We start from the raw sequence: 72,089 nt of genomic DNA on the forward strand, positions 1-72,089 counted from the left end.
GTTATTTCGTTCCATTTACTAATTACATTTTATTGTTGATTTGTATAGTTTGAAATAATTGATTGAATTTACATTTATTGAACTAGGAAGATTACGTCTTTCCCCCTTGCATTTTCTGCGTTTTTAATTTCTATAACTCTATTACTCTTTAATAAAGATATTCATGTTCAGAATGACTATGTTAGTTTTAAAAATAGTTGAAGAAAGGCCAACGTAGCTACTGAGGAGTTAATCATTGTTTAAGATAATTTGTGGGAGAGATGCAAGATTCTGTTTACCCCAACTGCAGTTAAGGGATATCCATTATACATATATTGACAACTCACATTTGTATTTATATCATCTTAAGAGGTGGATATCTTCTTCTCAGCAATACAGGGCTTCTTGGTATTGTTTGCTTAAGCCACTCGTGCCACATGTCAGGTCTTAAGTTTTGTGAGGTAGGTAAATACTTACACCGCATATGCTACACTATTTTGTTGAAAATTAGCCTCGCCAGTTGGCCTCCTAGAAGAGTTAACTTACTTTCCTATCACGCAAATTTTATACTTAATTTGTTCATTTGATCCAATTTTGCAACATCCAGGGTTATATGGCATCAACCCAGTGGATGCCGTTCATATGAAAAATGGTGAGACCATTGCACAATGGAAGAATTTATACCTATTAAAGTTTGGGGTAAGGTGGTGTTATACAATTTAATGGTTGATGAGGCATTATGCAGAGTTTTTATATGGCCTGCTCTATTTTATTTGTACAAAAGTGAATGCTGTACGTTTTGTTCCATAACATTTAATTCACTAGCTTGAAGCATATATCTTTTTGGCCTTACATCCTGAACTTAAAATCATGTATAATAAACTTGGTGAGCATTAACATCTATCTTACTTTTGTCTTCCTCTGATGGTATGGTAAACTGTGGTCTTGGCCATGCTCTTGATAACCATTCTATATTGTTCTGTTTGGCTAGAAGACACTTGAGCTGATTGCCTGCTTGGTTTTTTTGTGGCTTGAAAACCTGACTACTCAATATTAAAAAGTGATTTTGTATGAGTTCTATTTTTTATATAAATGAAATAGCTAGAAGCTGACTTTTCTCCAGATATATTCTTTATCAGCTTCTAAAGATGAAGAATTCCAATTTTTATTTTTTTGTTTTCTTTTTTTAGGGGGTATTCTGACAATTCATCTTAAAATTATTTGTCCCTGCACTGCGGTTTTCTCGTAAAGTATAAAAACTTGAGGCTTCGATTTATGGAATGACAAATTCAAATTTGAAGGGTTGCAAGTTGGAACCTCCGATTTGAGGTTATTCTTTTTTCTTTATTTTTAAGGTTGGAAAATTGCAGGGTTAGTTTTGAGGTTTTAAAAGATAAAATAATTAAGAAGCTCATAGGGTCTGATTTGTTTCTAAGCGTTTTTCAAATTTCACACCCCAAGATAACACACAATGAGGCAATAACAACCTATAAGTATAACACCAACGTTTCCTCAATACGTAAATTTAACAGCGGAAAAGGAGAGTATATAATTAGTAACAAAGGAATACAGGATGAATGTACATACTTTTTTGCTATCTGACAATCATATAGTGTTACAAAGTGGCGATTTGACAACCAAAATAATCAGCAAACCTCAGCTGATTAACACACTGAACAGTCATTCTGTTGGTTTTTTTCCTTTTTCCAACTGAATAATTCAAGTCACCTCACTACTTTGCCAATAAATGAAATCATATACTGCTATTACAACCGAACAGAATGACAACCTTACACCATAATACCCTAATAAAAGATTTTAAAAATATATATATACAACAATGCCTTCTAGAATGACATCCCAACTTCATTCAAAGTTGACATGGAAATGAAAACATAATCCAATCTCATCAACCATCAATGAGCTATTCAAAGCAGCATCGAGGGGGAGAAAATAAAAAAAAATGGAAACAATCCCTGCAATCAAAGAGATACAACGTCATCATTGACATTATATAAATACAACTTACATGAAAGGATTAGAAGAAAATAAAATACTGAATTATATGCACTATCATGCAATCCAAAGGCTGTAACAAAGTCTAATTCTACTAGGCAAGGTCGCTTATATCATGGAATCTGACAATGACCAAAAATCAAATCATCATGAAGAATTATGCCATTTCAGAACCCAATCCTATTTTGCACATAACTATGACATGCAATCCCTGGTTTCTGCTTTACTCTTTCTGTTTGTTATTGAAATTCTCTTATAATTTTCAACTAGGTAAATGCCCGCGCGATGCGGGAATTGTTGTATCAAATATATAGCATTTAACCTTATATATATTTGTAAAGAATAAAGACACATTTTTTTATTCGTCAAACGCTCTCCCAACCACAGCACCGACAACCAGCATTCTCTATCCTTCTCTTCCAGTTACTCTTTTCATATACCGCGAGCTCCTTCTTCCTTACCGGTGATAATCTCTGTGCATTTTGAACTATCACTCCATTTGTTTACTCCACATTTACATCAATCAGTTGGAGAAAAAAGAAAGAAGAAAAAGAGAGAAATGCAAAGAATTCAAAATTTGTGTCTACACAATCTTTTAATTTAAATACTCAGATTTTGTGCCTATAAAGCATGCACCAACAAACTTATAACGTCTTAACTTAAATATATAGCACATTTCAACATACAAGTAAAATTACTGCATGCATCCGAAGCAAGAAAAAGCATAAAGGTATATTTATAATTTAACGAGAAAAATCAGTCTATATAAATTTTATATAACAAAAAATTAGCTTCTTTCAAGTATTTTAATTTCTGTATAAGTATGAAGAGTATGTTAACATAGTATGATATTAATTTAAAGAGAAACATTGTTCTGTACGTTTAATTTAAAAAATATCTTGTTTAACCTATTCGGTAAGTGGATGGATTTTTAAATCTTAGGTTGAGAATGAGCAGATTTTTTAAATCTCCTTTGATGGTTAAAAGTGAAGCAGGTATACTTTTATCTCGAGAGTTAATGTAAAATTTTAAACAACGTGAGTATATAACATGTAGTTCTAGATTATAAGAAATAGGAATAAAATAGAAAAAAGAGTATTTGATAATACATCTTTCATATTTCCATTATATATTGTTGCAGGTATTTTAAAGAGGAAAATTATTTTCTGTAAGATTTATTTAAGAAATTACCATGTTAAAATTAATTTGCAAACAATTCTATCTTTATCAATTGAATCTTGAAGAAACATATGATATTGAATCGATAGTGTTGTACGGCCAATTCGATTGATTTACCAAGAAACACGAATTTATTGGAATAAGATATTTTTGGATAAATTTAAAAAGGGAAACCATCACTTAAATTTAAAAGTTTAGTGTATTTTTTTCAAAAGTGGTTGACATGATGGAGATTGAAAACAAATTGTATTCCGTAACTTTATATTTGATTTGTTAAAAATTCAAAATTTGAAATTTTAATTTTTGAAATCTACTCTGTCATTAGCCCTTATAAATTCGGAGCACACGGATCTACTCTAGTCAAAAAATTTTATAATTTACGTATTCGTAAGAGAAAAAATTTAGTTAATTTTAGCTTGAATTCACTATTATCACGAGAACATGTCTTCGAGGGGGAGAGGTAGGAGGCCGAGCAAGGAAAGAGCTAGATCTACCATCAATGTAACAAGCGAATCAACGGACAGCATGAACAAGAATAGGACAAAGCAGAGAAAAAGAACACTAAAACAAATAATAGATACATCCTCAAGGTAACCGGTCTAATTTTATTATACAACTAATTATTTTTTTTAGTATAATCGGTTTGTTTGAGTAATAGCTGAAAGTCCAATTTTGTGTTTTTCTTAACATTAATTTAATTCTGAACTATTATCCCGTAATATTTAAAATAGTAGAAAAAAACCTGTTTTATTATTTATTAGTACGTATCTGTAGTATAAGATTTTAAACATTTTGTGAAATTTTGTAGATCAATTTTAATTATAATTTTTAAAACATGAATCATTTTTTTCTGTGTAAATAATTATTCTGCACCAGAGCTCATTGAACAATGTATCAGATTAATATTTCAGCGTACATTTAGTGAACAACGAAGTAATCATTTTTTCGCCTTCAATAAGCTACATTCTTTGTGATAATTTTTTAATAGGAATTAATTTTTATTAAATTTTATGTAATATTTAGAATACAATATTAACGCTTATTAATTATTTAGTATGTGTTGATGCTTTAAATAAGTGTTCTTAATTTGTGTGTTAATTGCAATATTTAAAATACAGTTTTCATGGAAGTTTAAATACGGGTAACAAGAAACAAAAGGAGGTGAGTTCACCATTTAAGAAGAACCATTCTCAACCCGGTGAAGCTCACTCACCACCCACCTATAACCAGTACCACCACCATTGTGAACTTAGTTTTACTAATGCAGTTGATAAGATGACAACAGCCATAACCTCTCTGACAAAAATCCTCGAAAAACAAAACCAAATGGTTTATCCATTTCATGCCGTTAATAGAACTAGATCGGACAATCCGTACATAGAAAATCTAGCTATTAATAATACCACGAATTTTAATAATTCAAAAACTGATAACAAAGTTGACATAGATAGAATAATGAGCAAATTCATTCGATCCCAAGAATGTCAAAAAACAGTTGTACAACCCACCCTACACAAACTCCCCCCTAGCAACGATTCTGATAACAACGCAAATGACGTGAATCCCAAGGAGCTTTTCAAAACAAATGCCTCCCCACGAAGATCATCTGAATTAGATTTGAATTCAAATGCGGGAATATATATTGGTAAAAAGGGTACCTCATCATTTGTGCTGCCGCGGCGTTCATGTGGCCCGAAAGTTCCACAGGTATGTGTATAAAAACATGAAATTGTGTTGTGATGACTTTGTTTAGCCATACTTTTTTTAATTTTATTGTCTCATTACACATGTTGATGGTGTCGTGTTTGCAGTGGATGCCCATTAGTTTTAGACCACCGGAGGACATAATTCTAACGACTAATGAAGTTGCTTGTGCCGCCTATATTTTTGGGCCAGATTTAAGGTGTCAAGTTAATCGGTAAATCCTTATAACACTGTTCGATTTGATGCAAGTCTAATTTATCAATTCGTAATGACAGTTTTCTGAGCTAAAAATTTGTATATGTATTCGTAAAGGGATGAAGTACTGGTGTCAACTCGTACCGCATATGCAACTAGAGAAAGTTTAGCCACATTAATTCCAGGAGAACAAGTCATCCAAGATGTAAATATTTATTTTGTATTAGTTAACATTAAAAAAATAGCAAAATGTTAATGGTATGTATAGTAAAATTGAAAATGTAAAAATTTATTTGTTTGTAGGTTATAGATTCCCTTACTTGCATTCTCACACAAGAGCATAGAAAGCTTAATAAGTTGCCATCCATATGGTTTCTGCCAACAACATTTTCGGTAAGTTTCACTTAAAAAAATACCCCAAAAAAATCTGTATTTGGTATTTTGTTTACATTAATTTTCAAGCCGAATATGAATAATTTGATGTATTATTTTTTTATGACAATATATCAAGCAACTAGCACTTACATGGTCTAGACCACCGAATCAACTAAGGGAACAATATGCGGATAAGTACATGCATAAGATTGAGTATTTGTCAAGGGTAAGTCCTTTTTTTTAGTTAATAATTTATGATTTATTTAATCTAAGTTGTATGTTTATCTTAATAGCATAGATTCACAAACCTCGTTATTTTGTAAATAAGTAGATTTTTGTCCCTATCAACGACCTCAATGAGCATTGGTTCCTGATGATCGTAGACGTGAAAAAGGAAAAGATCTTTGTGCTTGATTCTTGTAAAATACAATTCAGAAACTACGGTAGGCTATTATCAGTTAAAACCATGGTAAGTGGTCCAGTTTGATTATGTTAAGAGTACGATTAGTTTTTAAACATTTATTTTCTATTAATTTTGAATGTTTTGTATATAACGAAAAAAAAAAACACGATATTGTTTGAAATTATGATTTGAATTTGTATTTTAAGATCATTGCTATATTCATTTTGTAAGTGATATAGCGGTTTGTTTAATTTGAAATGAAAGTTCATTTGTTAACACTAATATCGAGTTAGTAATTTTTAAATTTTTTTATAGTCTAACCATTTTATACAGGTAATAAAAATTAACCTGTTACATTGCTTGTACTACACAGTAACCAACAATATTTTATGTCACACAGGCTATATTCATCGAACGAATGTTAGAACACAAATCTTTCTACAATTCTAGTGAAGTCACTGTACCTCGGATTTCTGAGTTTCGTGTCGTGGAACCGTCTGACCTGCCACAACAAAGGAAAGGCTCGTAAGTAATATTAATTTAAATTTTTCTTTTGCTGTCATGTCTATTGAATTTGTTATGTACGAATCATGTGTTCGGTTAAACTGATGAAGTAGTACAATCACACATTTAACTAAACAGTAATGACTGCGGTATCTGGGTTGCTCAATGGATGAAAGAGTGCGGGTGGACCGATGATTTTGGCATCACGGTAACCAACTTGATTCGTTTTCTAAATTTTTCATTATTATTATGAGAAAATGTAATATGTATCTAGGTATATATATATTATTCTAATTGCATCGTACTTTTTAAAATTATTAGGTCTATGACAGTGATAGGATGAGGCTAGCAATCGACTTGGTTAGCAAGGAATTCAATTTGAAGAAGTCAGAAGTTATGGATAAGGCACATGCATATATGAAAGAAATACTACAAAAACAGTCACGACTGCAGAAGGATATATAGTTTATTTTTTTTTCATCGCATTTTATATTTGCCGAGAGACGACATATTTTTTTATGCACGTTTTAACTTAAGTGATTCGTTTATTATGGGATATTTCGTTCTCTAATCGAACCTATTGTCGACTCATTTTGATATTTATTTATGTGCTTAATAAAAGAGTTAATATCATTTAACATAGTGAAGGAATATTACAAAAATGTATATTAATGTTTTAGAAATATATTAAAAATAAAGATAATTTAAAAAATTAAATATAAAATTTAAATTTTTTTTTCATCAATTGATATAAAGTATGAATATAAAGAGTATTTGGAATATGAATTTTTCTCTACTTCAAATTAGATACTACTAAAAATAAATAAGTACAGCTAATAACATTTATAAATAGTTAGTTATTTATCATGTTTATAAATAATTAAAAATAATGTTTACAAATTATTTATACTTTATTATGTTGTTATTACAACATAATAAATTTATTTAATATTCATTTAATTTAAATCTATTAATTTTATATAATATAAACTAAAAAATTTTTATACATTTTTTAATGTTTTTCGTTTTTAATGTTTAAATTGTTATGTCGAATTAATAAGATTAAAATTAAAATTAAAATAATTAATCTTTTAAAAAGCTACTGAACATAATAAACTGCTAATATAATATTTAAGCAGGTCAGTACATTAATTTAAAATTAATGTACATTACAAAAAAGTTTTTACTTTAATAATAGTATTTACTATGACTTTTTATAAATTCCTGCAATATTGATAGGAGAAGTCTTTTCTTTCTTTTCATTCTTTCGGAATTCTTTTTACATGATTTTATAAACCCGTTTAAAAAATTTTTAATATTGGATAAATAGCCGCCTCTTTCCATTTTTCCCAAAATTTGGCGCAAAATGAAATCTAAACCCGCCCAAACCAAAACATTCTTCTCCATCCTTCCCTAACTCCTTCGTCTTTGCTGAGCTTTTGTTCCCTAAACCCATCTTCTATCCTTCTCTAAACCCATCTTCTCGTCAGAAACTCTGTTCCTTGGCTGCTGCTGCTAATGGTTGCGTTGCGGACGCTCTTGCTTGCTGTTCGCCTGTTGCCACACTTCCTTCCTTCTTCCGATGTCTTTATTTCGCCTTGACCACTGAGCCATGAACCACCGCAATAGTGTTTCTCATGTGTTACGTAAGATTTAGAATGACATCAGAGTTATATTTTACGTGTTGTTGATCTTTGGGATTGTTGAAAGGAAGGCTTGAGGGAGGGCAATTGTATACTCCCGCCTATGTGGCCCGCATGAATGCAATGGTTCGGGGGGCAGCAAGGGGCATCACAGTGCCAACAAATTTGACGGTGTTGTGGAGCTCATTGCAACAGTTACTGCAGGAAATGGGCGGAACCGGTGGTGTGGCGGTTGATGGATCTTTCTTCCAATCTTTGTTTAATGGACTTGTGAAGGAAGGCGAGATTCAAGGATCAGTTCGTGCAGGAATCCATTGGACACAAGTTGTAAGTGACATGTTTGCCATCGATTATGCATTGTCAAAGTGATGTCCAGATTAAGGTTTTATGGTTTATTTCTTGGGCCTTTCTTTTGGTTGAACCCTTGATGATCCTTCTCTCAATGTTTGGTTGGCAACAATTGGAAGCAATCTTATCTTCTTTTGATGTATTGCATTTCCGGTTTTTACTCTTAATCCTCTGATTGATATTGTCCAAGGTGGGAAGTATTAAAGTGCTCTGCTATCTACGTTGGTGCTAATAATTTAGTTCCTCATTCAAACATTAAAGGAATTTATTATAGTTTTCATTTCTTACATCACATCACAGGAGTTTGCCATGGCTGAGAAGGAATCTGTGGATTGATTGTTTTCACAGCTATAGACTCACTTCTAATTACTCTTTTGTTGACCATATTCAATCTTTTTTATATTTATAGTACATCATCGGAGCTAGATGGCTGTTTTATTTTTTCCAGTTGTATTCTTTGTCTTTATCGTACATGTTGTGCTGCCTTTCGTTGCATGCTTTAGAATTCTTTTATCAGCTATGAGGTTCTGCACAAACTTGGAATTCCACAGCCCATTCAGTTCTTGCAGGTAAGCAGCTTGTCACCATGTCAATCCTTTTTTCCAAATAAAGAGTACAATGATCATGCACCCACTCCTGTTTATTGAGTTAAAGTATACACTCTTTATGGTGCCTTAATATCTTAGTCTGCTGTCCCTTAAAGACTGACACATGTCATTCTTTATTTATCTTCGCAAATTGAAGTTCTTTTGAATTAATTATCATGTTGCTCGTAGTTTGTTATTTTAATTTATTTATGAAAATCTTTTTGTTTTCGTATTTTTAAAGATTTGATCTGAATCTAAAAATACCATGCAGTGTATAGGATATAACATATGATACATGAATATCTTATACCATTTGTTTACCTAGCTTATGTGATGAAGTCTAAGTTTGTGCAATCCAATTTAGTCCAGATATTTTGAAGGAAAACCTCTAGTCACAACATTTGTTCACCAATCTATGATTGACATGATCGATGCTGCTACTGAGGATGATATTGAACGTGGTAGTTGGTAAGGTCCTTATTATCTTCCTTGTGAACTTTTATAGCAACTCATGTTTGTTCCTTGTGTCCTTTCCTAACAGTGGCGCAGGAGTGATTCTCTTTCCTTGTTGCCCTCATCTTTCACACCTCAAGATGCAGATAAAAAGCTGTCCCTCTGTCAACAGGCACGATTGGCTCTGAACGTAATATTTGAGTTTGATTACAATCTACATCGTAAAATTTAGGTTCCCCTCATCTGTTGATAAATATAATTTACCTTGCAGTCTAATAAAGCCCACATTTTTGGAGAATTTTATGTATTAAGCAGCAGCTTTATGAAGGTATGGTGATTGATATAAGTAAAAAAAAAAGGTACTGTTGAATAAAAGATCACTAGCTGCTGCTATTTTCCTCATTGGTTTCCTGCTGCCATTTTTTCCTTTCTATAGGACATATGTGATCGCGTGGTGAAAGAGTTGGAGACGTTAGGTGTTTCAGGGTCTTTTGGCTCTGAGATGTCTGATGATCTACAAGTAGCCAATGAAGCAAAAATATACGATTCAGGAAGCTTGAATGAGTCCAATGAAATGGCAAGTGATGCTGGGGCCAACAAGCATTGTGATAAAGGGTCCAAGAAAAAAAAAGGGGGAAAGCCAATGGAAATGCAGCGGCAAATCTATCTGAAAGTGGTCCAGCTAACCAGGAACAGGCATCCACAAAATCTAAGAAAAACCAGAGAAAGAGCAAGGATACATCGTCACAAACATCAGATTCAAAGTCAGGATCAAGGAAAGAATTAGTTAAAATGAAGGACGACAATCTTAGTAGTTCCTCAGAAGACTGGATCGTGCAGAAAATTACTACCCTGTTTCCCGAGTTTGAAGAACAAGGTCTGTTGATTCTGACTTCAAATCTTTCCTTTCTTCCTATACAAGTTATTCTGTATTCTCAAATGCAGTGCTACAAGTTCTATAGGTCTAGATGATCCTGAAACAATTATTGAGCCTTTGGCTAACAATTTAAGGCCTATAATAATCACTTCTTGGATGGAGAAAAGGAAGGCATTACTAACAGAAAATGCAGACATAATGAAATCATTGCTTGATAATTTGCAGAAGAAACTTGATGAGGTTTGCTAAAGTGGCACAAACACAACTTTTGTGGTCTTTTATACATACAGTTTACTATCGTAATTGTTTTTTCCGTGTTTCCCTGGTTGCAGTCTTTCTTAAACATGCAGCCTTATTAGAAAAGCCTTGGAATTGATTGAAGATGATCAATCAACTTATGTAAGTTCTGTTATGTTTTTTACAGGGTTAATTTTAATGTTTTCATTGTTGAAATGTGCAAATTGACATGTAAATGATGGCAGGTTGTTTTACACAGGCATTTACTAAGAACAGTAGCAGCTCCTATGGTGGATATGCTTCTTCATCATCTGGTAATTCTATACAATGAACTGTCTGTAATCGTAATATATATCTTGAGGGTTTAATATGGTCTAACGCAATAGATCCATCATCTGCAGGATGAACAGAACAAATTGAAGAATGGTGTTGAGCTTCAGGAGGCTCCTAGTTCTGAATCCATTTCAGTTAGTCCTCGACACAGAGTTGCAATTGTAAGAATAAGATGTTATTTGCATCAAGGTCTGTATTGGTGGTGTTTGCTGCTGAGCATTAGTAGGAGCCATAGAATGAGTACTTACATTTTGTTTATTATTTCCTTTTGTAGTCCAACAGTTTTCCTAGACCTCTTGCAGATAAGCCTCTTGCTGTTGTAGAAGCATTGGAGGGAAAGGTTGGCATTTCTAATTTTGCAACAAATCTTGTTGTTAAGGTTTATGTAATTCATTGCCAACCATTTTTCAGTTTACAGTTGCAACCAGTTGGGTGAAAATATCGTTTTTCTTAAGCATCAAAACTATTCTCTCTGATTTGTGAACAGTATAATTCAATGTTCTAGAAACCGGACCGGACCGGCCAGTCGAACAGGTTTAACCGTGAACAGACAACATTAAAAAATCGGTAAAAAACCGTTGAATCGGACGAGAACCGGTCGGTCGGACCGAACCGGAACCCGGCCCGTTTACACGAAAAGGGAAGCTTCTTCGTTTCTTTCTCCCTTTCTCCCTTTCTTTCTTTCATTTAGAAAGAAATCACACAAACCCTAGCACTGTAAGCCTACACCACTGCCGCAAGGAGTGGAATACTGCCGCCGTCCGTCGCACTCAAAGTTCGCCATCCATCATCTAGCTTCCCTCGTGCTCCGAGTCTTCAACCCCTGTTCGCTGTCACCGATCGCGACTGATTCCTCGAGCTCGGCGTCCGTCGTCTTTGTCTGCTCAGCCGTCCTTCCGTCGTCGTTTGTTTGCCGTTCAACGTTCACGTCTTCGTTCAGCTGTCGTCTTCGTTCGCGTTCTTCGCCGTTCACGTTCGCTCGGCGTTCACCGTTCGCGTTCACTCGCTGTTCACCGTTCGAGTTCGCGTTCGTCTGGAAGCCACGTTGCTCTGCTTCAAACTCTGCGACCAACCCGCGCGCTCCACACAGCCTTCAAACTGCTCTCTTTTGTCCCCGCCGTGAGTTCCCTAAACCCGCCACCAGACAATACACTTCACACCACCAATACTCTTCTTCAAACTCTGCAACCTATGATTTATATTACAATAAGTACTTATTTTATTTGGTAGTGGTTTGGATGTCTTGGTATACTAAATTAAAGTTACAATACTTATGTTCTCTTCTCTATCACGATGAAATAAAGCTTTGAATTCTCTTATTTCGTTTTAATTTTACCGCACTCAACATGTTTGATCAAATACTTTTTTTTTTGGTGACTGTTTGATGAAATGCTTTAACCATATTTCTGGTTGGTTTTATAATTTCTAGCTTTTAGAAACTTAGTAAATTGATTGCATGTGAAATTAGAATAATTGGATCATAGTAATTGGATCAACATGTTTGATGAAATGCTTTAACCATATTAGCATGATGATTCCACTTGCATTAGTGTTCTTCTGGTAGATTTTAATTGTTATTGTGAACTTGTTAATTTGCTAAGTTCTTGTGTTGTTCTGTTACTTTTAATTTTTTTTGTTTTTGCTGTGATTTTCTGTTCTTGAACTTGTTAAGTTGATAATTTACTAAATTGTTGGGCTGCTGTTGTTTTAATTTGCCAAATTGTTAGGATGCTGCAACATAATTTGTTGGATTTTCTATGTAGGTCATGTTCTTGTTTATTTGCTAAATTGTTGTGTACTTATTGTTTATTTGCTGGATATTGGTAATCATTGTCTTTGAGATTATTTACTATGCAGGTTTAGTGTCATCACTGTTTTGGAATGTTTTATAATGTACTAATGTTTGTTGCTGTTTTGTAATTGCTGGTTGCAGGTTTAGTGTGATTATTGGTTAATATTTTGTAATGTTTGGTGCTGAATGCTGATTGTTGAGTTCAGATATGGTTGTTTATTTTGAATTGGGTAAAGAGACTTATGGTCATTTTTTCCTGCCTTATACCAATTCAGATGATTATTTACAGAGGATGAGCACTTATTTATGTATCTTGAGAAACTGTCTTTGTGTGTTATGAGCATTTGGTGAAGCTTGTATTGTACCTATTAAAAGTTTAGTTTCACCAAATGTTCTTCAAAGCAACTCATCCAAAATGCTGCTGCACAAACCCAAGTCTGTTGTCTCTTAAAGCCTGTGCCCAACTTCATTTGGTGAAAACCTTTCCAGCACTAGTCCAATACCAACTTTGTTATTAATAATGTTTTCAAATTTATTTATCCAAGTACTATGCTTATTTTTTAGTTGAATTTATGATAATTCATTTGATATTCTTTCTATTCTTGTCAGATATTTCTATTCAGTTGAACCACTGGTTAGACCGGTTAGACCAATAAACCAGTGAACTAGTGACTAGAACGGTTTAATGACCGGTCCGGTTCTCAGAACCTTGGTATAATTACAAGTTGAATTTGAATGTTCAAACCATAATGTTGAAGTATTCATGGACGCATTTAGAGCAGTAACTGAAGAGAGGTAATGTGTCTATTATTTTGTTGAGCTTCAGTAATGATTTGACCTCCAGTGCTTCTGTAGTGATTCAAGCCATGCAATGTGATTTGATGTTGAATATTCTTTTTTTCCCTCAGTGCATAGCCTTTGAAAAGACTCGACACGAAACTCGAAAGAACACTTTTACATTCATATCGTAAGGTATTTATGCTTTCACCCGCATAAAGCTTTATCGGAATTTGTTTGAATCTACTAGATTCACAAATATACTGTCAATAACACTGGTAATGTATTAAATATCAGATTGGTAGACGAACTGGAAATTACTCAAAATATTAATGAATAAGTTCTTTTCAGCTGAAAGGAAAATTCTAATTTAAGTCCTGAGGAACAAATTTCCAAATAAGAGGAAAATATTTATCAGAGTTGGCCTACCATTAACTTTTGTTATTGAATATCAGGAATTAACATCCCAAGTTTCTGCTGAGACTGACCCTGTATCCCTTCTGCCAAAAGTTGTGTCATTACTTTATATCCAGGTAACTTTGGTCGTGTCATTTGTATCTTCTATCCAGATCCCCCTGGATTCAATGAAGTTGGGATATCTTGTTTCCGGGATGGGGTCAGTGTCGATGTCTTCATGACTTATTTGACACTGATAATGTCTTCATGACATTGTTTGATTTATTGACATGCTCATTTTTATTAATTACAGGTTTATATGATGGTAAAAGCTGATGCTAGGGAAGCAGTGATCACAATTGTAAGAAGATCATCCTTTTTTAATATTATACTCTTGCGGGGCCAATGACGGTTGGAATAAGCTGTATTTCTTTTGCTTTTGCAACAGATTAACAAAGAACGAGAGGGTCGACAGATTGACAGATCCCTATTGAAAAACATTGTAGATATATTTGTTGAGGTTGGTCTCGGGAAGTTGGATCATTACGAGCAGGATTTTGAGATACAAATGCTAGATGATACAGCCAATTACTACAAAAGCAAGTGCACATTATGGATTGAGGTTGACTCCTTTCAAGAATCTCTGTCGAAGGCAAATGCATCAAGAATTGGCCCCTAGATTTTGTGTTCTATTGGTTGACCAGCTCTAATAGTGTGTGTGTAGGCTCTGGAATGCTTGGGAAAAGAGAAGAATAGAGTATCTCATTATTTGCACTCTAGCACTTGGCAAAAATTGTATAAGGTCGTCTTTTGACTTATTCTTGATTACATGGATTTACCTGATGTTAACTGTTATATCTTTTGGTTCATCAACTGCATCTACAATCACATACTGCATGATAATGATGTAAAACTAGGGTACTGTGCTGGTTAAACCTTGTTTTGATGATTAATTTAAATATTAATGATATTTTAATTAGATTCTGTTGTTTGTGAATTGACATGTTATCATATATACTTGAATAAATTTGGGATATACCTTTGGGTGATAACTTTGTAACTGACAAATAACAGCTAGGTTTTAATACTCATGGAGCAAAGTTCCCATGTTGCTAGTTTTCTGTTCTAAGATGTTGAGTGTCATTGCGAATCGGTCTCCAGTCACACAAATGTGGGGGATGTGAGTATTTCCCAAAATAAAATTCAACTCAACCCAACTATATATTGGTAATGTACCCAATTTTAATTGGTTCGGATATCAGAATTAAAATCGTGAAACTCAATTATCTAATTATCTAATATATTATATTAAATAAAAAAAATAATATTTATATAACTTTTACTAATTGGAATCTCACTTTAGTTTTCATTTACTTTTTTTTTTCCTTTTATTTTTCAATTTGTCTTATAAATTTAATTTTAGTCGGGTACTGGATTACCCAATCCAACCCAAATTTCATCAGTTTGGCATAGTTTGGTTTCAATTACAAAAGCACATTAATCCAATCCAACTCGAACCCATGAAATTTAATCGATTTGTTTCTCAAATTCACCCAAATCCAACCTGGCCTGATTACACCCATAGGAGCCAATCAGTGACGTGCAAACATTTCTCTTAATCAACTTATTTATATCCCCCTATGGATCTACATATATATATATGGGTTATCTGGATTGGTGTTTTCGGTTGAACCACAACTTAACATGTGTCAATCGTTGAACCTACATCGTCATGTAAAACCAATTTAAGCCATTTTTTGAGTGAGTTGCCACCTCAAACCTCACAAGAAACAAGAAAATTCAATTTACCAAAGGACTTAACATTGTCTCTTCCAATCAAAACTCTACTATGTCTATGTGCTTCATATTATGAAAAATACAACATTAGTGTTATGTTTGTGCCTTCTAAGACGAAAAGAGCCTAGAAAACAAATAACCATGGCAACCCTGCACTGTATCTAGCAGAGGTGCAACTTGGCATGCATCGTCGACGTCGCGATTCTTCCATTTCTCTGGTATACCTTCGGCATAAGGAGCAAGTTGATGCTGCAAAACTGCAGCAACCATGATGACCAATCATATTCAACCTTGTAGCAGCAGAAATAACACCCCTCATTGTGATGTACATATAAGCTCTTTGAGAATCAGTACTATCTAATCCTAGTGTGCCACATATAAGTCGAAATATAGGAGCATGGTGAAAAGATACAGTACCTGACCCCAAAGAAGCATTTCTCATTGTTTTCAGAGAAGGGAGTTCCGAGAACACGGCCGAACCCACCCTTGTGAGATCAGTGCCTTTCGGCTGACTTCATTTGTCAGTGTGGCATCCAATATTTTGTCAATATTGAGCCAGGTTTCCAACTTGGGCGACACGGAAGCCGAGTGCACGAAAGGAAGGAGTAAGCCTCCTGTGTTCTCCAAGACATAGATAATGAATGTCTTGAGTTCATCTGGATTTGAGACCAGGTTGGACTGAACTGATGCTTCAAGGCCAAAAGAGTTAGCAAAGCCGCCGGTAGGTAGAAGAGAATCAAGCAACTGCCATTGGCTCCACTGTGCAATGGAGTCTGAAAGGCGAGGTCCGTTGTCACACCCTTCACTTATTTGCATTGTAAATGATAGTCAGCTGGCATCGACGACAAATATTAGATTCCCAGAAAAGCCTAGAAGAAGAAACCAGGCTTATACATTCAAATTCTTTAAGGAAATAGAAAAACTTGCAGACATCATTTGAAAATGAATTTCATATCATACAAGAAATAAAACTCAATGTCTCAGACCAAAATTGAGCTCCAAAAAGCTGATTTTGAGGTCACACAAAGACAACTCAATCATTGTGTCATAATTTGAAGGATCCATTTCTGTGTCGTTTAAGAAAGAAGTTTACGAACATGGGGTTAATAGAGGACAACAACAACAACTCAGCTGCATTCTTCCCTTCAATGTCTTCGTCTCCAACAGCAAACCTGTCCACAGTTCAATGGATAGATTCAGAAAGTATGAGACAGCATTATATAAGCAGAGAGGATAGAGATGCTCACATATAGAGTTTGGTATAGGGACCAACTTTAAAATAACCCTTGGATTCAACCTTGACAGAAAAAAGACCATCCGTTTTGAGCTTGACTCTGGCATAATGAACAAGGTCATGAAGCCCAGATTCATTCTGTTGCATGAACATATAAATCAGACTTTCTTTCTGGTTGTGATGACAACAGAAAACATGCAACACCCGCCAAGTATCGTCCAGACCATCTATATGCAGATCTGCCATAACCATCCTCCTAGACAAGTCGTACACATACCAATTAGAGGCTAGCTCAACAACTAGGAGAAAATCACTAGATCCCAAAAGAACAAGTACATTACAACGAATTATCATAAATTGGCACTCAATGGGTTTCCATCTGTTTGCTTCAACATCAAATTACACAATCGATCGTTCCAAATTTCTAAAACGATACAAGAAAATGAGGGTCTTATGATGCTTGGTGCTCTTGAGGTCTCCAAATAATTTTTTTAGTGTTAAAATAACCAATGAGTCAACACCAGCACAATCATCACAATGTAATTGTTCATCATCCTCATTCTTACCATTGCTCGGTTTTGGCGCCTGTATTCTAAGAAAATCACTCTTTCTCTTAACCTGTTTCTTTGGAATGCCATTATATTCATGAACCCTATCTGCTCTACCGTAATCGTACCTATCCAGTTCCAAAGCCGTTGTCTCGAGATAAGAGTCTCGCGCCTCTTCCGAGCAAAGTTTCGATTCGATACCGGATTTCGGAGAAACAACCACACGGCAACGGCGGTTTGCTCCGCCAAAGCACTCCTTACTAAAACCTGGAAGCACTGCGGCTAGGGATAGAATTTGAAGGAGACTGCGATAGCATTGAACTACGGTGACGCGAATCATGTTCGAAAAGAACAGGAACCTGAGTGACAAAGAGTGGATTGGCGGGTAAAAAAACGGGAGGGTTGAAATTGAATGCGGTAGGGTTCACAAGAACGTGGTTGGGAACCTGACGGAGATGGTGGTGGTTATACGGCGGAGGAAGAGGCTTGTACGTATTTGGGTGACGGTAGTGATGAAAGTAGGGATCCATGGCGGCGGAGAGAGGAGACAGAGGGACAAACGGAGATGGGGGAAGGAGATACAGAAGATTACGGCTCATTGTGTGGGAGCTTCATTTGGGGAAGAATCAAAGATTGAACTTTTAGTAAATTACATAATTACCCATTATGGGTTATAATTTAATTATCAATAGTTTAACTATGGTTAACATAACAACCAATTAGAAGATGACATGTCACGGAGGGTAAATTACATGTTATAATAGGAAGGGTAGGTTAGAATTCACCATATATATATATATATATATATATATATATATATATATATATATATATATATATAAACAAAATAAAAGTGGGATAAATGATGGCCTTAGCCTTAGTTTCTAATAACCAGGCTCTAATATCATGTTAGAATTCAAAGAAAAAGACTGAAAAAGGAAATTATGTATTTGTTGTATAAAATATGGTATTATGTAAATGGTATTTATAGGTATATAAAATAAATTGAAATAATAAAAACGTAACATTCTGTAATTAACTATCATAATATATAATAAATATATAATTATGCTAAATAATTTTAATGAATATTAGTTTGATTTTATAGGGAAAATGACTTACATAAATTAATGACATAAAAATATTACTTATATCACTCAAAGTAAAAAATGATATGTAAATCTTCCAATGCAAAGACAGTTTTTACTAAAAAAATTTAGATACACGTAAATCGAATTAAACAATTTTGATTTAAGCATTCTTTTAGTAAATTTAATTACTTATATTACGTAATGCAGTCTATTTCACCAACTTATAATAATTCGAATTAGGCTAATTTAAATTAATCAATAGTTTGGTGTTCATGGTAATTCGAATTGGGTAGTCCCTAATTTGATTTATATAAGAGAGGAATTTATATAAATCTAGCTCACCTGTTTCAATTTACATGGAAGGGACTTTATATAATTCGAATTCACTTCATTCAAATTATATTTCACCACCCATACCCCATCAAATCCAGAAAAAGCGACACAGCCCATCAACATGAAAGACGACCCAAATTGAATCTACTGCTTGGATGGAGTCGCACATATCACTGGTAGCGTACATGACGAGGTTTGTAAAATAAAATATTTATTTAAATTTCATTTTATTTTCTGTAAGAAATAAACTATTTGATAGTTTTATTTAAATCGGTTAGATCTTATTTATTAACATGATTAAAATATGTAAACTTCAAGTAGTAGTTAGAGGTTTGATTAGGGGTTGCAATGTGTTAGAAACCATTTATTGATATTAAACTATTTAGCACATGAATATTGTAATTGATCTATCGAATTTGTAAATCTCGAACAGGGGTAATAGTATTGATAGAACGATGGTAGTGTGTTAGGGTATATAAATAAAAAATGCATGCTGGATAAGGGTATTTTTGTAGAGTTTTAGATAACTTATTTTTTGTAGAGTTTTGTGATTGTAAGAGTATTTTTTTAATGTGATGTAACCCCACTGCTACATCTCGAGTATGAGGAGGCAGCATGGTATGCCGTTAGATGATAGGATCATGCCATACGTCCAGATGGCTGGCCTGGCCCATCTCGCGAGGCTCAATGATAACTGGTTTAAGTTGGATGAGTCGTTAGTCAGTACATTTGTGGAGAGATGGCGTCCGGAGATTCGTACCTTTCATATGTCGCTCAGTGAATGCACGATTACGTTACAGGATGTAGCCTACCAGTTAGGGATCCCGATCGACGGTCACTATGTCAGTATATGTTTGACGGACTTCGAGAGATACATTAAAGGAGGCTGGCTGGCGTGGACTTGGTTTCAAGAGTTGCTGGGTGTGATGCCACCACCGAATTGCATCGACAAGTTCACTGTGAAGTGCGGGGGTACTGCGGTGTTCCTAAACTACCTGCTATATCACACCCCCCAACTGGAGTATTCCTTTCATCCTCATCATCGCTATCGTCGGCAATCGTAGTGGGCTCCACATCATCATCATCCTCATCCTGAAATACATCTTCCACACCATTCAGTGCTCCATCCTGTCATGATTCTGGGACCACATCATCAATGCCAGCCACCACAAATGCAGCATCAACTACCGGTACAATATCAACCTGTTCTCTGTCATGAGTGCGGTTTAGATCAGCAGCGAAGGACGGAGAGGCCACCAAAACTGTCTCAAGCTCAATCACAGATAGAGATGAAGAGGCACCAATAGGCCTCGAACTTGACCCGGCAGCCGTGATTGAAGGCAGAGGATTTCGGTTAGAACATCCTGAACTAGAGACCACATCCACAAGTTTGGCCAATAGCTCAGGAGTCCTCACCTCCGGGAATCGCCGACGATAGTGGAACAGAACTTCTAAATATTCATCGCTGCATATGACGAACGAATCATACTTCACATCATCCTGCAAAACGATATCGAAACTCTGTAGAATAATTTCTCCACCCGTTTCCCGCCTTGCAGCCCCAGTTTTTGGATTATAGTATCCTTAAACTCGATGAAACTCGTTGAAGGTCTCATGAAAACACTAAGTGAATCCTTATTCCTAAACTTAATTTCGGAACATATTTTTTTCTTAATCGACCCTTTATAGTGTACCAAAACCAAGAAGCTCTCATCACTAGCTATTGTGGGACTCACTATGATAGAGAATTCACATTCCACAGCTATTTATACACATTTGTTCCCTACTAAATCGAATTACCCAACCTCCATTTACATATGTTGCTAAAACTATAGTAAATTTGCCTACCGTAATTCGATTTATGCATGTTGATCTCTAACAATGTAAATCAAATTAAGCTAGTTCAATTTACTTGGAAACATACCAATCATGCATAAATCTGATCACCCTGGTTTGATTTACTTAGGAATGCCTAAATCGAATTTGCTTAATTCGATTTATGCATATCTAAATTTGCCTTAGTAAATCTATGTAGCCTAATTCGAATTACTATTAAAAATTGTAATTCGAATTATCCTGATTCAATTTATATAGAAATAGCCTTTGGAAGATGCACGAACTATTTTTTGCTTTTGGTGATATAGGTAATATTTCCATGCCTTTAGTTTATCTAAGTAATTTGTCCGATTCTATATATTCTAAAAATCCTTGTTGGACTATTATAGATTGTCCAAAAAAAATCTCTTAAATATTTTATATCTTGATATTCTATTTTAATTTTATTATTTTTATTTTCTAATAATATAAAAGATAAAAAAAATTATATATCCAAAATAAATTATTTTTCTTTTCTTCTATTTCATTTATAAAAACAAATATATATTTTTCTATCTTTTATCTTTGTTTTTTTTTATTTTTCTTTTTTTAGTATATTATTAATTTGACAAATCAATACTTAATCCATTACGAATCAATATTCTATTTAAAGATTATTTATTTATCATAAAAATTTATATATATAAAATAGAATTCAAATATATAACACTTATATATTTAAATGAACGAGTAAAAAGATAGAGTACTGTTAGGGAGTCAATGGTCTAAGTGTATAATGTGTATAATGGACTCTTGAGTTACAAAATGAACATCACCTATACTATCTAGAATAACCATCCGAGTACTAGGATAATAAACATCTCAGATTTTGGGGTTCACCAAGGATCGAATTCTTGATCTTTCGAATTTAGAATTCTAATACCATATTATGATACCACTCATCCCAAAAGCTTCAGCTAATGAAAAATGGTAATACTAATGGTTATATCTCTAATACTCCCTAAATTTTTATTATACACATTGTACAAATATTCCATTGGATCCCTATACTTTCTCAAAAGATAACTCAACTAATCAAATTGGTTTTCTCTACCTATAGTTAGAATCCAATTTTTGCTTGTATATGGAAAACACGTAGTGGAAATAATCTAGGTTAAAAAAATGCAGTGTTTATCTGTTTTGGCCATGGCAATAGGCTGCCCCTTAGGCATGAGTAGTGAACCTTTCTCTTGCAATTTCTGTTGTCAAGACACATCAGCCACAAAAAGTAAGGTATGTATAAGGTTGGGCACCTTCATGACCCACCACCACCACTAATAATCGCCTTTCCAACCTCTAAACATTCTTTCCCCTACAAAAGCTTTTCATATTCGAACGCTTCAATAATGTGGTCAAAAGTAGTGAAGAAAAATAGTCAAATACCTTGGACTTTAAATCTTTTAATTTTTATATATATTAAAAAAATAGCTAACTAGGTTAATTTCAACTTTAAGCTTTTGGCGACTTCTTAAGCCCCTTTCGTCATCTTTTTTTTTTTTTTCTCTAAGATTAATAAAAGAATATAGATAATTTAAAGAGAACTTATTTGATGAATACGAAAACTATATAAAAAATATAAAAGACCTGTATTTTTTAATATTAAATTATTAAGAATAAATTTTTTAAAAATGATCTAAATTATATGTTATATGCTGATGTAGATTTTTACAAAACATCAATAATATTTTATCTTTTTATAATTAAAAAATATATCAATTATTACCATAATAATATAAAACATTAAAATAATCAAATATTTGTATTTCACGTTAAAATCACCCGTATAGAAAAAAAAAAAAATTAGCCTCAATATGACATGAAATGATACGAAGAGGAGGAAAAAGAGAACTTCACCTTTAATAATAGAGAACAACAAAAAAGGCTATATTTTGTGTTCGAAAAGGCTATTATACCCTATAACGAATCATAATTAATAAGTGAACGAACTGGTCATGAAAAAGCATTTATAGGCAATTATGGTATACACACACATTATGAAAAAGAGGTATTATATAATTTATATTTTAATAATCTCATTTTTTTATAAATTTATACAATATGCAATATTAAAAATTATGTACAAGATATGTTATAAAAATTAAGAGTGACCATATCATTATTTTAATAAAAAATTATTAAGGATTTTATAAACCCTAAGCTAAGAGATGTCACATTTAATAATTTTTTGGTCTTTATTTAAGAACCTTAATATAATATCATTTACTTCAAAATAAATTATGATGACCACAACCAATAAGTTTAAAATGGTTAATATGATGTGTCACATTTAGTTCTGTATAGTTTTGAAAGGTTTGGCTCATAGCTCATACACCTCTTATCTAGAACAGTTACACATAATAATTATATTATTCCTGTAGAAAAATGAGTATGTCTAGAGATAATTTCTAAATTTTAAGAATAAATTATTGCATTGATTTTTTTATTCATATTATACGATTAATATTTATTAATTTTTCACCTCTTTTGTTATTAAGTGTTTATTTGGGTACTATTATTTTGATAAAAAAAGATTTTTTTAATTTTTTTTTATTTTTTAGTGTGTTTAACAAATTTTTAGTAGTAAAAATAAAAGCACTAAAAAATAAAAAACATCTTTTTTGAGAAGTTATAATTTATATATTTTTTTAAAAGATCTTTTTTCTTAAAAAAGTATATTTTTTATATAATAAATAAATAAAAAAGTACTGTTATATTGTTATACTCAAACATAATTGATAAATAAAAAGATTTTTTTACACGAAATATTCAAACATAAAATTACTTTTACTTTTTATAGGATCTTTTAAAAAAATAACTCAAAAAAAGATATTTTTTTAAAAGTTCACGTAAACAAACCCTTAAATAAAAATGGTTTTCGATTTAGTAAAAAAAAAAAAAAGATTTCTGTATATTATTTTTTAATTTTTCAAAGTTAGATTGAGAGGTTAAGGAAGAAAGTAATTTCGCATTTATTGTCAATGAAATTACTCATAGCATCAAGTCATGAATCAACCTCAAATTTGCATTCACTATTATTGCATGCGAAATTGGAAACAAAAAATCTCTACCCTAATTTCACATTTATTGGATGAAATTAGGATATCACATATTCGTTTGCAATTTCACTGTTAGTAAATATAAAATTATGGTAGTTAGAATGTGTCTATAAGCAACAACGATGCATACGAAATTGCTTTATTTCCCAATTCTACAATCTGTAAAACAAGATTGCCTATAAATTAGAAAATAATACAAAAAAATATAATTATCTTTATTTTAATATAAACAAGAAACTAATGATTTTTATTTAAATAAAAATTCATAGAAAAATATAAAAATTATTTTTTTTTTTGTATAAAATTCAGAAATATTAAGTATAACATGAATGCAAAGTAAACTTTTGTTTTTTATAGAAAAGTATTGAATTAATAAATTAGTTTTTTAACCAAGATTAATTAAGTTCTTTTGTCTACTCTTTTTTTTCAGTTAATTTTTATTATGTCAATAAATTATTAGACAACTTGATCGAATTTAATTACTAAAATAATTTGATGATATAACGTTATCGAGATGTAGTTATATGTATGTCCTTGCAGACATGTTCTAAACCAAGCCAGAAAACAACACACATGCTAAAATCTAGCTAGGATCGTATTATTCGTATAGCCAAGGGGAAAAAAAAATCACCCCACAAAAATCTTGTGCACACCCATAGTTGATAATTCCACCTGTAACATATCCTCTGGGCAAAAAGTTGTCACAATAATGTTCCTCATCAATCATCATATCCATCATTGACCATCATTTATATTTTGATTTACACAAGTAGTTATTATTATTATTAGACCACGACAATGGTGACTTTCAATATGGTAGACTGGTGGTTATAGATATCTATATATTGACTTACCAATCTAACAATGACACATGGCATGATATTTTTTGTAATTAGTACTTGATCAGTATTAAAGCTTAATTAATGACAATAATTTTAGATTTTAAATTTTTTACTACAGGATAAAATGGTCATTTTAATTAAAAATAAAAGTCATAAATAATTATTTATTAATATGAAAAAAAATTAATATAGTGTAAGTATTTTTAGAAGTTGTAATTTCTTTAATTTTGGACGTTGATGACGACTCCATTTCTAACGAAAGAGAAAACAATTTTCTGGTAATAGTGTAGAGATGATTACATCATCCGACTATATCATTCGACAGACCATTTTTTATTGTCAAAGAATATAATGAATAGTCTATTTTTTTTCTTTTATTTACAGACCCATAAGCATACCATTATTTATTAATAAACCTGTAACCGAAATATGTCATCGATCGATCAATTTTACATTTCGGATGGTTGGAACTTGGAATTTTGCTAGTATGAAGTTATATATGTGTGCTGATTTTTGAACTAACATTTGTGAATATTTTATTTTTTAGTTTGAATAAATGACCATTTGTACCCATGAGAGATGAAAACGCTGACATTCGTACCCATGATAGCTCGAAACTAGACTTGTACCCATGAGAGATGCGGTCCGTGTGACAAAAGTGACCCGCCTTGGTTCTGAGCTTGGTTCGTGGCTTTCCGAACCTACGTGGCACTTCCACCCCCCAAAAGCCTTTCTGACGTGGAATTGAACGTTGTTAATCAAAAGGGATAGGAAAAAGAAACGTCAATTCCCGCGAGAATCAGTGGAGCCCTAGCAGAGGTTCATCATCACTGTTGGTCCATTTGAAGCGGGAGAAGACGACCTGAGTACGCCGAATCGAGTAGCAAGGAGGGGCTTTTACCAGTCCTTTGGTATTCGACATCGAGGTGGTCACTCCCTTTAAAGAATTACACAGGTATGTCGTTTCCCACCAATGAATAATTTGATATGTCGTTGCAAGTGGTTAGACAAACGTTACTGGCTAATGAAACCGAATGAGTTGCTGTATTTCCTTCAGAATTGATAGAGAGTACTTTTAGGGTTTGTGTTAGCATCAGTTACAGAGAATGTGTGTTTATTGGTTTCTTAAATTTGACTTCCAGGAATGGCCACCATCCACATAACTTTGTCAATTCATCATAGAGGAAGGTTTGAGAGAGAGCCAGTTGGTAAGGTTAGCTATATTGGTGGAGAAGTGACGGAGATAGAGAGGGTAAACGTTGATACCCTCAATGGTTTTTTCATCTCTGACTTGCTGAAGGACATTGGTTATACGTCCATTTCTGAGTTTTACTGGCTAGAACCTGGGAAGGAGCTTCATGATGGGTTGAGACTGCTAAGGGTTGATATGGATGTAGTTAGGATGTATGAGGCAGCCATGAAGAATGGAAATAGAATTAATCTGTACACAGAGCATCCTGTGGATCAGCCTGTTGTAGTGGAGGTTAAGGAATTGACTCCATCAAAGGGGAGAAGAAAGGTCTGTGTTAAAAGGGTACCAACTCCAAAGAAGACTCCAAGAAGAAGATTAGCAGTAGTGGAAGATGATGATGATGCTGAGATAGTTGGTAATGTCCAAGTTGAAAAGCAGGCCCAAAAAAGTGCTGGCCCACAGCCCATGGTACAGGCCCATCAAGAGAACAGCCCAGCTCCTGTAGCAACTCAGGAACCAAATAACATTTCTGAACCTCCTCCAACACCTGTCCAGCCGGATGAACCACCATCAACTCATTCCCAACCTTCACAGCCACCTCTTGAGGTAGAGCAGCAACCATCTGAAACTCATGGGACAGACCCAATCCCTCCCCATGATGCCAATGTATCTGAAGCTTCACAGCAACGTTGGCAGTCTGATGATACAGACCAATTCATTCCCTCTCAGGCCAATGTATCTGACCATATTGCACCAGAGCGGCTCACCCAATACATCCCACATCCTTACACAAATCCACTTTCACAAGAAATCCCTGAGTCAGCCCCACCTTCTGACTCCAACAGGACTCCCCAGAACAATGAAACCAATCCTTCAGATGAGGCTGAGGGTGAGAGAAAAAAGAACAGGAGAAGATCAACAAAGAGGCCCCCTCCTACAGGACAGTCATTCATACCTAATCCTGATCCAGACAAGCCTCCAACCTTCTATGTCCCAGTTGATCAGGAAGATTTTTCTGATGACAACGCTGGGTATAATTGCTATGAGTCTGAGGACTTGCATAGCATACCTAGTGATGAAGATTCTGATGAGACCACAGCCTTTCCTCAGAGTAATGCCGATGCCCCTGTTAGCCAGGTGAGGTTGGAAGTTGAAATGGAATTTGAGACTCTAAATCAATTTAGGAAAGCAGTCCGGAAATTTAATATAAACATCGGAAGAAGCATTTTCTTTGCACGCTGTGACTCTACAAGGTCGAAGGCTATATGCTATGATGAAGATTGTCCTTGGCAGATATACTGTGCCAAGAGGACATTTCCAGCAAGTTATCAGGTTAAGACCTTTGTCAACGAACACACTTGCAGTAGGGACAATCACTGCAAGTCAGCAGATGGTAAATGGGTGATTGATGAGCTAGAAGAAAGAATAAGACTTCAGCCAAACCTGAGTGTGAGAGAGGCTGACCAGTTTTTCAGATCTGAGTATGATATACTTATCAACGAGAGAAAGATTTATAGATCTATGAAGAAGGCGAAGGAGAGGATTGAGGGATCTGAGATTGCACAGTATGCAATTCTTCGTGACTATGCTAATGAGATTCTAAAGACTAACCCTGGGTCTACAGTTAGGATACACACAAATCCCATGCCTGATTCAAATCCCATTTTTCTGAGGATCTATGTATGTTTTGAGGCTTGCAAGAAGGGATTTATAGGTGGTTGTAGACCATTCATAGGGTTGGATGGCACATTCCTTAGAGGGTATTATGGGGGGCAGCTATTAACAGCTATAGGGCAGGATGCGAATAACCACATCTACCCCATTGCATATGCAATTGTTGAATCAGAAAACAAGGACAGTTGGAAGTGGTTTTTAGATATCCTTCAGGATGATGTGGGAGACTTTCAGGCGAACGGGATTAACTTCATGTCGGACATGCAGAAGGTATGTATGTTTTAATGCTGCACATGTGTTTTACTTATGCTATGTATAGTTTTTCATGCTTCATTAATCAACTAGATATACATGCTTAGTGTAGAATACTAATTAGTCTGGTTTAGATTTACATGCTTAGATTTACATTCTTCAAATGCCATTATCATGAATGCTGTTTATGGTCGCTGAAGTATGAAAATTGAACTACTGTACAAGGATTGTTATTGAAATATTGTTAATGTCATTATTAAGGTGATAGTTGATTGCTGGTCATATGAATGGTTATATGCAGGGGTTAATTCCTGCAGTCCAAGAAATGTACCCAAATGCCAACCACAGGTTCTGTGCCATGCATATATGGCAAACCTTTCGCAAGAAATGGGGTGACTTGCAGCTGAAGAAGTGTATGTGGTCATGTGCTAAGGCCTCTACGACACAAGACTTCAATGCTGCAATGGATAAGCTGAAAAAGATCAACGTAGGGGCTTGGGAATACTTGGACAAGATCAGTCCAAAACAGTGGAGTAGAGCACATTTTAGCGAGTATCCTAAGATGGACAACTACACCAATAACAACTGTGAGGTGTTTAATGCCAAGGTAAAAAAGATGAGAGGGAAGCCTATCATAACCATGTTGGAAGAAGTAAGGTGCTACGTCATGCGAATCATGGCAAGAAACAAAAAGGCCTTGATTGGGTACAGTGGGAGGTTAGCCCCAACCCAACAGAGCAGATTAGAAAGAGAAAAGAGAGAGAGCAACAAATGGAGACCCCTTCCAACCGGAGATGACGCGGGAAATGTTTATGAAGTCCAATGTCTTCCCATGAAGGTCAGTGTGGACTTGGGCAAAGGTACATGTAGTTGTAGACTGTGGCAGTTGACTGGGCTACCTTGTAGACATGCATGTGCTGCTCTAGCTTACCATAATAGAAGACCTGAAGAGTATGCACATAACTGGCTAACTATGGGTGCTTATAATGCTGCATATCAGACTTCAATGCGCCCAGTTCCAAGCCAAGAGTTCTGGGAGCATATCGACACCCTACCAATTCTGCCACCCAGGTACAAGAAGCCAATCGGAAGACCTTCAATGAAAAGAGACAAAAGAAATGATGCCCCTAAGGATAAGAGTGATCCTCATAGAACTAAGAGGAGGATTGCCACCATCGTGTGCAAATACTGCCTCCAGGTGTGTGCAGTGTACTATAATTCGTTGTTTAAGTTCATGTTTACTATAATTCGTTGTTTAATTCGTTGTTTAAGTTCATGTGTAGCCTGGTCATAACAAGCGAAGCTGTAAGAAGAGAAAGGAAGCAATGGGTGAAGGGAGTGCTGCCCCACAAGTCCCTGCAAGTGATGAGGATGAAGATATGCTGGCTGAAATGTACTATGAGGAGACATTAGAAGCTGCTGAGGCTGAAGCAGCAGCAACTGAGGTGGGAAACGGTTCAACAGCAGCCCAGACTTCACAGGTTAGTTAGTTACTTGATTCAGTTCGTTAATTACATTTGTTTAACGAGCCATATTGGTAAACTGGTTGTTCTTTCGAATCCAGCCTCCACCTCCGATGCCACAACCAGCAGCCACACAACCCCATGATGCAACAACCACTGGAGCAGCCAAGAAACAACATAAAAGGAGAAGTGTCAAGCGACCACCCCCTTCTACACATACAACACAAGCTTCTGCACCATCTCCGAAGAATCCAACCACAACCCCTTCCACACACAACTCTCAAACAACCCTAAATCCATTGCAGGGTGCTAGTGCAGGGACAACCACAAGGTTCGTGCAGTTCATGCCTACAATGGATGTGGACGGTATTTCTAGAACTAGAGGCAGGGGTGAAGGAAGAGGTCGAGGCAGGAGAGGTGCATCAAGCGGAGCAAAAAATGGAATTTCCAGCGGGAGCAGTAACTCAACACCAATGTCATAGACTGTGTTGCTTTTGTTTTGTTGCTATTCTGATGTAATTGCCATTACTCATATACTAATTTTTGAACCACTGGTTGGTTTATTACACTATGTTGGAGTAGGCAGCATTCATGTTTTGGTTGTTCTGCCTGTGACATGCTACTCTTGCTCTATTTAACTATGTTTTTTGGTTTATATCATGGTCAGTCCACTTTTTGAGCTAGCTTTCATGGTTTTATACTTCATCCCCACAACCATCAGGTCTCTATGTCACATATTGAGCTTAATTCTGATTCTTTAAGTAGAAAATATACTTGCATGTGCATATATATCCAACTGAGTACCAATAACAGTTCTCATATAGAAGTAACAGAGCAGCAACAGAATCAAACTGTCTATGTCAAAAACAGGAAACACATTCATACTCTCATGATTTACAAAGACCCTAATTCCATACAAATTTTACATTTTCAGAAAGAAATACAGCAGAAAGATCAAACAAAATGCAACAGCCAACGCTATCCATACAAGCAACACTCTAATACCCCTAATTTCACCCCTAATTTCAACCCTAAGTTTCTCTATCCCTCTCGCCAGGATTGATGATGCTTGGTGATTTTCCCCACCTTCAGTGACAATGAGCCCATCATCATGCCTTGGATAAGAACTCCCTGACTGTCTTCTGGCCAAACATCTAGCTATGCCCTCCCATCCTTCTTCGATTTCATCAACCCATACAAAGTATTTGCAGTCTCTTGTCTGCCAAAACAACACAAATGAACCGATTCGTCAACTTAAATGCAAATAAAACTTTCTCACCTGGACTCCAACAGCATCTGCCCTTACCGCCCATATAGGACATCTGATGAACCATCGATTAGGGTTCGTAACGGTGCCAGACTCCATCAACGCAAACTCTCTTCCACAGAAGCATCTGCCATCCAACTTCTTCACCTTCTTCTTCTTCGAACTTGACGAAGAACTGCCACTGCCATCACTTGGAGCAGGGGTAAATCTGCGGAAAGACATTGAGGGAGGTACGAACCAAGCTTCGATTGAGATTCAACGTCACACTCATTGACATCCAACAAGCTTCGATTCTTTGGATCCTGGTTTGTATTGGGGAGGGGTGAAGCTACCTAGGGTTTTCATTTCGTGAGTTCAGCCTATCCCTTTTGATTAACAACGTTCAATTCCACGTCAGAAAGGCTTTTGGGGGGTGGAAGTGCCACGTAGGTTCGGAAAGCCACGAACCAAGCTCAAAACCAAGGCGGGTCACTTTTGTCACACGGACCGCATCTCTCATGGGTACAAGTCTAGTTTCGAGCTATCATGGGTACGAATGTCAGCGTTTTCATCTCTCATGGGTATAAATGGTCATTTATTCTTTTAGTTTTGATAAAAATAGACAACAAAAATAGAGAAAAAGCATGAGGTTGAATATAACTTTTTGGAGGAGGGGGAGGGGTCATGAGCCAGGTCAACAAACAGACCCGACCCGGAACACCAAGCCCCGTGGCCCGATCCACTATCTTCTTCGGAGGATGTTATGCGCTGCTCCATGGATGGTGGCTAATGGATCTTATCGAGCCTGAGGTTCTACTGTTTGCTGCTGGTGCAGCCTCTGGCCATTGGACTTGACAACGCTGCTGCTGTCACGGGTTACAAAGTTTACTCTTCAATGTCGTCGTACCCTCTAAAACAGCAACGTTGTCCTGTTCTTCTCCGTAGCATCTTTTGAACTGATCTCCATAGCTGCCATATCAGTCCGCCTTCAATTATAGGACGCGAAAACGATGGCTTCAACAACCTAAGCGTCGCATATTCATTCTGAATTCTTTAAACCGCAATTTTTTATCGGTATCTCTAAGTACCCCATCACCATGGAGAAGTTGTTAGCAATACCCACCACTTTCGCATTTTCCATATCGTACTTCTTCGTTCTTTGATTGAGTGACTGTACAAAATTGAACTATTGTCTCTCTGAATTGTTAGTTTGAATCTGTTGATTTCTTGATGTAACTTCTTTTGTTTGCTCTATTAAAATGTTCTTTTTTTTTTCTTTTTACATGTGAGATACCATTTGTTGAAAATTAAAAAGAAAATAGATTCTAACTAGAAAAAAAAAATTAATGTGGTTAAAACTAACAAATTACGATAACAAATTTAAATAAACTATTTCAAAAGTGATAAATAAGTCAAACAATAGTCTTTTCCTCCACGTGCCAACATCTGATGATGATTTGTTTAATTTATCCATAGCCAGCATAGCCATTATAATTTGGGGCATCATGCACCTTATTATTATTAGAAATGAAAACATCCAATATTTAAAACGTTTTTTTTAAAGATTTTTTTTAGTAATTAAATTATATTATTTTTATCAAAATTAAATCGTACAAATTGATTTGGCCAAAAAATTGATAAATCAAACTTTAAATTTATTTAAATTAATATTTTTTTTGTAAAAAATAACTACAATAATCTTATCACAAAAAATAACTAAAATATTTTTATTATATAATGTTTTAATTTTGAAAATCCTTGATCCTAATTCTATAATGAAAAAAAGAAAACAGTTAGAATTTAAGGTTCTTAAAATTATTATTATTATTATTATTATTATTATTATTAAGAGTATTTTAGTTATTTTTTATTATAGAAATATTAAAATTATTTTTTATAAAAATATTAATTTAAACCGATTTAAAATATAATTTATCTATTTTTTAGTCAAATTAATTTATCTGATCTAATTTTGATAAAAATAATATAGTTCAATTAATTAAATATATTAAATTTTAATTACTTAAAAATATTTTTAGAAAAAGACATTTTAAACGTTTTTTTCATAATGGCTCTTTTTTAAAAATATCTGTGTATTTTATCCAATTTAAATGTTTACAAAAATTAGAATAGAAAAAATGTTTCGAAATGGTTAGAAAAATTATTTGTCAAGACATAAAAAGTTATAATATTTAGAAAAATTCATGGTAGTAATAAATAAATAAAAACTAAACACGAGTAATAAAAAAATAACGAACAGAAAGGCAAAAAATTAACGAAAATAATAACAGCCACAAAATAAATGTCAATCAACAATCGATGCATATCTTTATGGATCGTTGAAAGCATCAAAGAAGATCTTGTAGGACTTATCTTTATTATATGTATATCTATCTTCTTTTTCCTTCCACTTCTTAATTGTGGTTTCTATTGCTCCCAGCGCGCACTCATGAAAACCATGATGGAAAATATAATAATTTACTTAATTAATCCAATGTTAATGCTTATATTATAGCAGTTTAAGTTACTACTATAAGTTAATACAAATTAAAGTATTATTCTCCGGAAGTAATCATTACTTTTTTGAAAGATATTGTCACTAGTATGCATATAGATACGATTAATGTAATTAGAAACTATTGATTACTACTAAAGCAAACAATAATAAATTAACATGAGAAATTAAATCAATTAAAAAATTTTAATCAATAAAAAATATTTTTATTCAGTTCACATACAAAAGTAACAGATAGATAAAAGGACAAATTAATGCCCTAAAATTTCTCCAGAAGTCATTACATTGTTTTGAAACTGTAATTTTTTTATATTTTTGAATAATATATAATGAGAAGTAATAAATATTCATTTCTGAATTTTTTGCCAAACTAATTATATTATATCAATGGTGTATTTTAAATATTATAATTATATTTCAATAAACTTTTTTTGTCATACTCCTAAATTCATCCTTCACATTACAAATAATTTTTAGATTTTTTTTCTTTTTATTACAAACATTCCTTTCATACTCTTTCTGGTAAGATATTGCATCAATAAAATCACCAAAACAAACCTTGCAAAAAGTCAACATAACTTATCCTACTTTTTTCTTTGTTTTCTAGCAACTAGCAAGTAGTCCTTCTATGCCTTATCAAAATCTTTTAACCCTTTTTAATGCTCATAAGTGCATGTTCATTATATTGGATTTTATTCTCGTATAACATTAAATTAGATTAAATAATATCGATTGGAAAACGATAGTTTCACTTTCTTTCACATTTCCTCATATAGTTTACTCAGAGAAAATAATGAATCACAGATGTGACCAAGGAGCATAGCACGATAAGAATTTTGTGAAGGAAAATTAGTAACGCACTAATGCTTCATTACTCATTCAATTTGAAAAATTCATTGATATATTAATGTAATGAAATAATTATGTCCAAAATAAAATCTCATGAAGCCTTAGCTCAATCAAGTCAACATTTGCAACCGGATTTGGACCATCTCATAATTTTCTCATTTATTTTTGTCATGTTTCAAAATCTACTATTAATTTAATTTGTTTTAGAAAATAATAAATAAATTAATATATTTTGTATAGTTAATGGTGGAGATTAATATACGACCAAAAACATGAAAGAAGATAAATAATTTATAAGAATAAAAAGATATATTAAATTCAACTAGTTAGTATTATCATGAAATTATTTTTTTAATTTAAATTAATAAAAAAATAATATAAATAGTGATATTTTTAATACGTACTCTCAAATAATAATCTCTTTTGAATTGGCTTAATTTTTCTTATAAGTCTTTTATTATTATTTTATTTATTTTATGCTATTTTTTTTTTGTATGATATAATATCAAAGGTCTATGTTTAAACTTTGAAAGATCTAGAATTTAATTTTTAGTAAATTTTAAAAGATAAAAAATAATATAAGACAAAAAAATTATATAAAAAAATCAAAGAAATAAAAAAATTATTATTTAAAGAATATATTAAAAATATAATTATTTATATTTTTTATTAATTTAAATTTTTAGAATAAAATAATACAATGACAAGTATAATTATGCTGATCCAATTTTTAATCCAATAATAATGTTAAATTACTCCACTGATTCCCATGGATATAAATCATTCGCCAGCACTTAAAAAAAAAAACAAGAATCATTCTCCAGCCAATTAATTAATCAAAATATAACCTAACTTCTGCCGGCTTCAGTTTTCAATTCTACATTTGGGAAAAATCCGCATCAACAGATATAAATAAAGTTATCAAAATCTCTAGTCTCTAGTTAACTTATTAAAAGCAATTTTATCCATTTAGATTTTTAATCGAGTTACGATTGTACGTATATGTAAGTGAAAAGTGTTACATATTTACGAGTATAAACTTCAAAATTTGTATAATTATGGATTTGCACAAGAGGTAAAAAGAAAAAAAAAATACTAAGAATAAGGGAAAAAAGCAAAGGAAGAAGAACAAAAGGTCCCTATTACACTAAAAAGGTTGACATTGACCCTCGATTAACCCCATTTGGTTGAGTGGGCACGGCATCTGTCTCACCCAATCCTGAAAGACAAGCACTCACAAAGTTGTTCAAAAAAAGATACCCTCCTCAGTTACTATTGTTTTTTCTTTTCTTTTCTTTTCTTCTGCTTGTTCAATTCCCTTTCCCTCATAGTGATGAGGAAGAGGAGAGAATCTATACCCACCATGTTTTTATATTTTCATGATTTCATCCATGCCTAAATGACATGGGTCCCACCTCCACCATACCAAAAAGCACAACAATATCATCACCCAAACTCAACACAAACAAACCTCGCTATCTCACTTCTCTCTCTCTTCCCTTCCTCCCTCCATTCTTCAACCTCTTCACCAACAAAACCCATTAACATCTCCTTTAACACACACCCCTCACACTACACTCACACCACTAATATCTTTATTTTTTATTATTATTAAATATAATTAATTATAATATATAATATTTTTAATTGTTTGTTTATGCGTTAGCTAGCCGGCGATGCCGACGCCGGTAAGCGCAGCGAGGCAATGCCTAACGGAGGAGGCGGCGCGTGCGCTTGACGCCGCGGTGACGGTAGCGCGTCGCCGAAACCACGCCCAGACTACCTCCCTCCACGCCATCTCCGCACTTCTTACCCACCCCTCCGCCACCCTCCGGGATGCCTGCGGCCGCGCCCGCCGCACCATCGCCTGCGACCCCGGCCTTCAGTTCCGCACCCTGGAGCTCTCAGTCGGCATCTCCCTCGACCGCCTCCCCACCACCACCAGCTCGAAGTCCTCCACCTCCTCCTCCTCCTCCTCCGCCGGTGACGGACCTCCGGTATCGAACTCCCTCATGGCCGCCATCAAAAGGTCTCAGGCGAACCAGCGCCGAAACCCCGAAAACTTCCACTTCATGATCCTCCAACAACAACAAAACCAAAACAACAACCAAATCATTCCTCAAACCACGTCCACTTTGAAGGTTCCTTTCATTTTTACTTCATTTTACTACTACCTTCTTAAATACGTGGCAACTCACGTGCTGTTATTTTTGTGCGATAATAAAAAATGAATAGACGATAATTTAGTTAAATATGTTAAATTATTTTATATTTTTCAATTATTAATTTGATATCTGCAAATATTTACATTAGTATTTGTGCAATACAGGTAGAAATGAAACAATTCATGCTTTCGATCCTGGACGACCCAATCGTTAGCAGAGTCTTTGGTGAAGCTGGTTTTTCAAGCTACGATATCAAGCTGGCGTTGCTGCAGCCTCCAATCGTCCAACAGCCAAATAGCAACAGTTTCTTGTATTCCCGGTTGAACCGGCCGGTTTTTCTGTACAACGTCGAGGCGGGTGGACCTATTGGGCCGGGGTTGGGCCTTCCCTTGATGGGCTCGGACCAGAACTGCAGGAGGATCTTGGATGTTCTTGTGAAGAAGGAGAGAAGGAACCCGCTTTTGATGGGTGGGAACGCAAAGGGTGCTCTAAAGGGGTTCATGGATTTTGTTGAGAAGGGTAAAATGGGGATTTTGCCTAACGAGCTTAGTGGGTTGAGTGCTGTGTGTGTTGAGAAAGAGATATGTGAGTACGTCATGGGGAATAAGAGTGAGGAAACGATGTTGTTTAGGTTGAAGGAAGTGGGGAGTATGGTGGAGAAGTGTTTGGGTGCTGGCGTGGTTGTTAGCTTCGGAGAAGTTGAGGTTCTTGTGAAGGACGGAGTGGTAAATTCCGTTGGGTTTGTTGTGGAACAGTTGAGCAGTTTGTTGCGGAATCATGGAGGGAAGGTTTGGTTGGTTGGTGTGGCGGGAAATTGTGAAGCGTATTCCAAGTTTCTGGGTTTGTTCCCAAATGTTGATAGGGATTGGGATCTTCATCTACTTACACTTACTTCTTCCTCTTCTCCTTCTGCCACCTCTTCTTCCAGGTGTGTTTTTTCTGTCACTTTTTCTCTTTTTATTTATTTATTTACTTTCTATTGGTTCATGCTAGCTACTTTGTCTTCATTGAAAAATGCTTATTTTTTTTAAGTATATATAATATTTAAGCATAATAAATATAAAATTTAGTAATAAATTTAATTTTAATGTAGTATTATTTTTAATTAAGTAATATCATATTAATAAAAATAATTATTTTTTATATTAATTATGTAAATTATTATAAAAAAACGAATGTTTGTACGATTTTATAAGCATCAAAATTAAACTTTTTATTAATATACTAAATTTTTTGTCTTTGAATCAATAATATTCTTTTTAAGAGAGAAATATATAAAGAAGATTATTATTAATATTATGATAATAATATTTGTGAGAATGGACGTTTTCGGTTTGTAACTTTATTTTTTAAAAAAAAAACACTGTTGACATTTAAGAATGGAGTCTCTCGGTGTAAATTTTATTTTAGTCTTCTTTAAAATTTGTATTTTAATTCTTTTATATTTAAAAATTAAATTTTAGCCCCTCCTTAAATTTTATGCTAGCTTTGTCATTGGAATTTAAATCCTCTGAAATTTAAATTTTTACTTCTAAGAATAAAATGAAATCTCTTATTATTGAATATTTTTTTATATATATTTTTTTGTTTTATTTATAAAATAAATAATAATAAATTATATTTTATTTTTTAAAATTAAATTCAAAATTTAGAGGATACAAATTTTTATCGTTAGAATAATGTGCCCACACGTAACTCGGTAACTATACGGTATTGGCAAGAATTAATAGTATCACTCGAATAAAAATTAAATAGAAAAAAGTTGTTGATTAATAGTAACAAATAACGATGTCTAAATTGAGTTAGATTTTTGTTAAGACCTTTTAGAAACCTTTTTGAATGAGGAAATTTTAAGGTTGTTTCATTCCGTTTGCACCTGCTTAATTTTAAGTTTTTAATAAGCACCATATAAAGTCCGTTTGTTTTGTTTTTTTGTTTTTTTATAATTCTAAGTGTAAAAGCTGAGGTTTGTTAATTTTAAATAAGTCAACGTTAATATAGATTTGTTGTTGAGAAAATGAGAAATATTTATATAATTTACTTTCTTTTATACTCATTTAGAACTTACTATTTTATCTCCATAAATAGAATATATAGTATTTTTAAATTTGAAGTAAAAGTCACATTTATAAAAAATATATTATATAACTAAATTGTAACTTATGTTACTTAGGTGTGGGACAGCGATTTTTAGTTCTGAAAAGGATACCTATAACTTTCTTGCATTTTCATTCTCTTACTTTGGGCCTCAATCAGTTAGCATTTACATCCATATATTTTTTTTGAATCAATAAGAATGTTATAAAATTATAGATATAAATTGCTTGTGCACCTCATATGATATGAACCATATAAATATTAGTTCTACCTGCAGTCTTCTCTGGTGATAAATGAAATGGTTGTTCATTTTTCTGCAATCTGGACCACAGTCCACAGGGCCCTCTTTTTTCCATTTTAGGATATAAATTTAGTAATTTTCAATCGTATAAGATACCTAAAGGAGTGCCTTTTTTCCGACTCTTAATAATTGTAGGTATTTATTATACTGTCTAAAAATTTAGTGTTTAATTGTTTAAAAAAATTTAAATATTAATATTTAATTAAAAAATATAAAACTTAATAAATTTTAAATATTTAAAATTTATTATAAAAAATAAACTAAATAAAAATTAGACATTAAATAATAAATACTATAAAATTGGCCATAATTATATATCCATCAGACCCAAATAGTAGTCTCTTTTGTAGTTGTTATGCATGTAGTGCCTATAATTGAGACTCCAATGTAAAGGTGCTTCTCTGGCTATATATAATACTTTAGATACTTTTTCTAAGCTTTCAACATAAGATGGGACCATTAAGAGAAATAATATTTGTACCTAGATTTATTATATTTTATTTTTTCATTTTTGTGAGTCATTTTAATATTTAAAAAAATATATAAAAAAATAATACATATAATATTTCTCCTTTTAAAAATTCAGATTATTATTTGTCTCATCAAATGAGATAATCACATAGTCCAAAACTTCGGACATGTAATATCATAGCTAGGTCCTACTAAACTGTAGTTGTTTATTTGGTTGCAGCCTTAGCTGAATTATTAAACCGTATGTGACTTATTTGATATAATGATTTTATATTCTTGGTTAAATGTTAGTAAACTTAATTATCTATAGTACATATATAAATTGAAACCAACTAGTCACTGCTGATTAATATCCTTCTATTTACACTAACTCTTCAAATAGTTAACATGACACTTGCCTATATTTACTATCAGGGTGAGGGATACCATCTACTAATTAAATAACTATCTAAAACGTCCAACAAATGCATAAAAAAACTAATGAGATTTGTGGTTGACACAATTTCTTTTAGTATAGTGGAGGTAAGAAAAATAAACAAATAAAAAAATAATTAAATTATCTCTTAGTAATAGAAAATATCTGTCTCTAATTCTTTGCGTCTTTCTTTGCATCAAAGGCATCATTCAAACGTAGTCAATTAACTTAGATTAATCGAGTGGTCAATTCAAGCTATGTTTGGTTTAGCATTGGAAAAAAGAAAAGCACGTTTGAGTGTATTGAACGCTTTCTCTTTATGTTTGGATATCTTTTTTTTTTTCCTAAACGCCAACGTAGTTTTACGTTCTTAACGTGCGTTTACAAGAAGTTAGAAATGGTATCTTCTGCGTTTAGAAAATTACATTAAAATTGAATTTATTTTTTTCTTATCAATTCTACCCTTTATTTCCTTACTTTTAGTCTCTTAAGCATTCAAAGATTTTAAATATATAATTATATTTTTTTATTAAATTTTTATTTTTGATTTTGTATAAAAAAATTTATTTTTTATTTTACTCTATTAAAATTTGTAAGTGTAATTTTTATATATTAATTTATTATTATAATTTTATTATAATATAAATTATTAATCCCATTAAAAAGAACAAAGTAAATAAAAAACTAATTATAACTAAGAATAAAGTCATAAATAATTAAAATTTGTAGTTTAAAATAATATTAAATAAAAGAGTACCGAGAGTACTAAAAAATTATAAGTAATATAATATAATAAAGTATATTTTGATAGATTTTTCATATATTATTTTTGTTTTTGATATAAAAATATATTTTGCCAATTTTTATATATTATTTTTATTTTAATAAGTAAATATTAATTTTATTATAAAATTAATTAATAATATCTATTTAAATATTTAAATTAAAATGATAGAATAATATAAAAAATTTATTTAAATTGATGTCTATTTTAGTAATTTTTTATCTAAAAGTAATTTTGAATAGTGTAATCCAAACAATATTTACTTTATTATAATCTATTTTAATATAAAAATTATCAAACATAAATCACTCTAACACAAACTTATTTTTTAGAAAATATCATACACAACTAAAAAAAATTTTAAGCATAACAATATGGATAGCATTTGGTCCCAAAGATAAAGCACAAAATAGACACTACAAGGAGCCAAAGATAATAATTTTGTCCCTCTTCAAATTATTTTTATTAATTTTATTTTTATGTTGAGATTTTCGGTTGTACTTATTGAATTCTGAAAATAGAATTGATGTTAATAATGATCACCTTTAATGTGTGCAGCTTCATGGGGTCCTTTGTTCCACTTGGTGGTTTCTTCTCAACACCTTCCGAATTCAGAAGCAGTAGTAGCACCCTAATAAACTGTAACAACAATAATTCCCCATCTTCATCTTCATCATCGTCATCATCGTCACCATCGTCAACTTTATTACTAAGCCGTTGTGACACATGCAATGAAAAGTATGAACAAGAAATGGCTGAGTTACTCAACAAGGTAGGTCATGGTGATAGTGGTAGTTACCCAACAAGCTTGCCTTGGTTACAAAGGGATCAAAATAAAGGAGCAATGAATTTGGTAAAGGTAGGTTTATTATTGATATAATCTAATGTTATGATGCATTCCCTTAGATTGTGTCCAAATGCATGCAGAGAGAGACATTCATCACATGCTCACACACTTGCATGTAACATCGTGGGGACAATACTTGTACTCACCCACTAACATAATTTATCATGAGGTATGCGGATGCCTACACTCAAATAAAATAAAAATAATTTTCAGAACTTGATTACAAACTTAACATTAATTATATATGTTATAGATATGGTCAATACGTGCATTCTTTATCTTTGGCAATCACACAACATATACTTTATAGAGTTTTAATTAGTGCATTGACAGAATGACATTACACAGTCATCTAATATGTTTAGATAATTTTTTAAGTAGTGAATTTAAAAAAGAATTCCGCTAGGAAACTAATGGAATATTTGTACAATGTGTACAATGAGCTATTTATTTGGCCCAATATGAGTTAAAAAATGAACATTCAAGGTTAAATACTACTAATTTTTCAAACACAATATACTCATACTATCCAGAATAACCATCCGGATACCAGAGATAATAAACATCTGATTTCCTACTGAATCGATCCCTATACTCCCATTGTACACATTGTATAGATATTCCATTGGCTCCCTATACTTCCTCTTTAAAAAATAGTTATTTTCGTTAATGTAAATAGAACATGATTGATTGTCTGTGTAAAACTCTTATTAGTCCTGAAAAATAAGTTTTACATATATAGATTCAAATTTGTGTCTACATTTATATATGAGATTGAACTCCATAATTTAGTGCAGATCAATGAAGACAACACAAACTTGAATGGTAAGATCTTTGGATTGCAAAGGAAATGGAATGAAATTTGTCAACATGTTCATCACAAACATGAAACCTCTCCAACAACAAGGTTCCCATTTGGTACTATAAAAGTTCCATTATCCCTCAATGAGATCCAATATTCCAATCAAATTCCACAAATTCTAAATAAACAGAAGTTACCATTTTCTTCATCATCCTCTTTTGGTTCTGTTGCTGTCAACAATGAAATAATTGAACAGGTTCCTCAGGTTGCTTGGCTTTCACCTTTTACCAAGGCTACAGTGAATAATGTTACCACAGATTTGGGGTTAGGAACTATGTATAATACATCAAATGCTCAAGAACCAAATACTCCAAAGGTACATGATCATAAGGGAAATCTTCAGCACTTGTCAGATTCTGTTTCAGCTGATCTTGAAGCCATGAATGAGGGTAGTACACACCAAATTGCTATATCTAAACCCTGCTCTGCTCCAACTTTCGAGGGAAAATTCAATTCGATCGATTTCAAGTCACTCCAGAAGGTTCTCATTGAAAAGGTTGGATGGCAAGAAGAGGCCATATATGCTATCAATCGAGCTATTTCACTTTGTAGCCCCGGTAAGCGTCACAGCTCATATATTAGAGCAGATACATGGCTTGCTTTTTTCGGGCCAGATCGAGTTGGAAAAAGGAAAATTGCTTTGGCAATTGCAGAGTGCTTGTTTGGTAACAGAGACAGCCTAATCTCGGTGGATTTGAGCTCGTTGGAAGGCTTGTATCCGTCCAACTCAGTTTTCGAATTTCAGAGTCCTTATTGCCACGATTCGCTTAAGAGGAAGACAGTTGTGGATTACATTGCTGGGGAGTTGGGTAAAAAGCCGAATTCAGTTATCTTTCTTGAGAATGTAGACAAAGCAGATTTTCTGGTGCAGAGTAGTTTGCTCAAAGCAATGAGAACAGGTAGGTTTCCATACTCACTTGGAAGGGAAATCAGCATCAACAATTCAGTGTTTATTGTATCCTCCGCCATCTATAATAGCTACAGCCACGGCTCTGTCTCGTATGAGGAAGGGGTGAAAATGTTTCCAGAGGAAAGAATTCTCCAGGCCGAAAGATGTCAAATGAAATTGTTAGTTGGAAATGCTTCCGAGAATGTCGAAAAAATCGGCACTAAAAGTGTGAAGGTTGAATTGAGAAAAGAAGAGACATCGAAACCTTCAACATTTTTGAATAAAAGAAAATTAGTCCAAAGCAAAGTAACATCCAAGTCACAGAAATTATTCAAGGAAGCATCATGGTCTTATTTTGATCTGAATATGCCTTTAGAGGAATCTGAAGAATGCACCAGTTCTAATGATTGTGAAAGCGAATCTGAAGTTGAAAACCATGAATCATGGTTGCATGAATTCTGTGAACAGATTGATGGAAAAGTGGTCTTTAAGCCATTTGATTTTGAGTCGCTTGTGGAGCAAGTAATCAAAATCATTGACATGAATTTCCAAAGGGTATTTGGATCGGAGCTTGTTCTTGAAATTGATTATGATGCCATGTCACATATTCTTGCAGCTACTTGGTTATCAGAAAAGAAAAATGCAATGGAAAATTGGATCGAGAGTGTTCTTGGAAGAGGATTTGTTGAAGCAAAAAAGAAGTACCAAATTGAAGAAAAGCTTGTGATCAAATTGGTTAAGTGTGAAAGCAATTTTGTTGAAGAACAAGATCTTGGACTGTTTCTTCCTGCTAGAATATTAAGTTAAAACAGAAAATTTTTGGTCCCTTATGTATTTTGTTTGTAATTAACTGTAAAATGTAGTTTTTTCCACTAGGATATATAGCATTTGCTAGTTAGTAACATTCTTCGGCTAATTACTCCCTACAATACCCCACCCCCTTTTTTTTGTTTATTATTTTGTGGCAATCATTTGATGCAATTCCTAGTTTGTTGCTTATCCTTATTACTTGATCTTTCATTTTCTATCGTCAAATTCTAATGATATTGTGGGGCGGCCTCCTAAAAAAGGGCGGGTTACTAGCAAAGAAGGACGTGTCAACGGCCCTGTACTACTCCATTTGCTCGTCATTTCCGCCGTTGTCGCTCGAGTGCTCCACTGCCGCCGCAGTTCAGGTAACCTTAATTGAAACTAAATATAAACCTTCAAAACATTAGGAATAGTAAGAGAAAAATTAAAAGTTTAAAACTACACTTTTAAAATATTAAAGATCAAATTAAAATCGAACATTAAAAATAGAATTGATACTAAATCTAAATTTTTGAACATAAAAAATAGGGCAAAAAACACATTTAAGCCAAGGGAGGACAAAAATTACGTGAATCATCCAAACCAGAAAAAACATCACAAATCAGTCAAAGCACGTTTCTATGTAATTCGAACTAGCATGATTCGAACTACCATAACATATAATTCGAACCAATTTAACTCGAATTATGGAGGAGGACGTCATGAACATAATTCGAACCTACCAAGTTCGAACTACGAAGGAGCATACTTCGAACTCAATTGGTTCGAATTACACCCAAGAACAACTCACCAAGTAATTCGAACTAAGCTGGTTCGAATTACTCACAATTCGTTCCAAACACTAATTTCTGTCACTAGCATAGTTTCCGTATCATGTCTTAATTTAACTCGTAGAGTTATTTATTCCGGTGTGCATTCAACATACATTTCATTTAAAACTCCGGAAACAAAACATATTCATTAATTAAGATCTCATGCACAGTACATCGCACTAACATTAACAAATTCTATCACTTATCAACTACAAGTAAGAAAACCGATAATAGTGGAATCTAAACTCGAAAGTGAAATAAAAAAAGTACCAAAGCTAGCAATACACCTACTCATGTCCCCGTGTGTGCTCTGCTCCTTCGAGCTGTGGGCAACTCCGACGTGTGTGGTTGGGCTGCCGACAAAGCCCACATCTCTTTGGCCGGTTTGGATCTGCCTCGTCCATATTGGTCTGTATCCGAGTGGACCTCGGACGACCCTCTCTCGCACTTCTCTTATTCGGGTCCGGGATGACAGTTGGCCCGTCATATGGTGGCCAGAAATCCTCCAGAATGGGAGGTGTGAAACCCATCTGATACACATTGAACACTTAACTAAGATGATACACCTGGTGGACGTAAGGCTCCCATGTAAGCCGTGAGTAAGCACAGCATGCCAGTGCGTGGGGACACGGGAAATGAAGTGCCTGGAAGTATCCGCAGTCACATGTCTGAGATGCAAGCGAGACTCTGTAGCTACCCAGTGAGAAAGAACCAGTCGGAGTTGTCTCTGCGACGGTGAACTCGGAGTTATCCCTGTCGTACAAAGTCACCGTGAAGCACCTAGCCGTCTTCAAGTTGGCCTCTATACACTTCACCAAGTGCTGACTAAATTGTTGTCCGGTTTCCAGCTACGCCTCAGCCTCTCTCCCTTTGCGAACAAATAATTCGGCCAACCTTCTGTATGTTGCCTTCACTAACGAGCACACAGGAAGGTTTCTGACACTCTTGAGGATTGAGTTCACACACTCAGAGATATTCGTCGTCATGTGTCCGAATCTACGCCCCTCATCACAATGCTGTGTCCAGAACGAATATTCAATCCGGTTCGCCCAGTCATACATTGCCGGGTCTTCAGACCTCAGAATATCAAACCAGTAATGGAACTCGACCTCGGTCTTAGCGTACGCCGCATTCACAAGTAGCCTCCTTGCGTCTTTGTCCTTGAAGGTTAGGGCAAAATTTGCCGCTACATGTCGAATGCAGAATGTCCGGTATGCAGACGGAGGTAACCAGCCTCCGTCAGGAGCCTCAAGCGCGGCCTTGATGCCGTTATGCCTATCCGATATAACCAGCAGACCTGACTGCGGTGTCACATGCTCACCCAGGTTGGAGAGAAAGAAGGACCACGACTCAGCATTCTCACCCTCGACTAATGCGAATGCCACAGGGAGTATGTCGGAGTTCCCGTCCTGTGCAATCGCGACAAGCAACGTTCCCCCATACTTGCCATAGAGATTGATCCCGTCAATATTAACTAGGGGCTTGCAATGACAGAATGCCTCGATACACGGTGGAAACGTCCAGAATAGTCTGTGAAAATAAGCTTGAGACTCATCCAGCTGTCCACCGACACGAACAGGACTCGTCCTGAGGACTGCAACAGTAGCAGGAATCGTCAACTGGACTCCTAACACCCACCTTGGGAGCTCGTTGTACGACTCTTTACAGTCACCATAGATGAGGGCAACAGCCTTCTGCTTGGCCAACCAGACCCTCCTGTACGTCGGCCTAAACCCAAAGTGTGCGGCGGTAGCATTTAGGAGCACCTTGATGCTGACGGATGCATCAGCCCTAACCATTGGCATAATGAATGCCGATATCACATGGTAATCCAAACTCCTGTGGTCACTGGAGATGGAGGTGGCAAGACACGTATGCAGTCCGTTGTACCGTTTGACCTCCCAAAGGCCCATGCGCTGTCGGAGACTCAGGCGAATCAACTATGTGCACCCATTCCCGAACTCAGAACACTTGCATACATGCCGGCAATAGTCAGACTCCACGACCTTGTACTGTACCCCTCGACGGATGCTGTAAGTCTTCACACTTAACAGGGCCTCTTCTTTATCTTGAAATTGCTGACCAACCTGAAACTCTGTCAGACCTGCAGATCCTTCACCATCTCTAGCGCCAAATCCAGCCGGCTGCCCAGGAACCCCCTCCTGCCTCATGGCATCCAAGTCCAAAGAGGAAAAATATGGAGGGTACTGTTGTGTACTAGAGCTAGAACCACCGCCCGTCCCAGCAGGCTCATCTGCTCCGACATCATCGCCACTGTCATCAGCAATCATATCCAGCTCGACATCATCGTCCTCTGGATCATCCAACAATCCATCTACAACCCCAGCCGATGCAGCACACTGTAAAGAGGTCCGCGAAAATTCCCCTGTTCCGACCTCATCGCCTACACTGCCGTTGAGATCAACAGCGAACGAAGGGGAGGCGACAAGTTGGATGGGTGGCTCGTACGCAGGGACGGAAGAAGAAGCAACGGCAGGTCTGGAGCTAGAACCAGCTACCGTGGCTAAAGTGGTGGTATTCCGGTTTGAACTCCCCGAGCTGGATACCACGTCAACCAACTTTGCCAACAGTTCTGGTGTCCTCACCTCTAGAAACTGCCGGCGACAATGAAACATTACCTGCAAGTCCTCATCACTCCAGATCGTGAAACAATCATACTTTATGGTTTCCTGGAGCACCGTGATTGGAATGCGATAGAAAAACTTCTTAACCCATTTCACACCTTCGAGACCAAGTTTCAGCAGTACAGAGCTAACAAGGTCCTTATACCTCGTCGTAGGCCTGACGATAATACAGAGAGGATCCTTATTAGTGAACTTCACACCGGAACGAGTTTTCCTTTTAATGGATCCTCTGTGGTGAACCAACACTACGAAACTCTCCTCACTAGCCATCTTACCTCCTCTAATGAGAGCAACTCACGTTCACACCATATATACAGGTCCGGTCCTCACTAATTCGAACCAGCCTGGTTCGAAATACAATTTGTGTAATTCGAACCTACTTGGTTCGAATTACTTTGGAAAGCTTCCACTTATATAATTCGGACACGTCTAGTTCGAATTATGTATGTTTTAAGTTCGAACCAAGCTAGTTCGAATTAGTGTGAATTTTGCCAAGTAATTCGAGCTGATTCGGTTCGAATTATTAACAAATGCAATTCGAACTAAGCTGGTTCGAATTGCATAGAGAAATGCTTTGGTTGATTGATAAAGCAATTTTCAACTTGACGGATTTACGTAATTTCTAACTTCTCTTGACTTATTTCTGTTTTTTGCCCTAAAAATATATAATTGTCGTCACATTAGCCTTCATGTATTTTCTGATTTTTTACATCAATAAAATATAATAAAATATGTCAAAGATGCATGCATATTAATCATTGAAAAAAGGGAATTAAGAGTTCAGTTGAAAATTTTCTATTTTAAATAATCCGTTTTAATTTTTTTAACCGATAAATTTCTCAAGATTAAAAAAAATTCATATATTTTTTTTAGACTAATAAGCAAATTAAACCAATAATTAAAATTTCAACATTTAATTTTACCTTTATATTAAATTAATCACTTTCAGAAGTCCATAAAAAAATTTAAAATTCAAAATTCTCTACGTACTCTTTCAATTTTATTACGTACTTTCTCAATTTATCATTTTATTTTTATCAAAATTAAATAGGTGAGTTATAAACTCATCAAAATACAAGGTATATAATTGTCATGAAAGTTCAATTTCTATATCTTGTATAGTTATTCTATTAACATCTCATCTTTTGTATTTCAGGGTACGGTATATTACTCCAATCTCCACTCCTAAATATATTATTCCTAAATTAAATCAGACATGTTTATGTCAGAAATTAAAATAAAATTAGTTTCAAAGTACTACCAATTCTTTCTAATATAAAAAGAGAGTACTAACTGATGAGAAATAAAAATTATATACGTCAAAAAATATAAGAAAGATGATAAGCCAATAATAAGATCTTAGTTAAAATTTTAAAGGCAAATAAACAGAAGCTACCATTTTTTTTTATCATCCCTCAATGAAATCCAATATTCCAATCCAATTCTAGAAATTCCAAATAAACAGAAATTACCATTTCTTTGCTTTCACATTCTACGAAAGGCCAGAGTGAATAAAGTTACCATAGATTTGGGGTTATGAACTATGTATAGTACATCAAATGCTCAAGAACCAAATACTCCAAAGGTACATGATCACAAGGGGAATCTTCAGCACTTGTCAGATTCTGTTTCAACTAATCTTGAAGCCATGAATGAGGGTAGTACACATCAACTTGCTATATCTAAACCTGCTCTGCTCCAACTTTCGAGGGGAAATTCAATTCGATCGATTTCAAGTCACTCCACAAGGTTCTCATTGAAAAGGTTGGATGGCAAGAAGAGGCCATATATGCTATCAATCGAGCTATTTCGCTTTGTAACCCGATAAGAGTCACAGCTCATATATTAGAGCAGATACATGGCTTGTTTAGTAATAGAGACAGCCTAATCTCTGTGGATTTGAGCTCGTTGGAAGGCTTGTATCTGTCCAACTCAGTTTTCGAATTCCATAATCCTTATTGCCATGATTCGCTTAAGAGGAAGATAGTTGTGGATTACATTGCTGGGGAGTTGGGTAAAAAGCCGAATTCGGTTATCTTTCTTGAGAATGTAGACAAAGTCGATTTTCTGGTGCAGAGTAGTTTGCTCAAAGCAATGAGAACAGGTAGGTTTCGTACTCATTTGGAAAGAAAATCAACATCAACAATTAAGTGTTTATTGTATCCTGCGCGGTCTATAATGGCTGCAGCAATGGCTCAGTCGCTTATAAGGAAGGGATAAAAATGTTTCCTGAGAAAAGAATTCTCCAGGCTAAAAGATGTCAAATGAAATTGTTAGTTGGAAATGCTTCTGAGGATGTCGAAAAATTTGGCACGAAAAGTGTCAAGGTTGAACTGAGAAAAAAAAGACATCAAAACCTTCAACATTTCTGAATAAAAGAAAATTAGTTCAAAGCAAAGTAACATCCAGGTCACGGAAATTATTCAAGGAAATATCATGGTCTTGTTTTGATCTAAATATGCCGAGGAATCGAAAGAATGCACCAATTCCAATGATTGTGAATGCAAATTTCAAGTTGAAAAGCATGAATCATGGTTGCATGAATTTTGTGATCAGATTGATAGAGAAGTGATCTTTTAAGCCCTTTGATTTTGAGTCGCTTGTGGAGTAAGTAATCAAAATCACTGACATGAATCTCCAAAAGGTATTTAAATCTGAGCTTGTTCTTGAAATTGATTATGATGCCATGTAACAGATTCTTGCAGCTACTTGATTATTAGAAAAGAAAAAAGCAATGAAAAATTGGATTGAGAGTGTTCTTAGAATAGAATTTGTTGAAGCAAAAACAAAAGAAAAAGAAAAAGTACCAAATTGAAGATAAGTTTGTGATCAAATTAGTTAAGTGTGGAAGCAATTTTGTTGAAGAACAAGATCTTGGACTGTTTCTTCTCGCTAGAATATTATAAGATCTTGGTCTCTTATATGTATTTTGTTGGAATTAATTGTAAAATGTAGTTTTTTCCCCTAAGATATATAGCATTTGCTAGTTAGTAACACTCTTCGGCTAATTACTCCCCACAATACTCTTACCTTTTTTTATTTTGTGGCAATCATGTTGATCTTTCATTTTCTACCATCAAATTCTAATTATATTGTGGAGGCGGTCTAGTAGAAAACGACGGGTTACGAGCAAAAATGACATGTCAGGCCCTGTACTCACTTTGCTCGTCACTTAAGCCGTTGTCGCTTCTCCTGTTAGTTTCACCGCCACCATAGTTCAGGTGACCTTAATTGAAACTAACTATAAACTTTTAAAACATTAGGAATATAAATAGAAAAATTAAAATTACACTTTTAAAATATTAAAGATAAAATTGAAATCGAACATTAAAAATAGAATTATACTAAATATAAACTTTCGAACATAAAAGATATATAATTGTAGTCACATTCGCCTTCTTGGTTAATAGTGTTAATTTGCAAGAGTATAATAGAAATATATTTAAGACATGATAAAAATATACTTAACGTTAATCTGTCATGTGTTTGCTGATTTTTTTTTACCTCAATAAAATATCTCTTTTTTTCCATCTTATTAATTTTCATTTCCAATAACAAAGCTCAAGAAAAAAAAATTAAAAATTTAGTTGAAATTTTTTTATTTTAAATAAGTCGTTGTAATTTTTTTTACTTATGAATTTCTCAAGATTCAGGAAAAAAATTCATTTATTCTTTTTAGACTAATAAGCAAACTAAACCAATAATTAAAATTTCAACATTTGATTTTATTTTTATATTGAATCAACCACTTTTAGAAATAAAAAAAAAAGTTTAAAATTCAAAATTCTGTTAGTTTATTTTATATTTGTCTGTATATATAGTTAGTATTTTTTATTTTTAATTGAATAAGAAATACACAAGTCTTCTTGAAGTACTCTCTCAATTTTATTACGTACTCTCTCAGTTTATTACTTTATTTTGATCAAAATTAAATGAGTTATAAACTCATAAAAACACAAGGTATATAATTGTCTTGAAAATTCAATTTCTATATCTTGTGGAGTTATTCTATTAGCATCACATTTTGAACGCATGTGTATTACTCCAATAAGAAAGTACTAATTGATGAAAAATCAAAGTTATATATATCAAAAAATATAAAAAGATGATAAGTCAATAATAAGATCTTAGTTAAAATTTTAAAGACAAATAATAATAAAAGTCTGGTAAAAGTTGTGTCTAAATTCAAATACAAATTTGGTTATTATGAAAGAGAGTCAAAACAGACCAATGAAATAATCCATTGAAATGTTATAAAATAACCGTCGAATTACAAAAACAACCAATTGATACAACTTTGTAATTCATAGACAAAATATTACTATATGAATAATCTAATTTATGATAATTTTTTTCAACTTAAAAGCGTTAAATTTTTGCAATTTCCAACTAAAAAATATATTAACATATTCATTGAACTCATCTATTAGCTAAAAAAATAAATTTCTCTAATCTTGTGAAAGGTGTGACAAGTGAACAAGCGGTTACCTATCAGACCGGTCTGATGGACGCACTTTCCAGCGACTCAGTCCACCTGAAGTGTGTCAGCCACCTTCTCCAAATTGCCATAGAGACCATTGCAAAACCTCATCACATGCTTAACATCATAAGCATTCTCCCAAACAGTTCTTTCGCATGCTCCAAGAACTCCTCCAACCACATCGGAAGAACACCCTACGTCAAAATCTTCACCAAGTATCTAATATCATAAGTACCATGAAATGTCACCCATATCAATGTTTTGTTGAACAGCCCGGATGCTGCTACCAGCTTCGCAAAATAAACCGAAGAAATTCTTGCCACTGCATTGCATTGCGTGCAAAGTCGATGCCCTGGCTACGTAGGACCGGAGTGCATGAATGTCACAGAGTTCTTTGCATGAATGTCACGCATGAGTTCTGTTGTTAGTTCCTAGGTTAGGGCGGAGGTTTTCGTGCTCGTCTGACAGAATCAGTCCAAGCTGGATAATTTTAAGCGCGTCTACATTGGTCTTCATGACTTGGTAAGTTTCCTCTGGGACGAGACTTCGGTGGTTCTTGTTGCGGGACTGGATGGTTATGCCGGAAACTTCAGTTTCAATGGAGACAAATTAATATTTGTCAATGAGGCTGCTTATCAATTGGAACTTGGAATCAAAGTTGACAACCCACACTTGACTAATTACAATCAAACTGTTGGGACTGCGTTCTAGAAGTGGCAGTAGTTGTGTAGCATGCTGAAGTGTGGTAAAACTAACAAACATGGGCAGTGGCTCCAAAACACTCTTTTCGTTCATGGCCTATCGTCGTTATTCTTGCATATACGTCGTCATGCTCTTCCTAATTTTATTAACAACATAAAATTTTACTGTAAATATAATCACATATTCATCTTCAAAGTAAACATACACTAGAATAAAATTCCATTGTATTATTACTGTGCAATTATATGACTAAAATATAGATAATGAAAAAGTGTTAAGATCAGACTCACTTGCTTAATCAAACAGGGAGCCACTCACGTAAAGATTCTTAAAACGTTTTTTTTAAGACGTTTTTTAATAATTAAAATTTAACTTATATAATCGATCAAATTGTATTATTTTTGTCAAAATTAGATCAAACAAACTAATTTGACCGAAAAATCGATAAATCAAATCTAGAATCGATCTAAATTAATATTCTTTTTTATAGAAAATGACTATAATACTCTTATTATAAAAAATGACTAAAATATTCTTATTATATATATTAATTTTAAAAATCATAAATTCTAATTCTATGATTGCATAGAGAGAAGAGAAATGTTAGAATTTAGAATTTTAAAATATATAGTAGAAATATTTTAAGTCATTTTCTATAATTGAGATATTATAGTTATTTTTATAAAAAATATTAATTTAAATCGGTTTAAGATTTGGTTTATCGATTTTTCGGTCAAACCGATTTATTTCATCTCATTTTGACAAAAATAACATAATTTGATTGATTATATAGATTGAATATTAATTATTAAAAAAACATCTTTAAAAAAAGATGTTCTAAGCATCTTTATGTGAGTGTTTCCTGTTCCTTTCTGAGTGAGCCGAGGTACGGGGATTTCCGAACAGTTGCTAGGTTCCTAAGCCGAGCTATATGTCGTCCGGAGCAGCGTTGCAAATGAACCTCGGCACTCTGAAACACGGCGGCGGGAGCACCTGCAAAAAGGATTTTGACGTTCAAGTAAGTATGTGAGTTATGAGAGATAAAAGTAACAAACTGGAGTGAGTTTTGTGACCTGTGTATATGAGTTGCTTGACTTGATTTTATAGACGAGTGGGGGGTTATCCCTCTTGTGTTTGTTCCGATATTCGTGGTGAGTGCCGTTGTGAGTAACAGGCTAAAGATGATATTTGGCTTGTGCGTAATTGTGATCAAGTTCCGTTTGGGGTTTGCCAAGAGTTCCGAGATATTTGGTTGGTTATGGTGAATGGATAGTTGCCGAGTTTTTAGGGGTACACGTCATAGCCCCCAAGCTTGTTTGTCACCATGTCTTGTGTGACGGGCAAGCTTTGTGTGCTTTATTGTCGTTTTTTTTCTTTTTTTTGTTTTTTGGTTATTCTCGGCTCAGGTGTTTATAACTTGGGTTCGCTTTTTGTTTTTTTCAAAGATGGAGAGAGGTGTGGAATAGGTATGGGCAATTTTTGGTGGGAAGTTTTGAAAGTGTTTCATCTTGTGAATTGTGCTTTCATTAATTACCCCCTTTTTTGCCGCTTTTCAAGGTATTTTGCGGTTACTTTTCTTATCTCCACTAAGTTAGTGGGCTGTAATAATTTCTGCCTCATTATCAACATTCTACTCTTTCGACTTCCTTTTGACTTATCATGACTTCTAAAGGTTAGTTTTCTTTTTTTTGATCATCTCCGTTTCTTTTCCCTGTAATGGGTAGAGAGAAAGAGAAGTTGAAAGCTGTTGAGTCTAAGAAAGATGACCCATATCATTGGGTGCATGATGACGTTAGGACCCGCTCTTCGTCTTATACTAGTGTTGGGTTGGTACGAGAGTTAAAGAGTTCGAAGTTTGTGAAAAGTGGTGCTGGCGTGTCGGTTGAGTTCCTCCCCTATTCTGTGGAGGATATGGTTTGCGAGAGGAGGGGTGACTGGCAATACTTCTACATGTATACTCTGTATTTAACTGAGTTGGGCATTCGTTTTCCCTTTTCTGATTTTGAGTGTGATGTGTTAACCCAGCTTAACTGCGCGCCCTCGCAGCTACATCCAAATTCCTGGGTGTTTCTTTGCGTCTTTCAATGTCTAATGGATTTTCTTTCTTTTCTTTGTTCCTTGCCGCTTTGTTCTTATATGGTGTGATTTTTGCAGATTGTCGCTTCTCGTCTGATGTGTGTCGACCGTACTACCGAGCTTATCGGTGCTGAGCAGCAGGAGGCTGTGGATAAGGTCTCTGATCTGGAGAAGTCATACAAGGCCAGAATTGCTGAACTGGAAAAATCATCAAAGGAAAAAGATGATGTTGTTGTTAGTGCTGCAGCTAAGTTAAAGGAATCTGAAAAGGAGGTGGCCCGTTTGACGGATCAATTTCGGTTGTTGCAAGCTGATATTAAAGAGAGTGATGTTTCTAAGGGAAAGTTAACTGCGAGGGTTCATGAGCTGGAAGAAGTGGGAATGGAGATGTTCTCTTCTGGCTTTGATCGTGCCGTTAGCCAGATTTCCTTATTGGCCCCTGATTTTGATTGTGATCGGTTGGACGTGACTAAGATTGTGATTGATGGGAAGCTGGTCGTGGATGGCACTGTGGAGGAGCATGACGAGAATGCTCCTTCTTCTTGATTTGTTTGCTTTGTTTGTGTTGGACATGCTTGTCCTTTTAGTATGTAATGATAACTCTTTTTATTTTTGTTGACCGAGTTTTGGTCAGTTTGATTGTGTTTTTGTTTGTTTTGTTGTTGCTTTGAACTCGGATAACGTTGACTTATGGCGACCGAGGTTAGGTCAAGTTGACGATGTTGTCTTTTGAAATGAAGTAGCGTATGCTTTAATGTCTTTACATTTGGTAAGTAGAATTGGGATTGTTTCAAAGAATCAATCACGTTTGTTTGAATATATTGCGCGTCCGGCCTCGTTAAAACCCTCCTTAGGCAAAACCCTCCTTGTTGGGAAAAAATCTCTAAGGGAAAAAAAGAGTACCTTCATCTGCTGATTTGTACAAGTTATGATCTTTACATTTTTAATGAAGAAATGTTCCAATTCCCTGAGACTGGGTTGCCTTGTAGTGTTTGGAGTTGATAAGCCCCATTCCGAGCACTTTTGCTATTCGGAATGGTCCTTCCCAGTTTGCGGCGAGCTTGCCGTGTGAGGGAGGTCGTCTCGCTTCCTCTGTTCGTCTGAGGACTAGATCGTCCTTATTGAATATTCTCGGAACGACCTTTGTATTGTGTTTTCTTTCTGCCAATTGCTTTTTAGCTCTTTGTATGATTGTCGTGATGTCCCTGTCTTCCTCAGCAAGATCAAGCTCGGCATTTCTTTGGTTTGTATTGTGTTGTTCATCATATAGCTCGGTTCGTAACGTAGGTATGCCGACCTCAATAGGGATTAATGCTTTTGACCCATAGACTAATTTGAAGGGCGTTTTGCCCGTGGTGGATTGTACTGTTGTGTTGTAGCTCCATAATACTTTCGGGATTAGCTCCGCCCACTCTTCCTTCACGTTATTGAGCTTTTTCTTTATTGCATGCAATATAACCCGGTTAGCAGCTTCGGCCTGTCCATTGGTTTGTGGGTGTTCAACCGAGCTAAAATGATGCTGTATGTTAAAATTTTTTAGGAATGATGCAAGTCTGTTATCGGTAAATTGTCTACCATTGTCAGATATTATTTCCTTTGGTATTCCGAATTGGCATATGATATTTTTCCATATGAAAGTTCGTACCTTTTCAGCGGTTATCCTTGCTAATGGCTGTGCTTCTATCCATTTTGAGAAATAGTCTATTGATACTAAAAAAAAATTTACCTGGCCTGGCGCTATTGGAAATGGGCCGAGGATATCGAGCCCCCATCTGTTGAAAGGCCAACTTACCTCCATCTTGTGCAATACTTCGGCCGGCTTCATAGAAATGGCGGCATGCTTTTGACAGTTGTCACACGTCTTGACTTTTGCTATGCAATCCCTTTTCATAGTCGGCCATAATATCCTGTTCGGATGATTTTTGCGGCGAGAGCTCGTCCGTCGATATGGTTTCCACATATGCCCTCATGAATTTCGTCCATTACTTCCTTTGCTTCATATTTATTTAGGCACTTTAGCAGTGGTTGTGAGAAGCTGCACTTGTAGAGTTCCCCTGCTATGTTTGTGTAAAGGCTCACTTTTCGTTTGAAATGGTGAGGGTTAAGCTCGTCCCTGGGTATGATCCCTGCACTAATGTATTCAAGGAAAGGTTTTCTCCAATCGTGGAGGTGGTTAATGCTTGTTATGGATAATAATTCAATGCTGGGCCTTTTTAGTGTCAGTTGTGATAACGTTGATGTTTGTGTATTCACCTTAGTGGCAGCAAGTTTAGATAATATGTCTGCTCTAATGTTCTTCTCTCTATGCACATGTAATACGATGAATGAACTGAATTTTGAAATGAGGTCCTTTACTATGAGCCAATACCACTCTAGCAAGGGATCTTTTACCTGAAATTCTCCTCTGACTTGTTGAACCACCAAGAGGGAATCACAATGTACTGTTAAGCTACGTACTTGGAGGTTGAGGGCGAGCTTGAGTCATGCTATGAGTGCCTCATACTCGGCCTGATTGTTGCTTGCTGAGAAGTGGAATTGGAGGGATTGTTCGGCTATCACCGTGTCTCCCTCTTTCAAAATGACTCCGGTCCCGCTTCCTTCCCGGCTTGATGCCCCATCAACGTGTAACTCCCAAGCTTTATTGAAATGGTGCTCGTCAGGTGTGAGCTCGGAGACAAAGTCTGTAAGGATTTGTGCCTTTAGGGCCGACCTTGATTGGAACTGAATATCGAACTCAGAGAGCTCGATAGACCATTTGGTTAGTCGTCCAGCCAGTCCTAGCTTTGTCAGTATTTGCCTTAATGTTTGGTTCGTTCTTACAATTATTGTGGGGCTCTGGAAGTAGTGCCTGAGTCTTCCTGCCGTTATCACTAGTGTTAAGGCCAACTGTTCTATTCTCGGATACCTTTTGTTCTGTTGGTTGCATAACTCTGCTGACGAAGTATACTGGCTGTTGTATTTTTCCTGTCTCAATGACAAGAGCCGAGCTTATAGAGTAATTGGAAGCGGATAAATACAAGTACAAAGGTTTACCGACTTCTGGTCTTTGTAACACCGGTGGTGATGATAAGATGGCTTTGAGCTCGGTGAATGTTGTCTCGCACTCTCCCGTCCACTCGAATTTCTTATTCTTTGATATCGTCTGGAAGAAGTGGTATGATCGGCTTGATACCGCTGGCAAGAACCGTGACAGAGCGGCTACTCTTCCTGCTAATTGTTGGACCTCTTTCATTGTTTTAGGGCTCGCCATGTTAAGTAATGCGTCACATTTTTTAGGGTTTGCTTCGATTCCTCGTGAGGTCAGCATGAAGCAGAAGAACTTGCCTCCTTGTATCCCGAAGGCACATTTCTCCGGGTTAAGTCTCATTTTGTATGCTCAGATATGTTCGAATATCTCTCTGAGGTCTTCACAGTGTGATCTTTCTTGGGTGGTCTTAACGACCATATCATCCACGTAGATTTCCATATTCCGACCTATCTGATGACGGAATACTTTGTCCATTAGTCATTGGTTCGTTGCACCTGCATTCTTTAGACCAAATGGCATTACTCTATAACAAAAATTTTCATGTTCAGTTATAAATGCTGTTTTGCTTTGGTCTTCTGGATGCATGAGGATCTGGTTGTAGCCAGAATATGCATCCATGAAGCTTAAGCTTTAGAAACATGATACACTATCTACGAGCTTATCAATGCATGGTAAGGGGTAGGCATCTTTAGGACATGCTTTATTCAGATCTGTAAAGTCGACGCACATGCGCCATTTACCTAAATTTTTCCTTACTATTACCACATTTGACAGCCATGTGGTGAAGCGGATCTCTTTGATGAAGTCAGCACTGAGGAGTTTACTGGTTTCTTCTAGAGCTGCCTTTGACTTTTCTGCTCCGAGATTCCTCTTCTTTTGAGCTATAGGTCGGATTGTCCTGTTAGTGGCGAGCTGGTGGCAAATTACGTTAGGGTCTATGCTGGGCATGTCTGTCGGGGTCCAGGCGGACAGGTCGGCGTTGGCTTGTAACACTTTTATGAGTTCTGATCTTTCTTGTCCTTGGAGTGCTTGGCCGATGTATGTGACTTGCTCTGGTTTTGACGTCAGTGGAACTTTCTGGAGCTCGTTTGCAGGTTGAGGTCTTTCTTGAGTGTCCCCTCTAGGGTCCAGCTCTGCTAGGGGCAGTACCTCGTTTGTGCCGTGAATTGCTTTGACCTCTTGTTGAAATTCCTGTTTTGCAACCGACCTCTTTAGACTTGCATTGTAGCATTGCCGAGCTTGTTGGCGGTCTGAATGGAGTGTAGCTGTAACGCCCTACCACACTAAGTTTTACGCTTAAGTCGTAAAACAGAGGTGGTGTGGTATTACGACCTCTAAGTAAAATAAGTACATATAATAGCAGAAGAATTATAATATGCTAGGAGCCTTGAAGAATAGAGGAAACAAAAATCGCGAAATAAAAGCGCAACGCTCAATGAACGAGTTAACCTGCGTGCTAAGAAAACCATAACTATTAAACACAAGATAACAGAAGTGGGAATAGAGTGCCAAAGATACAAAATACCAAGCTCCTAACTCAGCCTGCGAAGTCAAGACTGGCCGGAGAATATTTACACATATATACATACATACCCAAAACCCAAAAGTACATATACACAATCCTGTCTCTCCATAAACCTCTAAGAGGATCAAAAGAATAAGTCATGCGGAGAGAAAGCTAAGTACATATATATACATCATAACATAACAAAATATCCCAGTAACCACTCCGCCTCAAGAGTCCAGACGCCTAACGAGATGCCTTTCGACCTGCATCTGAAAAATAACAACATAGTATGGAATGAGAACCGGAGGTTCTCAGTATGGTAAAGGTGCCGCACACATAATATATAAGGTCCTGGGAATGCCAGAGGCAATCCTAGAACGCCGACACTCAGATTATAGAGCTTAAAGTATTAAATAGAAGCCATAAAAGGTGGTTTACTAAGGATATTTAAACCTAACTTAACTTAACCTTAAATCTAAATCCCATTCTGCCATTCCTCCTTACCTCCAACTCCATCATGCATTTTCACAGACAAGTAAACAAACAAAGGCAAGCACAAGAAGGTTACAAGTACTGCAAATAACAAATATACATTCAACATGGCAAGTACATTTAGGCACACCCAGTTAATACACAAGCAAGTAATTCAAGTAATATGCATATGATGTATGCCTGTCCTATGGCTGATGAGGCTCATCTGTCGGTTATCCAGCCAACCCGACAAGTCTAAATTGTACTTAGACTGTCCCCCGACGTGCATCCCCAAGAGTCTATGCATAGTTTTTCTCAAATAATCAATAATACTCAATGGGGGTAACATTCCCGGGAATTTATATAGTGCCCGGTCACACACTTACGTCGTAGGGTCAACAGAGTATCGAGTTTTCAACCTGGTATACGTGGTGGCAAGCCACGGCACTTAATCCAGGGAATCTCGTATCTCAGATTATTCAAATTCATAAGCCATATAAATAAATCAATTATAATTCATCAACATCCACATCATTCTCAATCGCATCTCATTCATCATTATACGTCAATCATATTCGATCCTTATCCTTCATTATCACACCTCCCATTCCGTCCATCAATAGTTCCAATTCAAAACATAATTCATTCTTTTCTAAATGAATCAAACTTAAAACATGCTCATTTTCTTAATAACTCTAAATCAAACCATATACCCTTTGAATCTAAATCTTTTTAGATAATCATATAAACAAAATCTCTAATTTTTATGAAATTTCGGCAGCATCTTCTCTAAAACTCGGACTTTGCCACCCTTTTCGGGTCCAAACCTGCTTTCTTTTCAATTCAACATACCCTTCCTCATCATCATAACAGTCACCACAATGAATCTACTTCAGATTAACAATTATATTCATACAATATTCAAATCCAACAACCGAAATTCAACTAAGGATCATAGTTCACTAATCCTAGGCTTCTAACACAAAATATCTCAAATCAATAATTCACCAAATCATTAGCACTAAAACAACCATGTTCATCAACAAAATACTAAACTTTAAACATACACCTGCATTCCAACTTATCCTATGGCCGTCTAGCCTAAGTTTTCACAGAACATTATATATTAAATGCAAGAAACATAAACCATACCTTAGCCGATTTCCACGTAACGACCAAAGCTATTTATTCAAAACCAAGACAGCCCCTCAAAACTCAACTAATCCGCTTCCTCCAAGTTCCAGTATTCACAATTTCAAGCTCCAATTATTTATTCACAACCTAATACACATTCATAACACATATATATATAATTTAATACTCAAAGCTCAAATTCAATGAAAATAAAATAGAATTATCGTATCCTCACCTTACCCAAGCTTCACATAAGCAAGAGTGAACGTTTCTCTCGAGCTAATTGGATCCTAAAACATCAGAAATCAAAGAAATTCAATATTCCCACTTAAAATTCGAAAATTGGGGGAAGATGAAGCTGAGAGTGATTAAACAAGTTACCAATGAAATTGTTCCGGTAGAAACGTAGAGCTCGACGCGGTGAACGCGTGGCCGCAAACGGTGCGGCGATCGGAGCTCGAACGGAGGAGTTACGGGATTTTGAAAAGTGGCGTAAGGGTTACGGGAAATAAATCGTTTCTCTTCTCCCTGGAAGCTGAAGGCTTCGTTGCTGCAATAATGAGGAAGAAGACAAAGCTGGGTTCATTTAATAGGGCTGGTCCGGTTGGACCGACAGCCCGATTCGGGTCCGGTTCAACCGGTTCGGCCTGTTTGGTCCAATTTTGGACCGTTTTCTTCGAAATTGGTGTCAAAATTCTCGTTTCGATGAGCTCTATCCTAATTTAATATAATATTCATATTTCTAATCTTTCTTATTAAAAAAATTAATTTATTGACTAATTATTTACTAATTTAACCGGGGTTTACAGTAGCTACATTGCTGTCCTGTGCCTGAAATTCAACACATAGATGAAAAGTGGATACTACTACCTTGAACATGTTTAGGGCAGGTCTTTCGAGAATAATATTGTAAGGACTGGGGCAATCAATTATCAGATATTGTATATCAATGGTTCGTGATAATGAGTCCTTTCTCCAGATGAAGGTTGCATGAGTTTTTCAGATAATTTCATTTTTAGAAAAGTAGAGTAAAAAATGACATATGTACTACTACCTGGGTCCAAAAGGACTTTTCTTACCGATAGCTCGCCTGTTTGGATAGAGATTACCACTGGATCGTCTAAGTTCGGAGCGGCCGAGCATATATCTACCTGACTGAAAGTGATTTTTAGATCGGGCGCATATTTGTTGCTTTGTGGTGCTGTTCCTTCGATTGCCAGTATTGCGCGGTAGCTTCATTTTCGCGCCGAGGTTGTTTCGCCTCCCCGGGCGAATCCTTTGGATATGCAGTTTATAATGCCTTTTGGTGGAGTGTTGTTTGACCATTTATTGTCTTCCTTGTTTCCCAGAGTTTGATGGCGTTCTTCTCGGTCCCTGCTGCTTTCTTTGTGTTTTCTTCCTTCGATGTATTTATCTAGGAGGCCTTACCGAGCCAATCTCTCTAACAGATCTTTAGCTATCACGCACTCGTCAGTTGTATGTTCGTACTTCTGATGGAAGGCACAGTGTTTGCTTTTGTCAACAAATCGCTAGTCTTGATAGCTTTCTACTCTTGCTGGAGGTTTTATGATTTTAGCGTTGAGTATTTCTTTAATTATCTTCTCCCTCTTTGTGTTGAATCTGGTGTAATTGTCAAATTTTGGGGTGAGCTTGAAGGGCTTTCTGGAGTCTTTGTTATTCACCGACCTTGTCATTATGTCTTCCTCTCTCCTAGGTTGTTTTCTTTCTATTCTTTCGGCTTCAAGGAGCTCTTCAATCTCCATCTGTCTGGCCGCCCTTTCTCGGAATTCTTCTAACGTCTTCGGCTTAGTAACCGCGATTGTCTCTCTGAACTTTCGGGGTCGGAGACCGGCCTTAAGGGCATGTAGGTGGACAGCAGGGTCCAAATCTGGTATCTCCATGGTTGCCTCTGCAAATCTGGTCATGTAGTCTTTCAAGCTTTCTTGTGGACTTTGGCGGATGGTGCCAAAGTAATCTGATCCGTGTACATATATTTGTGCTGCCGCGAAGTAGTCGATGATGGACTTCGCCAGCTCTTCAAATGAAGAGATTGAACCTGGAGGTAATTTTGAAAACCAAAGTAATGCAGCTCCATCAAGGAAAGTAGGGAAATCCCTGCAAAGAAAAGGCTCATTGTTAGGGCCGTTAAAAAACATCATGGATTGAAATTTCTTAATATGAGCCCGGGGTCACCAATCCCCTTATATGGCTCGAGCGAGGAAGGTAGTGTGAAATTCTTTGGCATCTGGTAATTGGTGATTTCTTCGGAGAACGGGTTGTCTAAGGTTAGCTTCTCCTTTGGCGGGTTGATGCTTAGTAGGTCTGCATTGCCTTTGACTGGGCCTTTCGAATCATTCTCCTCATGTTTACTGGCGCTGTTTTGGGTGGACACTTCACCAAGTCTTCTGACTTCTGCTTGTAGCTCAGCCATCTGGGCCATGAGTTCGGCCTGAGTGAGTTGGTGAACTCCGTTATCGGCCATGTTGAAATGTTGAGAAATCCTGCGTAAAAGAAAAACACAACGTGTAATATAGAAGAAATAGCGGGGGTTAGATTAGCTCTCGGACTTCACGGTGGGCGCCAAATGTTCCGTTCTGGGTGAGCCGAGGTACGGAAATTTTTGAACAGTTGCTCGGTTCTTAAGCCGAGCTATATGTCATCCGGGAGCAGCGTTGCAAATGAACCTCGACACTCTGAAACACGGCGGCGGGAGCACCTGCAAAAAAAATTCCGACACTCAAGTAAGTATGTGAGTTATAAGAGATAATAGTAATAAACTGGAGTGAATTTTGTGACCTGTGTATATGAGTTGCTCGACTTGTTTTTATAGACGAGTGGGGGGTTATCCCTCTTGTGTTTGTTCCGATATTCGTGGTGAGTGCCGTTGTGAGTAACGGGTTGAAGATGATATTTGACTTGTGCGTAATTGTGATCAAGTTTTATCTGAGATTTGCCAAGAGTTCCGAGATATTTGGTTGGTTATAGTGAATGAATAGTTGACGAGCTTTTAGGGGTACACGTCAGCTCCCAATCAAATATTAGAGATCCTGAAAAGTAAATGCAAAATAAAAAGATAGAACAAAGTATGATTATTGATCACGTAGAGAAGAATAGAGTTTTAGAAATTAACCGTTTATTTAATGTGAATAATGACAATATTAAAGATTTAGATTTATTAATTGCGAACTGATTTTTTTAAATTTTACGATTATTAGATTTAATTTGCTTTGATTTAATTTAACACAAATATAATTATTTGATCGATATTATTATTAAAAACAATCGTGAAAATATTCGAGTGATCATTATATTTATTAAACTTAACTATTAAATGTTCTAGAGTGATCAACATATACAATTTCGATATAACAATACTTAAAAAAAAAACGTTTTCCCCCCTCTAAATAAGCCTTTCAAAATGCATACAAATTCAAAATATTATTGTCCAAAGGATCACCTAAACATAGTAATGTCCTAATAAAAACATATGAAATACGTTGAGCGAATAAATTTTGTTTTATTTGAGTGTTACATATTTATATGGTAGCATATATGTATGCTCCGAGCAAGAATTACATGACATTAAACTGTTCATGTGTTAACATGGTGGAGTAGTTGTTGCTCGAAGAATCCTTCACAAGAGAACTAACCCAAGACACATCTAGTTCATCAATAGCATCCTCCGCCAGCTCCGGAGTCGTAACAAGATTAGCAGTGCTTCGAAAGGCGAATGAATTTGACTTGTGCATTTTGTTCAACTCATCTCTGCGAATGGACCAATCTAATTTTCCATCAGGGGAACCCCAACCAAACAAGGTAGACGGCGACGATTCCATGCCTATGGAGTTTTTCGAAGGAGAAGGAATCTCGCTCGGACTCCGCAAAGAGACGCCACCACCGGAAAGATCCAGGCCGTATGCCGCCGGCGATCCAATGACTTTTGAAGGTGAAGGAGAATAGTTGGAAGGACTTCCCCAAATATTAGTCGGAGAGGGAACCGGAGAACCGAAAGATGGACTCGTAGGCAACGAGTTTCTCCAGGTGGAAGAATTGGGAGATAATGCTGATGAAACCATCTCTTCCATCATAAGCTTTTGCATCAGTCGCCGGCTTTCAAGGCCGATCGACTGGATGTCAAGATTAACATCTCTAGCGCTGAGGGCTAGGTTTAGCCTGCTTTTGGGAAGCTTAGCTTGAGGAGTTTGCCATACCGGTGAAGATCCAGATCCACCACCATCTGGTGACGATAAGGATGAACAAAGGTCCAATGAATTAGCGCCACTTGGCGAATAAGACGTGGGAGAAGGCAATGCAGAGCCAGAACAAGCATACAGAGGACGTAATTCTTCTGGCTTGTGCGCGAAGAAACACACTCTTCTAGTACATGCCATCTCGTCCTTGCACAGCCTTGTTCTGTATTGAGCTGGGTGAAGCCAGCACTCGAAGATTCCATGCGCGTATTCGCATGAATCTCCTTTGCTGCAGCTCCCTTTCCGGAACTCCGGACAGGGAACGCAGCTGTACTGGTATTTCCTCGGGTCGCGCCTCTTGGCATTCTCGCCAGGATGCGCGAAAGGACACTCTGTCCAATCGTGTGAATACGCCCTCGAACATGGTTTCACTTTGAAGGTATACATTCTAAACTCGTCCGTGCTATATATACCGTTCTTTATGTCCGGTAGCGAGTGGTCCACCGGAAACTCTTTATACCGAGGAGACACCGGAAACTCTGCCGTACCAGCAGCTACCTTGCCTCTCTCGTTCAAGCTTGATGATATTCCAATCGATGTTGCCTCCTTCTTATATACATTGTTCGCCCCTTCTAGAACCGATTGTACGGCCTTCTTTCTTGTGTTGTAGATGGAGGGCATGGAGACAGCCAAGTCATAGCACCGGTTGCCTCTGGCATCCACGGCGTTAGGATTCGCTGAAGAATCAAGCAACAACTTAATAATTTGGGCGGAGGCTGGGGAGGCTCCGTCCACGGCGCAGTGGAGCGCCGTGGCTGAATCCGAGCCGCAAGATTTGTTGACATCAGCTTTGCCTGTTTTGAGAATGTAAGACAAGACATTCTTGCTGCCAAACGTTGCAGCAATCATAAGAGGGGTTCTCTCTTCATATCCAACTTCCTTTGTTCCAATTCTCCTACCATACCATAATCCAATCTCACCAACGTTATGGCCCTCTTTCTCAATAGCTTCCTTGAACGCTGTTACATCATCTGAGGCTGAAAATTCAAGCAATGCAGAGATTCTGTGGTGCAACCCTTCTTGACAAGTCTTATTATTTATCTTGGATTCCATTGTGTGTCTGATTTTCTTGACAGAATCTGTAAGAAAATCAGAGCTGATAGAACAGGCTTGCTTCAATGTGACATGAAAGAAAGGGACAGGATTTTCTGAATTTTAAAGCGTATGAGACTTTGTTATTAGATTCTGATCCAGTACAACAAAAAAAAACCAATTAAGAAAGAGAGATGTTTGTAGCCGTTTTGTGAATTGTGAAATGTAATTTGGCAACTCACGACGATGATTTGCAACAAGCCAACGAGTATTTGTTTTGTAATTTTCATGATAAATGTTTCAACGTTCTAACGAGAAAATTCTAAAAATAAACATACACCGAAGAACTGTTGCAAAACCAACCTGTTCCTAGTTATGTTGTTATGTTTGACAGTGAAAAAGATAGAGCATACTGTTGTTTCACAGTACGATTTTGGTTATTTCCTGCATAGTAACAATGTGCTCTCCCATGCATGGTCCCAACATAAAAAAGCTGGAATTTTTTAAAAATAAATAAATAAATAAATAACATTTGGCACTGGTCAGATATACTCTTGTTTTTATTTTTCATGTTTTAACATAGGGGTTAGGACTTAGGAGATAAACCAAACAATTTTTAACCTAAAGTCGTATTAACGCGTGTAGATAATAACCAAAGAGAGCTACCCTATATTGACTTTTGAGTACTTTTAGTTTTTATAATGTATAACATATAATATTCAACTATATTAAATATACACTAAAATACTTGCTAATATAAAATATATATTAAAATATAAAATATATATAAAATAAATTAAATTATATATATTTATACATAAAAAAATAATTAATTTTAATAATTAATTTTATTATATAAGTAATATTTTTATGTGATATTATATAATTTTATGAATCATTTATGTTATTTATCTATTAAATAAATGTGACTTTAAAATTTTTTTTATCATACTACATATATATATTAAAATTAGTTATTAATATAAAATATATATTAAAATATAAAATATATATTAAAAAGAATTTAAATACATATATAAATATATAATAATTAATTTTAATAAATAAATAATATTTTTAAATAAAATTATAATAAAATTCACAAAATCATATCTCATTTAAATGACGACATTTAAATTATCATAGTATTCTATATCATCATTGTATTCTTGTTATTGTCGTTGTCGTTGTTGTCGTTGTCGTCATATTTTTTTTTTTGGAAAAAACTAAGAAGTAAATATTTTTAACAAAAGAAATATAAAAAGTTAGTTAGTGTTGCTTCAATTACAAGATAAACATTAAAAAATTATATTTACATGATTGAAATAAACGAATAATTTATATGATTGAAATAAATGGATTCTAATATTATTCAATTGCAACTTTTATAAAAAAAATTATATTTTGGTCTTCTTTTATTTCTATATAATTCTTTGGGATTACAGGGATTACATAAGTAGTAATGGAGTAATATTAAAAATCATTTATTTTAATTATGTATTTCTATAGAAAAGGTAAAAAAAAATACTTTTAGTATTCACTGTCGGCATATATTAAGAAAAAATGGCATAACAATGAAATTTTTTTAATTCTATTGGAATATAGTGGAAGAAGACATGTTTCAAATTTAAAAAAAAAAATTTGTTGGAAATAAAATTTTAAAAATTTTTAATCACACTAATATCTGTCTAGTGTCAAAAGTCTCAGATGTGAGTCATATGATTTAGATAAGGCCTATCAATTTGTCTTCTATTGTCTACAAAATTATTTCGAAGATGCCGGTCTACAAATTTCAAAAGCATATGAATAAGGTAATTAGTCCTACTCAGAGTGCATTCTTGAAAGATAGACTTATTTCTGATAACATTCTTATAGCACACAAATGTATGCACCACCTTAAACAAAAAAAGCAAGACTTGAAATACAAAATGACACTTAAGCTCGATATGACTACAACCTGACATGGTGGAGTGATATTTTTTTTATTTATTATGGAGAAGTTAGAATTTGAATCGAGATTCATAGACTTTATTCGTGAATTGATGATAACCGTTTTTTTACTTTGTTGTTGTGAAAGGTCAATTCTATGGTTTTTCTAAACAAAATAGAGACATCAGTTAAGGTGACCTTGGCCTCTATCCCCCTTTTCTTTTTTTATTATGTGCAGAAGAATTTTCTTTCTTGCTACACAAATCAAAGCAAAACAGTCTCATTTAAAAAATTTAAATAAATAGAAGATGTCCAACCATAAATTACTTGCTGTTCGTTGATGATTCCATTCTATTCGATAAAGTCTCGAAAAATAGTTGTGTCTCTTCTAAAATTATTGGAATCTTATGAGAGTTTCAGTAGGTAAAAGGTTAATCTTAATAAACCAGACTTATTTTTTAGTATAATAACACTCAAGTGCCGATTAAAACCTTTCTAATAGTCTAGTTGAATATTTCTCACATAGGCACCCAGGATAAATATTTATGTCTACTTTTTCTTACAATTGCTCTAAGAAAACCACATTCAACTCAATCAAAGATAAGGTTCTCAAAAGGGCACAAAGATGAAAAACGTGCTTATTATCTAATAAAAAAAAGTACTACGAACAGTTGGTGAAGCCATACCAATATACACCTTGTCATGTTTTAAACTTTCAGATAGCTTACTAAAGAAAATTTATAATATTCTAACCCAGTTCTGATGGGGTAATAAGGTTTTGAAAAGCAAATGGTGTGGATTAGTTGGGATAAGGTGACTAAACCTAAAAAAAAGCGAGCTTTGTTTCAAATATCCCAAGACTTAAAATCTTACTTTTTTAGATAAATAGTGTTAGAAAATCATGACTCAATCTAATTCTTTTTTTAGAATACTTAAAGGTAAATACTTTAGATTTAATTATATCCTTACAGTAGAAAGAAGAAACTTACCTTATTGGGGTTGACAAAATATTCTTGAAGGGAGGCGAGTTGTAGAAAAAGACATTAGTTAAAAAGTAAGTTCTGATAATATCCGAATTTTCAGTGAACCATAGCTCCCTCCTTCTTACCCCTTCACTGTTCCACCATCTGCGGCACTGCTATTAGATAGTTACCTTCTGTTATAGGTGAAAGACCTGTTTTTATCAAATAAATAGTGGAATCAAGCACTAATCTCAAATCTAATTTTTTTCTCAGGAAATTGCTCAGTGAATCCTCTTGATAATCCCATAAAAAGGTGAAGACACAATTCAATGGGTGATGAACAGAGCAAAAATATATGATGTTGCACCAAAGTACAAGATTGCTTACCAATTTTATCATACTTCCATTGAATTCTGTCTGAACTTCATGCAACAAAGCCAGTTTGGAGCCATTTATGAAAGTTGAAAATTCTTCACAAGATTTTGTTCTTTGTATGAAAAATCCTCCATAGTAAACTTCTTGTTCTGCTTCTCATCCACGAGCAATTTTCATCCACTATGACAACTTGTCTAATCTGTAACTTAACACCAGAATCACTCAGGTACTGTCTTTTTTTTTTTTTTGTGGAGATGTTAATCTAGTGTAGAAGAAGAGTCCTTTGGCTAATCTCATTTCAGACCCTAGATGTTCCTTGTTTTTCAAGTAGTGGAGGGATTTAGTGTTACAAAATAGGTTTCATGGAAAAAAGCTCTCATAGATCTCAACTGATTTTGATTATAGCTTAGAATATATAGAAGGGAAGGTGTCGGTGAATATTCGAGCATGTCCAGGAGTCTTTAAAAATGTGCTAACAACATCGTTTAACTTAAACTAGAAATTATCTATTTTGTCTTATTCATAATGCCCTAAAATTTCTTTTTCTATTTGCTTTTGCATTTCTTTTTTACAATTTCACTTGTCGTGAATATTTGAGTATCTTTTTTTTACTTCTCTTACCCTAACTTTTGAACATTGTATTTATTTTTTATTGAATAAAATATTCCTATTGTATTTAAAAAAAATTATCTCAATTAAAATATAGATTAAAATTTTACTCATACAATATAATATGTTAAAAGAAAACATCTAGCATGTCGATATTAATTCAACTAAATAATTTTAAAATGAATCAATAATTAAAAAGAAATGAACATGAAAAAATATTTTAAATTAAAAACATCCAAAATTCAAATGGAAACAATAATTTAAAAATAAAATAAAATAAAATAAATTTAAAATTTATAATTTAAGATTTAGGGAATAAAATTTTGGATTAAAGGTGGACAGCCGAGAATAGCACTAGATGACTAGTGATGATGAGTGAAATTATGATGTTGATTGGACAAAAAATAAAAATAGATAAAAAAATAAAAAATAAAAAAGATTAAATGAATTTGCTTAGCCGTGGTCCAATCATTAATTATTGATTGAAATTGACCTTTTGTTTTTGAATGATATAGACAAATAAATAAAAAAATACTGTGAAATTAGATTAAAATAAATTTAATTATTTTGTTAGTATTTATAATTTTATTAAATTTATAATTAAATTTTATAATTTTTTAATTAAATTTTTATATTGCTGTTTTTAATTTTGTAATTAAATTCTTATGAGTATAACAAATATTAGAGTTAATAAAATATATTTTTGTAAATTAAAAGTAATCATAATTAAGAATTTAATTAAATTTTTTATTATATATTTTTTAGAAGTAATATTATGTTAATTTTAATATTTTTATAAAAAAAATTAATTATAAAATTAAAAATAATATAAAATTTTAATTAAAAAATATATAAAAATTTAATTACAAATTTAATAAAATGATCAAGAACAACAAAATAATTCATCCACTAAAAAAATTCTTTAAGACATAGTAGCTAATACCTTGAGGGGAGCTTGCCCCTCTTATAGCAGGTTCATATCCCTTTTTATAACAGGAGATATTATCTCCTAAGATTTGAATTTTTTAAATTTTGAATTTTATTTTAGAGGGTAAAGTATAATTTATCATCATTTATCTTTTAAGATTAATCTTTATATACAAGTGTTTTACGCTTACAAATTTTACAAGTTTGAAGAAAATGAAACCCACTAAACTCGTAGTTTATGTTACGTGCCTCTATAACAGACTTTTAAATCAATTCAAATCAATCAACACGCAAATATATAACTTCCATTTTTTCAAAAGATTTCGTTTCTTTTTTCGAATTTCTTGCCAAATTTGTTGGATCTCCTTCTTGCTTTATTTTTTTTCGATTTTTATGGTTTCTGAAATCAAACTTTGAAATTGTTTTGAAAATAATGAAACTTCAGAAATACACCCAAACGATTACAGAAATACCTCCAAACGATTACAGAAATATCCTAAACGATTACAGAAAAGATTACAGAAATACACCCAAACGGTTACAGAAATACACCTAAAATATTACAGAAATACACCCAAAGGATTTAACTAATACACCTAAAATATGGGGGAGACAGTATATTTCTTCTTAAAATCTTTTAATGTTTTGCTGGTTAAGGATGAGGCACATGGCAGAGACAATCTAGAAAAAAACTTAGAAGAACAGTAAAATAGTACCTTGAATAATGTTTTTTCGTTTTTTCTGGTGATTTTTTATGGAGATTTGTATCTTTTCTTCTTGATTTCTTCTACTCTTCGCGGTTTGCGTTTTGATTGAGGAAGAAGAGGAAGAGTGCGAATCTTGACGGTTGCGTTTTTTAGAAGAACAGTAAAATAGTACCTTGAATAATGTTTTTTCGTTTTTTCTGGTGATTTTTTATGGAGATTTGTATCTTTTTCTTGATTTCTTCTACTCTTCGCGGTTTGCGTTTTGAAGGAGTGGTGCGCGTGTTTGGTGCGCGTGTTTTTTTCTTGGACTTGGACCAACTTATATAGCTTGTAAATAAAAAAAACTTGTATGTGTAGCAGACCTCTTTATTTTATAAGTAGAAATAAAAAAATATAAAAAAATATTCAATAATAAGAAATCTTACTTTATCTTTTAAAATAAAAATCTAAAATTTAGAGGATCTAAATTCTATCTCGTATCTAAATTCTTTTTTGTAGCCTCTACATCGGCAATTTAATATTATCGAGATCTTTTTTGGTGCTAACAAAGTCTCATTTAAATTAAAAATATAATTATAATTTATGTGATCAAATTAGAATAATAATTAAATAATTATTTTATAAAGATTAAAATACTTATTAATTTGTGGCTCTATAAATCCAACACGAAGCAGGTGACAAATTAGTCATAATAAATTTATCAATTATATCTAATAATATTTTTTGACAATTTGATAATACAAAATATATTATTTTTACTAATCAAAATTAGAAAAGAACAAAGTATATCTATATTTTTTTAATTTTTTAGCTTGGTTAATTATCCTTTAAAATATGGTATATTTATCAAACTCTATTTTCTTACTATATTATAATAAACTAATGACTCCATAAACTAACTCATTTCTTTATTTTCGTAAAATTTTATTTAATTTAATAATTATACTTATAGCATTCAAACTCATTATTCAAATGTAATATATTATTTTTATTAATTAATAATTAATTTTATAAGTACTTAAAATCATATTCAATAA

At 34.6% G+C, this 72,089-nt stretch overlaps 5 protein-coding genes, 1 long non-coding RNA gene and 1 pseudogene across 6 annotated transcripts in view; 2 read left to right on the top strand and 5 right to left on the bottom strand.

Annotated features, from left to right (window-relative positions):
• The window catches only part of LOC130966096 (protein FAR1-RELATED SEQUENCE 5-like), a 5,981-nt gene extending 5,896 nt beyond the window's left edge, over positions 1-85 (top strand). Inside the window, exon 4 of the mRNA XM_057890859.1 lies at positions 1-85. This exon is cut by the window's left edge and continues 260 nt beyond it. The gene's annotated coding sequence lies outside the window, so the exon portion shown is untranslated.
• Positions 86-15,498: 15,413 nt separating this feature from the next.
• On the bottom strand, positions 15,499-17,700 carry LOC130961843 (urease accessory protein F-like; annotated as a pseudogene).
• Positions 17,701-35,187: 17,487 nt separating this feature from the next.
• LOC130962374 (protein SMAX1-LIKE 6-like) lies at positions 35,188-43,871 on the top strand. The gene is made up of 4 exons (XM_057888599.1): positions 35,188-35,906; positions 36,095-36,858; positions 40,557-40,857; positions 41,643-43,871. The coding sequence occupies exons 1-4, from the start codon at positions 35,442-35,444 to the stop codon at positions 43,401-43,403; spliced, it is 3,291 nt and encodes a 1,096-aa protein (XP_057744582.1). The 5' UTR covers positions 35,188-35,441; the 3' UTR covers positions 43,404-43,871.
• Positions 43,872-45,066: 1,195 nt separating this feature from the next.
• LOC130974303 (uncharacterized) lies at positions 45,067-46,131 on the bottom strand. Its single transcript, XM_057899116.1, has one exon. The coding sequence runs from the start codon at positions 46,129-46,131 to the stop codon at positions 45,067-45,069; it is 1,065 nt and encodes a 354-aa protein (XP_057755099.1).
• Positions 46,132-46,158: 27 nt separating this feature from the next.
• Positions 46,159-47,133, bottom strand: LOC130974309 (uncharacterized). Its single transcript, XM_057899127.1, has one exon. The coding sequence runs from the start codon at positions 47,131-47,133 to the stop codon at positions 46,159-46,161; it is 975 nt and encodes a 324-aa protein (XP_057755110.1).
• An 11,454-nt stretch (positions 47,134-58,587) lies between these two features.
• On the bottom strand, positions 58,588-60,805 carry LOC130962983 (uncharacterized). Its single transcript, XR_009079798.1, has 4 exons — positions 60,643-60,805; positions 60,497-60,551; positions 60,280-60,408; positions 58,588-58,925 (listed from the first exon to the last, which is right to left on the bottom strand). It is a non-coding gene; the product is annotated as an uncharacterized LOC130962983 (long non-coding RNA).
• A 985-nt stretch (positions 60,806-61,790) lies between these two features.
• Positions 61,791-65,564, bottom strand: LOC130974316 (zinc finger CCCH domain-containing protein 66-like). The gene is made up of 3 exons (XM_057899140.1): positions 63,838-65,564; positions 62,445-62,762; positions 61,791-62,376 (listed from the first exon to the last, which is right to left on the bottom strand). Exons 1-3 carry the CDS (start codon positions 65,562-65,564, stop codon positions 61,791-61,793), a joined length of 2,631 nt encoding a protein of 876 aa, XP_057755123.1.
• Between the last annotated feature and the right edge of the window lie 6,525 nt (positions 65,565-72,089).

This window comes from Arachis stenosperma, chromosome 1 (genome assembly GCF_014773155.1).
Source record: "Arachis stenosperma cultivar V10309 chromosome 1, arast.V10309.gnm1.PFL2, whole genome shotgun sequence".
In the NCBI taxonomy this organism is placed as follows: Eukaryota; Viridiplantae; Streptophyta; class Magnoliopsida; order Fabales; family Fabaceae; genus Arachis; species Arachis stenosperma.

Excerpts from the sequence above, each read along its gene's own strand:
- LOC130962374 (XM_057888599.1), top strand. The coding sequence starts at position 35,442 with ATGCCGACGCCGGTAAGCGCAGCGAGGCAATGCCTAACGGAGGAGGCG. Across the intron at positions 35,907-36,094 it reads AAACCACGTCCACTTTGAAG|GTAGAAATGAAACAATTCAT; the intron begins GTTCCTTTCATT and ends TGTGCAATACAG. Across the intron at positions 36,859-40,556 it reads TCTGCCACCTCTTCTTCCAG|CTTCATGGGGTCCTTTGTTC; the intron begins GTGTGTTTTTTC and ends TAATGTGTGCAG.
- LOC130974303 (XM_057899116.1), bottom strand. The coding sequence starts at position 46,131 with ATGGGCCTTTGGGAGGTCAAACGGTACAACGGACTGCATACGTGTCTT.
- LOC130974309 (XM_057899127.1), bottom strand. The coding sequence starts at position 47,133 with ATGGCTAGTGAGGAGAGTTTCGTAGTGTTGGTTCACCACAGAGGATCC.
- LOC130974316 (XM_057899140.1), bottom strand. The coding sequence starts at position 65,564 with ATGGAATCCAAGATAAATAATAAGACTTGTCAAGAAGGGTTGCACCAC. Across the intron at positions 62,763-63,837 it reads CATGAACAGTTTAATGTCAT|GATTTCTCAACATTTCAACA; the intron begins GTAATTCTTGCT and ends TCTTTTACGCAG. Across the intron at positions 62,377-62,444 it reads AAGGGGATTGGTGACCCCGG|GGATTTCCCTACTTTCCTTG; the intron begins GCTCATATTAAG and ends TTTTCTTTGCAG.